This window comes from Oncorhynchus masou, chromosome 12 (genome assembly GCF_036934945.1).
Source record: "Oncorhynchus masou masou isolate Uvic2021 chromosome 12, UVic_Omas_1.1, whole genome shotgun sequence".
Lineage (NCBI taxonomy): Eukaryota > Metazoa > Chordata > Actinopteri > Salmoniformes > Salmonidae > Oncorhynchus > Oncorhynchus masou.
Genome location: NC_088223.1, coordinates 65,047,944 through 65,120,032, shown reverse-complemented (window position 1 = coordinate 65,120,032; position 72,089 = coordinate 65,047,944). Strand labels below are relative to the sequence as shown.

General features: G+C 41.8%; 3 protein-coding genes and 1 long non-coding RNA gene across 8 annotated transcripts in view; all 4 read right to left on the bottom strand.

The window, feature by feature from the left end:
* The window catches only part of LOC135550673 (protein Wnt-11-like), a 22,194-nt gene extending 11,807 nt beyond the window's left edge, over positions 1-10,387 (bottom strand). Inside the window, exons 1-4 of the mRNA XM_064981694.1 lie at positions 10,194-10,387; positions 7,693-7,888; positions 5,127-5,371; positions 2,762-3,039 (exon numbers count right to left, since the gene is read on the bottom strand). Of these exons, the coding sequence (XP_064837766.1) occupies positions 2,762-3,039; positions 5,127-5,371; positions 7,693-7,775 (606 nt within the window). The 5' untranslated portion in view covers positions 7,776-7,888; positions 10,194-10,387. The remainder of the gene's footprint in view (positions 1-2,761; positions 3,040-5,126; positions 5,372-7,692; positions 7,889-10,193) is intronic.
* Positions 10,388-35,405: 25,018 nt separating this feature from the next.
* On the bottom strand, positions 35,406-54,305 carry LOC135550672 (uncharacterized). Of its 4 annotated transcripts, none has more exons than XM_064981689.1 (11): positions 54,005-54,305; positions 47,599-47,719; positions 45,914-46,024; positions 45,202-45,250; positions 43,133-44,943; positions 42,887-42,920; positions 40,953-42,757; positions 40,286-40,334; positions 38,212-40,022; positions 37,954-37,990; positions 35,406-37,832 (listed from the first exon to the last, which is right to left on the bottom strand). In XM_064981689.1, exons 1-11 carry the CDS (start codon positions 54,103-54,105, stop codon positions 36,070-36,072), a joined length of 7,692 nt encoding a protein of 2,563 aa, XP_064837761.1. In that variant the 5' UTR covers positions 54,106-54,305; the 3' UTR covers positions 35,406-36,069. The 4 variants fall into 4 exon arrangements, with proteins under 4 accessions (XP_064837761.1, XP_064837762.1, XP_064837763.1 ...); XM_064981690.1 differs by having other exon boundaries at positions 43,133-44,940; XM_064981691.1 differs by having other exon boundaries at positions 45,214-45,250.
* Positions 54,306-60,329: 6,024 nt separating this feature from the next.
* On the bottom strand, positions 60,330-67,453 carry LOC135550670 (52 kDa repressor of the inhibitor of the protein kinase-like). 2 transcript variants are annotated; one of them, XM_064981687.1, is made up of 5 exons: positions 67,229-67,453; positions 66,570-66,690; positions 65,978-66,085; positions 65,824-65,860; positions 60,330-65,615 (listed from the first exon to the last, which is right to left on the bottom strand). In XM_064981687.1, the coding sequence occupies exons 1-5, from the start codon at positions 67,315-67,317 to the stop codon at positions 63,730-63,732; spliced, it is 2,241 nt and encodes a 746-aa protein (XP_064837759.1). In that variant the 5' UTR covers positions 67,318-67,453; the 3' UTR covers positions 60,330-63,729. The 2 variants fall into 2 exon arrangements, with proteins under 2 accessions (XP_064837759.1, XP_064837760.1); XM_064981688.1 differs by having other exon boundaries at positions 67,373-67,453.
* A 1,782-nt stretch (positions 67,454-69,235) lies between these two features.
* LOC135549201 (uncharacterized) lies at positions 69,236-71,296 on the bottom strand. Its single transcript, XR_010456958.1, has 4 exons — positions 71,132-71,296; positions 70,365-71,052; positions 69,972-70,083; positions 69,236-69,877 (listed from the first exon to the last, which is right to left on the bottom strand). It is a non-coding gene; the product is annotated as an uncharacterized LOC135549201 (long non-coding RNA).
* Positions 71,297-72,089: the final 793 nt, after the last annotated feature.

Genomic DNA, 72,089 nt, shown 5'->3' with positions numbered 1-72,089 from the left:
GAATGTCAAACACTGTTACTCCTGAGGCTGATGCTATGGCAGAAAATACATAAAATATTCTACAAAGGCATTATAAATTACAAGAGTTATAAATGTACATGCTCATATGTAGGGCTGATACGGTGACCGTATTCCCACCACATCGCTGGTCAGGAGTCATGAAGGCAGTCAAATTCCACGTGACTGTTTAGTCACGGTAACTAGGCTTCTCCAAGCTCTGATGCTGCTGCTGCTGCTGGTCATTAGTAGCCTACCAAACTTACTAACTGCCTGGTACTCCGCACTCTATTGTCCCTCTAATCACTCTGACATCAATGCAAATGTAATCGAAAATCTAATCAAACACTTCATTAGAGCCAATGAGCTCATGTTGAGCAACATTTCTATTAAAAAGAGGAGGATCCTATCAGCTTTCTATAGGTATGGCATACTATATTTATTTCTCTACTTTCCTAGTATTAAGCACATTGCTTATCTTTACAACAGGAGTATAGCCTACCTGGCTGGCATGAAAATTAACCAATCAAAACACATTTCACACATATATTATTTAGTATATGTAAAGACAAGATTAAATCAAGAATAGTGTGATGGATGACAATGTTAGCCTATCACTTATGAATTATATATTATCATGTGTGAATGAATCCAATCTTAAGGCAAGTAGCACATACATTCTTTTGCGACTTTTTCAAATCATAGTCGCACACTACATGTAGCCTAGCCCATATGCCTATATATTTTGATAAGGTTTGTATCACAACTAAAGTGGCCAAATAACTTCTTAAAATAAACCACATTAATCCGCTTTATAACGGGTGTAGAGCCTAAATGTAATAAGGACGCAGCGGGTGAGTTTCAAGTTTGGGGAAGATAACTTTCACCATAAAAAATGCACCTTTATAATAAAATAAATACATACATCACATTTGTGGTCACTTTTGAGAATGGTGTTTTCCTGCTAATGGAACATTCGCGCTTATAGCCTACTGCAGTGTGAGCATTGCTGAGCTTATAATGTTAAGAAATAGCCTAATAGTTTATCAATATTTTAAGCTAAACATTCTCATCTGTTGCATCAGGCTCATTGCTTACAACAGTTTTTTTGACAGTAGTGGTTGTATTAATTTGGGATCTATCGCATCCCACAACTGTCTCAGACTATATTTGGAATATTTATTTATCACACTGAATAGAATAGGTCAACTTTTGTACTATGGGGGATAGTAGATTGACATAGGCTAGTGCTTTTGCTGTTCATTAGGGCTACTCATCTTGTTGGCTGACAAAAAATACATGTGGACAGTTCTTCCAATATCTTTGATATGCGCCTGGGAATTGTATAAGGACGCATGCAGTTGTGTCCCGCATGTGTCTGTCTTCACTTGTAGCCTGTGAGAAATCCCGGCCAGAGGTGGAAGAAAGGAATTATAATTATTATATTCAGCCCAAGACCACAACGGCCATTGGCCGCAAAAGGCATGGATAAAGCCGGGAAATTCGAGGCATTATCAAGTGCTTGTCAAATTGTGAATAAGAGACTGATAAAGTGTGTACAGCCTGCGGAAAAAATAAAGCAGGTTCGAATCCCCGAGCCTTTCATGCAATATTTTTCAAATCATCATTAGAGTCGCATCATGCAGCCTTTGAATGTATTAAAAATCAAAACATATAGCCCAACATTTGTATCACAACTAAAGTTACATAAATAACTCTAAATGAAGCATATAGTAGTACCTGTTTCTTTGTTAACCACTCAACACAGATTGGCCACATGTGCATTCCCTCAAATCGTTTGGAGAAAATATACTTTCTATTTTATTCAGCTATGTTCAATTGTATTCTTCATACTATAAAATAAAATAAAGCCACGGAATTCTAAGCAAATCTTGTCTGCAATTTTTTTTATTTGATCTTTATTTAACTAGGCAAGTCAGTTAAGAACAAATTCTTATTTTCAATGACGGCCTATGAGCAGTGGGTTAACTGCCTTGTTCAGGGGCAGAACGACAGATTTGTACCTTGTCAGCTCGGGGATTCGAACCTGCGTGTAGCCCATAGCCATATAGCATATCCAGATCAGGGCCTAACATAAGGACAACTCAGAGTATGCTACTCTGTTCTTCTGAAATAGAGTACATTTTTTTCATATAATGTTTCTTTAGACCTGTCTAAAATAAATACTGGATTTATTACATGGATTTATTAGACTTTTTAAAATGTAGAAGTTCACAAGGTCTGCATCAGTGGCTTGTAGGCTATGCGTGGAAGCCAGGAGATGCTAAATGTGTTTATGATCATTAGCGGTAAATTAGTGTGAGACAGCAGTTATTTTCTTTATCATCACCTGTTGACAAAATGGCATGACCGCCAGAGCCCTACTCATATGTCCACCCGTATATTCATATATCCCTCTTTCAATCCAGACTGCTGTTACTACTACTACTACTACTATTACTACCACTACCACCGCTACCACTACCACCACTACAACTAAAACCACTATCACTACTCCAACTACCACCACCACTACCACTAACACTACTACCACTACCACTACCACTACTACCACTACTTCTACCACTACTACCATTACTACCACTAAGACTACTACTACCATTACTAATACCACTACTACTACCACTACCACTACCCCTACTTCTACTACTACTACTATTACTACCACTACCACTAATACTACTACTACTATATCTGATTAGCATAAACAGTGAGTATATCCGTGATCTGCGTGTGTAACTACCTGTCTCCCCACTTCACTGTTGTGCAGGTGCATCAGCTTGTTGGCGTGGGAGCCTGCCTTCTTCATCTTCATGGGGGCGTCAGAGAACTTGGAGCCCATGACCAGGCCGTAGTGCAGGTTGTCTGCACAGCCACCCCAGCGGTAGCCTGGCTCAGGGATCTCTCCGGGGATGGGGCCACATGAACACAACCGCAGGTCCCCCGATGTGCACGCCCGCGCGATGGTGTGGCTGATGGCTGCCGCGGACAGGGCATACACGAACGCTGACTCCCTCGTGCCTGTTGAGAACAACAAGACAAGTCCTTGTAAGTGAGGGAACTGAATTCTGTAGATTAACTGTTATTGTTTTTCATTCATGTAACCTTCATTTAACCCTAACCTGTACCCTTAGTGAGGGTAACATGACAAAGTCACTAGACATATATGGTTATACAGCCAGAGTGAATAATATGGATGTTATAAAGTGAGTGGACAAAACATTAGGAACATGCTCTTTCCATGACAGACTGACCAGGTGAATCCAGATGAAAGCTATGATCCCTTATTGATATCACTTGTAAAATCCACTTCAATCAATGTAGATGAAGGGGAGGAGACAGGTTAAAGAATGATTTTTAAGCCTTCAGACAATTGAGATATAGATTGTGTATGTGTGTCATTCAGAGTGCCTTTAAACAGAGTACCGGTTTGAGTGTGTCAGGAACTGAACCGCTGCTGGGTTTTTCAAATAAACAGTTTCCCGTGTGTATCAAGAATGGTCCACCACCCAAAGCACATCCAGCCAACTTGACACAACTGTGACAAGCATTGGAGTCAACATGGGCCAGCATTCCTGTGGAACACTTTCTACGCCTTGTAGAGTCCATCCCCCTGATGAACTGAGGCTGTTCTGAGGCCAAGGGGGGGGGGGGGTGCAACTTAATATTAGGAAGGTGTTCCTAATGTTTCATACACTCAGTGTATAGGTAATGAAGTGTGTACACACAGATGGCATATATGTCAATGCTGGATGATGGAGGTAGGAGCCAGGAAGAAAGAACCATTCAGGCCATCAAAGACATCCCTGTATGAAGAAGAGCATTCGTCTAGAGTCTGCCAGGGGCTTCTTAAGACTGGTCTAACAGTTGACAGATGGAGCCTGTCTTCTCCTGAGGCGCATCATCGTGGAGCTATCTCACTAAACCTTTGATTAGAAGCCAGCTCTTTGTTGTGGGGTTTTTACATCTTCACCCAAACTCAGTAAAACTGTAACTGGCATTGGTTCTGTCTGGCTCAGCAAAGATCCTTTTGGCAATGGAAATGAACCCATCAAGGTACAAGTCCAGAACACGGAAAGACTCTCAAAACACTGCAAGGAGTGTGCATTTAATGAAACGAGGATCGATAGAAAAAATGTAGGTACATTACTAATGCTTTGTACTGAAGGGAGCAACTAAGAGCCTGCCTATTCTTAAGAAGTATGTTCCGCAGAGATCGCTGGCAATATTTCACATCATGCTTTACTATAGAAAGACAGATGCATTTAGGTAATGTATGCCGTAAAAAGGATTTAAAACTGAGAAGGATGAGATGCCACACAAAAGATATCTAGATCCCTTCTAATAGTCACTGTCCAACTCAATACTATCTCTTACATAGTGGAATCTATTGTGCAACAGAAAAGGCACTACTATTTTTATTTTTTAAATGAACCTTTATTTAACCAGTTAAGATCCATTGAGGTTAAAACCTAATTTGTGAGGGGGCGACCTGGCAAGAAGGAAATACAGGGAAAGTGTGTACATAAAGTGTACATAAAATATTATAACAAAAAAATACAAGATACACACAAAAGACAAAGTGTCACAAGTTACAGATATGTTTGAAGATTATCTGTATCTAAGCTATGAAGACAACCACATCAAGTACTTGGAATTTAAAGAGAAGAACTTTGTAGCACAGATATTATGGAGGTGAGTGGGTAGGGTGATAGCGGATGATTTTCTTTCTTTCAAGGTGACACAAAGAAGAATGGTATCCTTTGCTTGTCACAGTGAGCTCTGCCCTCAGAGCACAAAAGACCACCAAGGACGATTATTAAAGCTTTAAACTCTCTCTTGTAAATAATCTCCAGCGACACTTAGGTTAGAGTTTTGAATCCCACCAAGGACACAGAGTTTCTGCTGTGCTAATCATTTGGTCAGAGAAGATCACTCCTAGTTCGTTCGAAAAAAAACTTCTAGTTTGCACACCGAGCACAATGGATCTCACACCATTTCAGTCAATAGATCTTCACATAGTTTACTCTAGTATTCTGGAGTTGATTTCCGTATTTTACGCCTAGTTCTAACCACCATAAATAATAGATTGTGACCAGTAGGACTACCTCTGTCAAGGTCCGGTCGATACCTCGAGGAGTCACTGGGGATATTAATAGAGGAACAGTTCCAGCGCATGTCAGCGAAGGTCTTCTGGCAGGTCTTCTTGACCTCGCGAGCTGCAGCGATGATGGTCTGCATGAGCTCCAGGTTGCTCCGACACAGCTGGGCTTGTGAGGACACCAGGCCCGGCAGCAGCTTGCAGTGGTGGGTCTGGTTGATGTGTAAGGACACAGGTGTGTGTGATAGGGCCCTGGAACAGAAACAGACATGCAAAAGCCAATACAAGGTCATTTTCTTACTTGTGCCATATACTGAGCCACATGTTTTCAACCATTCAAACACAATGAGAGCTGTTTGAAATGGGGAACATTTTTGGCATTTGAACCACTTGACTTAGGAGATACAATGGAAATGCCAATGGAAATCTCTCAAAAAGTCACGAACAGGTAAAACATAACAGACCACAGCTTGGCATCAGGTTATTCTCCTGATTCAGTTCACTAGAGGAGGTTCCAGAACATGCCAAACAATTTATTCATCATAGGCAAAAAGCCAAATCTGCCGGCGCTACATCTATTAATCTATCATCATTTAAATTCTTCATTGGTTTAAAGGATTTTATTCCACCCGAGACTTTACTCTGACATAAGTCATCTGAATATGGAAAACTAAAAGGGAGGCACACATACTTTGTTTTCACTTAGACTGAATAGAAGATTAGTTCATAGAAAATCCACCAGAGAACCTGGTCAGTCAGTCAGTTACTGATCTTTGTTTTCTATGTCTTGCAGGAGCATTGCGAGGGAGAGAGAGTTCTGTGAGAACCAGCCAATGCCTCATGTACCTCGGCCTGTTTGGGATTAGGAGGAAGGGGTGGCCACTCCATGCCTAATGGTAAACTGCGACACCCCTGTGCTCCTAGTAACCCAGCGCTCACAAGTGTTTATGGTCCCATCTGGTTCACATCCAGGCCCTGTAGCAATATCAAGGCTGGGAGAGACCCTTTCTACGATAGGATTTAGTACAATGTCATGCAATTCCCAATCTCACTCTCTCTCTCTCTCTCTCTGAGGCACATTTTCTGCTCAACGTTTATAGCCTAGAGAAATATTAACAACTTACTCATATAGGTTTCAGATGCTACAGATGCTAAATAACCCTTCCAAATCATGTGCAGGCTTAAAATGGCCATTCATCTATGAACAGAATACAAATATGTACCAAAATCACTTAAGAAGAGTGTGCAAAGCTGTCATCAAGGCAAAGGGTTTGAAGAATCTCAAATATAAAATATATTTTGAATTGTTTTAACACTTTCTTGGTTATTACACGATTCCATATGTGTTATTTCATAGTTTTGATAAAGAAAAACCCTGGAATGAGTAGGTGTGCCAAAAATTTGACTGGTACAGTATATATATACAAAAGTATGTTGACACCTCTTCAAATTAGTGGATTCGGTTATTTCAGCCACACCCGTTGCTGACAGGTGTATAAAATCGAGCACACAGCCATGTAATATTCACAGACAAACATTGGCATTAGAATGGCCTTACTGAAGAGCTCAGTGACTTTCAACGTGACAAAAGTCATAGGATGCCACCTTTCCCTGCTCAACTGTAAGTGCTGTTATTATGAAGTGGAAACGTCTAGGAGCAACAATGGCTCAGCTGTAAAGTGGTACGTCACACAAGCTCACAAAACGGGACCGGCGAGTGCATTGGGGCAACAGTTTGGGGAAGGCCCCTTCCTGTTTCAGCATAGCATTCTGACTAGACCGGGCGCGCACGTGCTTCAATGTGCATGTTAATTTTGTCCACCCACACCAGACGCAATCAGGACACACAGGTTGAAATATCTAAACGAACTCTGAGGGTAAACCGAGTTTGTTTCTAATATATCCTCGTTCAGGCTTCTTCTTTGGACTTTATATGGCGGTTGTAAACTTTAAGGTGCATTACCACCACTGACTGGACTGGAGTGTGGACCTCAGTTCATCTTTCAATCACCCACATGGATATATGCTCCTAAAAACCAATGAGGAGAAGGGAGAGGTGGGACTTGCAGCGCGTCAAGCGTCACAAATAGAACTTAGTTATATTTTAGTGCCTGGCTATGCAGACCAACTCCATATTAATTCAACGAGCAGGTGTCCACATACTTTTGGTCATGTAGTGTATATATATTATTATTGTTTTTTTTTTCATTTTTGGAAATTGATCCGCCAGTTGCCCATCCCTGCTGTAGAGCATTAACTTTCCGATCTCTAATTCCAGTTAAAATCTTCTTATTAACATTCACCAGGCAACAAATTGAGAACCTCATTTAATCTCAGTACTCAAACTAAAACACACAACCTGTCTTTCTTTTTACCCACATAGACAATATGGCAAAAAATGTCATCTTCATATGGACAATAAAGTTAAATTATATTCTGTTATTTTCTATAACAGTTTAAGAAGCAATAAAGTAAAAAACGAGAAGGATTAGGAGAGCCCCATCTTCTGTACAACATTGTGCACAATAAAGGAAAAATGCAGACACAAAAATAAGGAAAGAAAAGGTCCTTACAGCCATTTGATACCGGAGCAGATCTGGGACAACAGCAGAATGGTAAGCAGACAGAGCGGGAGGGTGTTAGACATTTTCTTCATGATGATAATGTTCCAACTTAGAGATGACGGTAATGCAGGTGAATGTTGGCTTCTAGGCTCTTCTAGATGCAATCACAAGTCAACTGTCATGGCACCGTCTCACCCTCTATCCCCTGTTTGGTGGAATAAAAAAATGCACCATTAAAATGCACCTCCAGTGAGAATCTCACATTTAAAAGTTAATATTCTGTTAACTCATATCTAAATAATGTTGTTGACTCATTCTATACTCATATATGTGGCCAAAGCATAAATTGGAGAAGAAGAAAAAACACCTCAAACTTGTATCTCGACCAGACATAATATTTTTCTATTTCCTCATTGAGGATTATGTCATCCTCCTGAGGAGGATGAGCTGGCCTATCAGCGGTCTATTTGCGTGAATATTTTGAATGACCAGAATATGCCCACACCATTCCCACACAGAAAAACTTCATTTTAACATAATTAATGACAAAAAATTTGGAGGGAAAACTATTTTACTCATATTGTCATTAATTATAGGTCATATTTATACAAATCTGGAAACACTGGACGGTTACATTAAAGCAACATTCCACAGCAAATATTCAAAACAAAATGTCAAAAGATAATCTATACTATATTGGTTTTATTTATTGTCACATTGTTTTTAAATATAGTGTAAAAGTAATAGAGAAATCTAAAACTCTATTTCAATAAATGTATTAATTATGGAAGCCTCTTTCCCACTGCAACAACACCAAGACACATATTCAGCATAGCAAAGTTTATAGCAGCACATAAACTTTGCTGAGTTTGCTCATAAATTTCAATGATCCTTTTGGGAAACGCTGATCATGTAAATTACATAAACTCTCCCGAAAGTTGACAGAATCTCAAAAATTATCTGGAAAATTCTCACAAATTTCTCACAATTGATAAAAGGTTACCTTCCCAAAAGTGTTACCCTCCCACAAATAATGCCCAATTACGACCAATTCTGCACTAAATATCATGTATATATATGTTTTGTTTTGTTTGTTTTTACAAATGAGCAATTAAAATGTAACTTAGGCTAGGTAGGATATAACCACAAACTGACTGTAATTTCTACTTAACTTTGGAGAAATCTCAGAAGGTTTTTCAGATATTAAGATGATCAGTGGAAGGCTACAACAAACCAGCATAGACCTATAGCCTCCAGCAGACAAGGTTTTTAGGCCTACATGGCATTACCTGCATCAGATAGGGCCTTTTATTGTCCATGTGAATCTCAGAGCTTTACATCTATGCATAAAACAAAACACTACTGATTGTAGTGATATTTACAGTGGGAAGAGTAGTTGCTTAATAATTCTTATAACCACAAACAATAAGACATATGTCAATATTATCACCAGGGCCAAATATTCACAAGCATCATTAACCATGTGTGTAATGATGATCTATCCAAGTTTATAGACCCGTTTCGAGTTGTCATCTAAATTGGGTTAGGACTATATGCTGTACAGGAGCGTAACAAGACACGTAGGAAATTTTAACTAAAACGCATATGGTAGCCTATATGCGCTAGCAATCAACCATAAATTTAGACTAGAGAAGAAAATACGATTCTACATTGTTAACATTTCTTTAACATTGACATTAACATTTCACTACCCGACCCCTACAGTTGTGGTAGCTAGTTAGTAGCCTAGTTATATTAATCCCGAGCTCCCATTAAGTGTTTACATAAAGTGCATTGGGTTTATGCGAGGGAAACTTCTCTATACATGCAGAGCTTAAATTGGGATTTGTGTGGGGTGAACTGTCAATTAAATGATTTGTTTTTCCATGATTATCTTCAACAAATATCAATTAAATTCCCTCTATTAGCCATGTCAGCCACTCAACCTAAAGCGGTGGAACTTTTTTCCACATCGTTCTCTTTCAATTTCCCACATGAATGCATGTTTGAAGCTGTCTTCTTGTTTCTAAGCCTTCTATTCAGTCCCTGTGGGGACGGGAGGAAAATTCAAAAAGACACTTGCACAGCTGAGTTATCTTTGTTGCAGGTGCATGTTAACAATTGAATAACATGGAAGGAAAGATAAACCCGCACACTGCTCTTGCTAGTATCACTGTTCTTTATTAAGCTCTACTTATCGGCCTCAAGGCCTTCGTCATAGCTTTTTCGTCTGAGCTTTTTTTGCGAGGCAAATAAAATGAAGTTAAAGTTAAAATGCAAATACTTTGAGTCACGTTCAACATCATGAAGTGGACTGTCGAGTCGTTATTCCAACAATATATTGGATACAATCTATCCAAACTACAAGAGTAGAAATTGATAAAATATAAGCTTTAAATAGCCTAACTTGTGTTAAAACAAGCTTTAAAACAACAACAAAAATAAGCATGTTATCGATAACTTTAGACTATGATAGTCATGTGATGAAAAAGTATGTCATTGCTCCTCACCTTTAATGATGATTAAGTATCAATTCCGTGTAGCCTAATATCCTTTTGAATTCAATATCTTCCACAAACACATATAAATCCACAATTTCGTAATTCGAATGAATCCCAAAAAGAGGAAAGCATCGTTTACTCCCCAGCAGCAGCGGCTCTCTTCTCTCGCAGGTTCTTCGGTGTGGTGTGTCTCGAGCTGCTGAATGTGTCTGACTCTTGGCAGTTGGGCAGCCTCAACTCATAAGTACTCCTGCACGGCTTTGATCTCACTGGTGATGTCAGGCACACTTAGCATAACAAAGCTCATTGGATTTGGAATTCCAAGGAAAGGGGTAAAACACTCATTGTCCAATCTTGTTCTACAAATGATAGACATTTTTGTTATTGTTGATGTTTGTTATATATATATATATTTTTACAGTATTATTTTCGAGGTTGCCCACAACAATAGCAATAGCCAACAATAGCCTAACGCTCACAATAATGATGCTAATATATAATAAAAATCAGGAATAATAACATGTAGGCTATTTTTTTATGGTTATTATAATTAAGATTATTATGCTTATTGTTATGTGTTTTATTATTATTATTGTTGCTGTTATTGTTATTATTATCATTATTTTTATTGATTAATTAGCCTATTATTATTATATTGTATTATACTATACTATCATTACCTTCATTGGGCCTATTGATGCTGTTTTCTTATCAGCGTCATCTATCTAATTAAAAACTGATTTTAATTTATTATTTAACTATGCTGAGTTTTCTTAAATATATTCGATAATAATAAATAAAATATTGAAAATATGTAACGCACATATGATTCCACCATGGTCACCTCGTAATTTTTTACAAGCAAGACAGGTAACTATTGCTTTATAGTTTCTCTTCACAGCTTCATGTTCCCATGCATCGCCATGTACATTTTATATACCTAGCTCTCTCTGCTCACTTCGCCACCTGCAGATAATTCCGTAACGCTCAGTGCTCTCCACGCAGTAAAACAACCACATACCCACGATCCTTAATAACCATGCATATAAGACACATTCATTAAGAATGTTTCCACTGTTAACACTGTTCCAGTGTGTTGTCTGACAGAGCGGGAACCCCCGCCGGTAATTAGTGCGGGTGTTTGCTTTTATGAGGAAAAAAACTTTATGAGAGAAAGGAGAGGATGACAAAGTATAGGCTACCTATAGGCTACAATTCAAGTTCAGAAAGCCTGGTCCTAATGACTCAGATTAAAAAGAGGGATGGTATTTTATTAAACTGGCATAACCAGCCCATAATTAAATGAATTCATTTATAATTGAACATTTATATTAAACGTTATTATTCTTTCAATTACTGGACAGCAGTTATGTTATGGGACACTTTGCCAAATAGTGTTTCGGCCTTAAACAATGTTGAACACCTGATACAGTCTTTGTAAAAAACAAAAGACAAGCTGGAAAAGTATTTTTATGATAAATATTAATTAAAGCAAGACCACAGTTATTCAGATTTTACAATGCAGGGCTTTCTGTTTCACTGGGGTATAAAAATGAGGTAACAAGCATGAAAAATCCCTGTGTCACTCATCACCATTGGAAAAGGCAAAGTGTTCAAAAATGAAACAGACAAATGTTTGTTGACCTTCATAAATTAGGCAATGGATACAACAAATAGCTCAAAAATGTAATATGCCACTTACCACTATTAGGGCAAACTTTAAAAAGTGTAAAACCATTGGAACAGTGTTACACTTGCCTGGTAGGTCTATCTTGTCCCCCACACACTATGAGGAAGATGGTTCAGGAGGAAAATAAAAATCCAAGGGCCAAGATTTGAGAATTACAGAACTTGGTCACATATTCGGGTCACCAAGTCTCAAAATCTACAGTTAGATGCTATCTTCTTGCCAATATGCTCTCTGGAAGAGTTGCCTGAAAGAATCCTTTATGCAACTGACAAATGTAAATGCACAGAGCTTGCCTAACGGCATTGTCACTTGGATTGAAACCGGTGCTAGGGTCAGATGAGACAAAAATAGAGCTCTTTGGCTATGCTCACCAGTGGTGAGTTTTTTTACTAAAGAAGGGTGCATATGCAGAAAAGTACCTCATACCCACTGTAAAATATGGATGTTATGGGGCTGTTTTGCTTCCTGGGGCCCTTGTGAAGGTCAATAGCATCGTGAATTCTACCAAGTATCAGAACATTTTACAGTCCCTCCAGCATTTCACAGCAGTTTATGCTGTGGTAATTCTGAAATATTTAATGGCAATATTCAATGATTTTGTCAAATTGTACATGAAAATGCGCTGACGAGGGGAAAAAGTTTGACCTGTGGCTTGATTGAACCCTATGATGCTGTAAATGTGTGATGATTGGTTGAAACTGAAAGCCCTTTTTTAGTACTGTGGTGAGTTAGTTTGGTTAGTTTCATTCAATAATAGTGCGATGATTGCTCAAATTTGAAAGCCCTCACACAACATTATCACAGCCACTTTTTCTCACTCCATGTTTTTTTTACTCCACATGAGTGTCTTTTATGGTCGGATATCATGAAACTTGTTTAAAAGGCAACTATATGAAAGCAAATAAATGGATTGCTTCACAGAGACCCCCACCCGCACACACACACACACACACACACACACACACACACACACACACACACACACACACACACACACACACACACACACACACACACACACACACACACACACAAAGCGGATGTTACACAAAACTGTCTGTTCTACAACCAGTAAGATCCTGTGTAGATTGGGCTGGGCTCCAGATGGGCATGCATGTTTTAAACCACTGACTTTGCTACCCGCCCGCGCCAAACATGCTAGCAGATCCTCTACTGGCTGCTCCAGAGGGAAGGGAGGATTAACCCCCGGTTTCTTACCACCGGTTTCATCAAGTGGGGTAGACACATTTACGAACCAGAACATACTCACTTCCCCTCTGTACAGGACGATTCTTTGGCCCAAATCTGTTTGGCAAACGGTACAATCCAAGGTTGTTCTTTGACAGTCACATATCTAGCCAACAGTTGGAGTTTGAATTGAAGGCTCAATGCAGCTGTTCATATCTCAATAATAAATAATTTCTGGGTAATAATTAAGTATCTTTGTACAATTTTTTAAAAGTTAAAATTATCCAAAAATAAACAAAAATAGCAAAGAGCAATTCTTCAAGCAAGAATTTTGCTAGGATTGTCTGGGAGTGGTCTGAGTGAGGATGATAATTGGATAAGCCTAATGGGAGGGATATGTAACCTGAATAATAGCTGTTATTGAAAGAGAGGTTTGAACCCCTAATTTATATTGGTCTATTAACTTACTGTCTATATATATACTGAACAGAAATATAAACTCAACATGTAAAGTGTTGGTCCCATGTTTCATGAGCTGAAATAAAATATCCCAGAAATGTTCAATATGCACAAAAAGCTTATTTCTCTCAAATGTTGTCCACAAATTTGTTTACATCCCTGTTAGTGAGAAATTCTCCACCTGACAGGTGTGACATATCAAGAAGCTGATTAAACAGCATGATCATCAGCCTGCTGGGGACAATAAAATGTGACTCTAAAATGTGCAGTTTTGTCACACAACACAATGCCACAGATGTCTTAAGTTTTGTGGGAGCATGCAATTGGCATGCTGACTGCAGGAATGTCCACCAGAGCTGTTGCCAGAGAACTGAATGTTAATTTCTCTACCATAAGCCTCCTCCAACGTCGTTTTAGAGAATTTGGCAGTACAACCAATTGGCCTCACAACTACAGACCACATGTAACCACGTCAGCACAGGACCTACACATCCAGCTTCTTCACCTGCGGGATCATCTGAAACCAGCTACCCGGGTAGCTGATGAAGTTGAGGAGTATTTATGTCAGTAATAAAGCCCTTTTGTGGGGAAAAACTCATTCTGATTGGCTCGGTCTCACTCCCCAGTGGGTGGGCCAGGCTCCCAAGTGGGTGGGCCTATGCCCTCCCAAGCCCACCCATGGCTACACCTTTGTCCAGTCATGTGAAATCCATAGTCTAGACTGATTTCCTTATATGAACTGTATCTAATATTCTAAATTTACAGCATAATATGGTTCAATAATAGTGACGACATCAAAACTTTGAAATAACACATATGGAATCATGTAGTAACCAAAAAAGTGTTAAACAAATCAAAATGCTTCTTCAACGTAACCACCCTTTGCCTTGATGACTGCTTTGCACACTGTCTACTGTATATATACTTATACTACCTGTTGATGTCACCAGACAGGCCAAAACTCCATCCCACCAATACAGGCAGAAATTTCAGGCGGTCTTTTCAAACAGCTTTTACACTAAAATGGCATTATCATAATTTTCACAGTTTCATAATATTATTCCAACCTCATCATGTGGAAATATATATAAAACACAGGAAATCATGTTGTTGACCCCAATGGGTCTTTAAGCATGTAGTGTGACTGCACTATGCCATGTTTCTGGTTCTGGCAGAGTGGGCGAAATGTGTTTTATTGTAGTCAACTGTGAATGGGCATGGGTTGTACTGTGTGTGGGGAAGGAGGGGGCTTCAGCAGAGCATATTGTCCCTGGAGCAGCGTCTCAGGGTTGACTGTTTTACAAAGAGGCTCTCCATTCCTGTGTAAGCCAGGATCAACACACAGGCCTTTTATCTCCCATCTCACCTTTTAACCAACACAAAGTGGAAATTAAACCTTTTGGTTGTTCTGATTGGACACAAATTAAATAACTCTTTGTTTTTTACCAGATAATAGTCAGCAAAGCTTAGATTTAGTACCTGCAAACCAGAATGGGGAGAGAGCATTACTTTTGTTTTACCAATTAGCTACTCGTAGTTAGTTAACATCATGCTATTGAATGTTGAAGCAACTTGCCAACTGCGCACACATTGGTAGAATCAATGTTGTTTCCACACAATTTCAATTAAATTACCTTAAACCAATGCGGAATAGACATTGAATTGACGTCTGTGACCAGTGGATTGCCTTTGTACAATTATTCTCTGTATATGTATAACAAACTCACAATGCCTTGTTCTAACCAAGAACAAGAGCCTAAAGTGATCTGAATACAGTGCTTAATCATTTGGGAGGGAAAATGCTTAAATGTTTGATAGGAATGGCTCTTCCAGCTCACAATGTTGTCCCATTGTCTCCCCTATCTCAAGAGTATCAGATATATCAAGAGGCTGGAGGCTGGCCAGGAGAAGATAAGACCACTTACCTTTCACCTCCTGGGATCCAGGCCTGAATGGGTCCTGAGTCACAGCTACCCAACTACCCCATGAAAAGATTTACCTGTCTGGCATCCAGTCAACACTTGCCTTTTATCCCTCTATCCCTCGAGTCCCGTGTTTCTAAGCACAACCACCAGACGGAAGATTTTATCATGGTGTTGCATAAACACGTTTCAACGCTCACATACTCCCATCTACTGGCTTACAAGATTGTTGTTAGTTCAATCAACTCACTAATGTGAGTGCCGTTGCATTATTATGAGAAGCATCTGAAAGTTGATATACAATGCATTGAATGAAGTGTCCTCTTGTTGATGTTACAGGTTGGAAGAATATGTCCTAGCTTTTTCACAGAACATTTCTCACACATACGGACATACTGTAGCTCGGCTTGTTACAATTAAGGCAACAACTTCAATTCATAAATTATTACTCTATTGTGCTATCTTTCACCAGTAGATATTATTTAAAACACAACTATGATTCACAGCAAAGAGATCAATAACCAACATTTAAAAAACCTGCCAGAGAAGAACAAAAACTTTAAAAACAATAGATTTCATACCCACATTTTTTTTTTATTGTTCATCAAATGTCAACCAACAAACACTAAACACTACATGATGCTATTGTCAGTTTGTACTGATATAAAGCATTTGTGTCTATGACATCCTACATGACGCAGCACCATAACCAATGAAAGAGTTATAACGGTGTAGGCAACTAGATTCAGCCACGGGCTGATTTTTATTGGAGCTGATGGTCGGTGGTGGAACATAATTATAATAATTTGCACACTGCAAATTGACCACAACTAACTAAGTCTAGAAAGAGATTGTATTTGAAAATAACTATAATTTCATACCTTGAATTACACTGAAACACAATAAAATATGTTTCTTGGAAACAGATTTCCTAATTAAACTTTTTTTTTGCTGAATTCCTGGTCATTTTACAAAAAAACGAAAACATTTTTTTTTTATAAAACGTTTGGGGACCCAAAAAAATCCCTCAGACGGTTTTGGCCTGTTACTGACCTCTGCCCTATAAACACCAACAAAGGGAAAACGCATCATCAAAGAGGATTTATTGAGTGCAGTTTAACAATGTGAAAATTGTATCTTGAAGTATGCATTTTCAGGTGCTCTTCTTGTGAAAACAGTCCAGAGTGTACCTCACAGCAAGGTCCACCACAGAAACAACGATAATCATCCAATGCTCTACACCCAGGAGAAGATTGGAGCACATCTTTTGTGTACGATTTGTTCTTAATCATTCTATGCCTCTGCTTTGAGAAGCCTCAGTCCTTTCAACGGACAGATGGGTGTCACTTTTTAAAACATTTCATGTGGTCTTCAAGGAGGAGTGCTCAGGCCTGCATCTACACAGTGTATAGGACTGTTAATCCATTCATGGAAAATGTAGGCCTCCTTCTCTGGATCCAGAATTCAACACCATTGGTTACTCATTTCAAAGGTGAAATGGTGTATTTACAGATTCATTTAAAATTAAAGAGTGGAGGGTGCTCAACCAACGTGAGTCAAGGTACAACCAAAACATTTGATAATCATGAAAAACAAAGCCGTAATGCTCGCTGACCATTGAAAACTTGTTTTATTCAAGTTAAAAGATGAATGTTTAGTCCATCAATGGCCTTCATCAAAACAATAACACAAAAGCCCCCTTTATATCACCTGTCTTGTACACATTCTGATTGTGGCCACATTTGGCGACAGGTGTAAACAATCAAAAGATGGATTGCGATCTGATTGTGGTTAGATATTTCTGACCACCTCCGCAGGCATCTTGTACGGATAGCCTTGAAGTGTACATGCACCCTGACAACGAATGCTATAAAGTTGTTCCCGCCCTCTCAAATAAATCACACTGGCCAGTTGAATCACACTGGCCAGTTGTATTAATTCTGGACAAGGATACCTCTGCAATTCCTACAGAATTAGAAACCAAGTGCCTACTGGCACTGCGGTAGGATTCCACAGTCAAATTAAGCAATAAGGCCCGAGGAGATGTGGTATATTGGCCATATATCACAAACCCCCAGAGGAGCGTTATTGCTATTATAAACTGGCTTCCAAAGTAGTTAGAGCAGTAAAACAAAATGTTTTGTCATACTCGTGTTATACGGTCTGATATACAATGGCTTTCAGCCAATCATAATTCAGGGCCCAAACCACCCAGTTTATAATCGAAATTAGATCACGCATATAGAAAATAAGACATTCATGAAAAGGTACTGTATCATCCAGAATGAGAGAAAAGGGGTCCCTGTTTCCATTCCCACCAACGCCAGCGCAAAATCAAACATTTTGAAAACATCATAAGGCCAAGGACTGTTATAGCAGTAGTGGGACTGGGAGAACCCAATGCACATTTTATTCATAGCTCGACATGGTATTGGGTGACCATCCCATCACCCGCCCACCGTTCATTCTGGACAGTACTGTGGCAATATTGAGGAAAGCTGCTGGGCGCTTTATCAACTTTTTGTGTAATGTGAATACTCTAATTCAGTTGCTCTATCAGATCTGAAAATAATACAGTGGTATAATACATTGGCTTTCTTATGGACATTTTATAAAAATCCCCTCTGGCTAGATTTAAAGGTACAGGTGGAAGATTTGGCCTACACATTATACAGTCCCTTGCAATACACTTGTCATGCACTCTTCTCTTATGCTGCAACTCCATCAGTCCGTCCCATGCTTTCCCAATACATTTGTAGTTTAGTTTAAATTATGTAATGGTATTATACAGTACCAGTCTATCAAACCTCCATGAGTGAAAGAGACTGTTGCTGAATTATCACTAATCAATGATTTGAAGGAAACCAAACATGGTTTTCTCCCAGTATGTTGCATTCTTTTTCTTTGTTAAAACTGTTTAGACCTATACTAAATAACAATCTGACTTTATTCTATTATATAATATTTTGTGAATCTTTGAGAATTTTCTTGTCACGACTTCTGCCGAAGTTGTTGCCTCTCCTTGTTCGGGCGGTGCTCGGCGTTCGACGTCACCGGTCTTCTAGCCATTGATCCATTTTTCATTTTCCATTGGTTTTGTCTTGTCTTCCCACACACCTGTTTTCAATCCCATTCATTACCTGTTGTGTATTTAACCCTCTGTTTCCCCTCATGTCTTTGTCAGAGATTGTTTATAGTCAGTGTAGTGTGTTTGTATAGGTGCGTGACGGGTCTTCGTACCCATATTTGTTTATATTCATTTTTCTATGTAGTGTTATGGAGCATGTTACTTGGACATTATTAAAAGACTCCATTTTACACTCCGTTTGACTCTCCTGCGCCTGACTTCCCTGCCACCTATACACGTATTTCTGACATTTCTGGACTTATTGATAGCAATAAAGTGCAAAATATGTCCAAACTGATGCGTAAAGGCACATAGCTTTCTGTAAGCATGAGCGAGGCCACTGTCCAATTTGATGTAAAATATGAAGGACTCTTTATGCTACTTTTAGATGTAGACTTTATTCCTTTATAAAGGCATAGTATTTGCATTATTTGCATGCTCCTTTACACTTTTTATCCATTGCTGCTTTTATCCATTTTCATCATTTCACCAGGCGTCTGGCTATAGATTATCATATTAGAGGTTCTTCAAAATACAAACGGTTGCTATGCCAATTCTTTTAAGACCTGCCTAAACACAATGCACTTAGGCCTACAAAGTTGTTTTACTGTTTTTAAAACAGGAGGAATATATACAATATATTTATTTCTATGGCTGTGGACAGGAGGAGGATATTGGGACAGTAGCCTATTATGCCCAGTCTTAAATCGTTGGATAACAAATATAGGATGCAATGATGAGAGTGTAAAACTACTGCTGATAAAAGTGTGCTGTTTTCTGCCAATTTATAAAACTTGTCTCATAAGGAAGGTCCAATGCAGGTTAGATTAATGTACATACAGGGAGGGAAACAGGGAATCTGGTCACAGTATGGACACTGTGGCAGAAAATAGACACGTTATTACCATGTGTAGATCCAGCAAATCTCAATCAGATAGTGATCAGATCATCTTGATCAGATGACGACAATCACATGTTAATGCAGGTTTAACCAGGGCTAAAGGGAATGGACAAGTACATATGATGATACATATGATATAGTTCCATACTACAATCTGGCCACACAATAGTTATAGATTTCTCGATTTGCTTTGCTGGGACTGTCAGGTTTTAAAAAACGCTTATAAAGCACATATAGTGCATTCGGAAAGTATTCAGACCCCTTGACTTTTTCCCCCAAAAATGACATCACAGCTTTATTCTAAAATGTATGAACGTTTTTTCCCCTCATCAATCTACACACAATACCCCATAACTTTTTTTCTTCATCATATCACATTTACATAAGTATTCACACCCTTTATTCAGTACTTTGTTGAAGCACCTTTGGCAGTGATTATAGCCTCTTGGGTATGATGCTACAAGCTTGGCACACCTGTATTTGGGGAGATTCTCTCAATCTCTGTCAGGTTGGATGGGGAGTATCACTGCAGAGCTATTTTCAGGTCTCCCCAGAGATGTTGATCGAATTCAAGTCCGGGCTCTGACTGGGCCACTCAAGGACATTCGGAGACTTGTCCCGAAGCCACTCCTGCGTTGTCTTGGCTGTGTGCTTAAGGTCATTGTCCTGATGGAAGATGAACCTTCGCCCCAGTCTGAGGTCCTGAGCACTCTGGAGCAGGTTTTCATCAAGGATCTCTCTGTACTTTACTCCATTCATCATTCACTTGATCCTGACTCGTCTCTTAGTCCCTGCAGCTGAAAAACATCCCCACAGCATGATGCTGCCACCAACATGCTTCACCATAGGGATGTCGCCAGGTTTCCTCCAGACTTGACGCTTGGCATACAGGCCAAAGAGTTTCATCATGGTTTCCTCAGATCAGAGAATCTTGTTTCTCGTGGTCTGTTAGTCCTTTTGGTGCCTTTTGATAAACTCTAAGCGGGCTGATTGGTGGAGTGCTGCAGAGATGGTTGTACTTCTGGAAGATTCTCCCATCTCCACAGAGGAACTCTGGAGCTCTGTCAGAGTGCCCATGGGGTTCAAGTCTGTCTTGGAGCTCTATAATTCCTTCAACTTCATGGCTTGGTTTTTGGTCTGACATGTACTGTCAACTGTGCGACCTTATATAGACATGTGTGTGTCTTTCCAAATCATGTCCAATTAATTGAAATTACCTCAGGTGGACTATAAAACAAATAAATCAATAAAACAAAAGAGTAATGAGAATTCAAATACTGAACAAAACAAATCAATATGTTCTTTATGGCACAAGGTTAGGAAAATCAAAAGCCTTTTTTTTCGCCACATGCACACTCAAAGAAAGGGCAGTGTTGGCTTCTGCAGGCCCACCATCATATGAGAGCATAATATTATTATGTCTGACAGAGTGTTACTGAAAGAGGAGGAAAAGGGAGAGCAGGTGATAAGGGCAGTAGCAGGATGGAGATAAATCCCCTGGGTGAGGTGATGACCTATGCAGGGTTTTGCGTGGTGCTTCCCTTCACAGATCAGATTCACTCTGCTAACAACTCTCAGGAACACTGACCCAGAGAAAGATGGAGGAGCCAACAAGGGCAAGTGCTACCACCACAGGACCATAGGCCTCTGGGCAGCACAATAGATAAATTGCACATCAGAAAGATGCATATGTTTCTTATTCTCCTTCTTAGAATGGGTGGAGTGGTATCAGTGTACTGGAGCACTCTTTATAAATGAGTAATGCTTCATTCTGAAAGTGGAGCAGCAGTAGAAAAAGGGGTTACCAAAGCAGTAACCTAATCACTTCAAATCACAAGGTAATACTCCTTGCCCTCTGCTGGTAAAGGGGCAGATTTTTACTGGGCCAACCTCCGTACAAGAGCAATCAGTGACCCATTGCTGATGCCTGCCCTGGCTTTAGGAAAGATTTGGGTTTAGGAAATATTAGCACTGCACACAGATTTGGAAGCAACAGGTTAATCAATGGTATTACTATGCATGTCACAGAGATATAATTTCAACAGTATGTCTGTCGAGTGCATAAAAATGTGTTTCTGGGTCTGATCGGCAGACTTTGCGTTGCAATAACTCAAACCAAATGGTCTATTTGTCGGTGGTTCTGAATTCTGGTCAGGCTGCCATTTCTTCCCTGCAAAAGAAACCTTGAAATAAAATCTAGTTAAGCCCGTCTGCATTCCTCTCCAGAGTGAGGTTAAATACTAGCAGTGTATGGACATGATTAGTGCCACAGGTCTTACATCAGTGCAGAACCTTGACTTCCAACAGGAAACCAGCGTAGAAGTTCAATTATGGCAATTCCTTGTTTTGATTGGAGAAGGCATTTCTCGCTTGGTATAGCAAGGGGCCTCAAAAACAACCAACCATAAAGATTCAACATTAGAGATCAAGAGAGGAGTACAACAGACCTGAAATGAGGTCCACCTTTATTTCTGCATGACAGGGGTTGAGAGGTATACCAAGAGGTTATGGGACTGAGTAGAGCTAAGTTCCATTATGGTCTCATCGACTAGATGTAACATAGTAAATGGAAATCCGATTCATATTTGGTATGGTTACATGAGACAGATAGTTACTTAAGGCAAACACAAAAGTAACATGGTTGATTAGGGTGATTGCATAACGTGCATGTCTAGCAACCCAAAGGTTGCAAGTTTGAATCTCATCATTGACAACTTCAGCATTTTAGATAATTAGCAACTTTTCAACTACTTACTACTTTTTAGCTACTTAGCATGTTAGCTAACCCTTCCCCAAACCCTTTTAGCTAACCCTTCCCCTAAACTTAACCCTTTTACCTAACTCCTAAACTTAACCACAACCTTAATCCTAACCCCTAGCCTAGCTAACAATAGGTAGGCTAACGCATACAAAGCAGAAAGAGGACCATTTCCAAATAATCTGTGGGACAAGAACAATATTTTTATCCCAAAGTCGTCTGTCTGACAGCCGCAGATGTAAAATGCCGACCATGCAGCAGTGATCTCTGTCGGAACCTCCGCAGTCATGCCGAGGGAATGCAGCCCTCTAGTGCAGTCAGTACACAGCACTATGCTCATCATGTCTCAGCTAAAACAGATGGTGACAGGGGTCCCAGCAGGGTCAAACAGCCAGGGAAGACCAGTCTATGGAGTTCAGGTGAGTTTTGCAGTAGACCTACATTAACAATTTCAGTGAATGATACAAAGTTCCATCTTGAATTGATGGGTAGACCTATAGTAGCTATGGGAAAGCAGCTTAAGCTTCAAGCTACAGTCTGGGATCTGGGAATATTGGTAATTTCAATTATTGAACCACCGATTATATTCTTGGATAATATCATGTATAAATGTAAACCAAGGTAATTTTTTTTCATGCCTCATTTTAGAAGGTTCAGTTGGTGACATGGATCTCAGCAGGGTCAGGCAGCCAGGGAAGACCAGTCTGTGTGGAGGTGAGGTGAATTTTTGCAAATACAACACTTTATTCTCTCTGTGCAGCAAACACTGGACAAGCCAGATGCAACTTTAAGGCAGTCTGACTAACCTCCAAATTTGATTTCCAAATTGTATCAAGCGTTGATAGATTATTTTCCCGATGACACAAAATATGTCAAACAAAAATGTGATGAAGAACTGGTAGAAGCTATTGATGATGATGAATGGATACAGATATGTTTGAATGCCCGGTCATGTTCATATCATCTCAGACATAAATTACTGCAATACTATATGCCAGTGAAACTGAATAACATGCACTCAGAAATGTCATTCCTCTGCTGGAAGTGTAAAACACAAAAGGGGACATATTTGCATATGTTATGGTCTTGTGAAGGCTGGCTTAATTTTGGCAAAGAGTATGTTCTTTTATCTCAGCATGTCTACAGATTCTCCCTTATCCCTGTTTTTGTTTTCTTGGAAATGTTGATACTGGAGACTGTGTAACCAAGCATTTATAGCGGCTAAGAAATGCATTGCCATGAATTGAAGGTTGGTTATCCTCCCACAATGTCAAGTTATGTATCACTAGATTTGATTCATTACGAGATTAAGGGTATACTGGACAACTTTCATATGGTCTGGATGCCTTAAATGGAATACAGTACGACTAAAATGAGTCGGTATTGAAAACATGCCCACGTCAGAGGAGGTACCTTTTAACATTCTCTGTTTCACGGCTCTCTCGGATATGTTGTTGGAATCGGTTCAGACCCCGGGCTTCTCCATGCATCGCGCCAACAAAGATAAACACATCTCTGGGAAAAGGAAGGGCGGGGGTGTATGCTTTATGATTAACGACTCATGGTGTAATCATAACAACATACAGGAACTCAAGTCCTTCTGCTCACCCAATCTAGAATTCCTTACAATCAAGTGCCGGCCATTTTACCTACCAAGAGAATTCTCGTCAGTTATAGTCACAGCTGTGTACCCCCCTCAAGCAGACACCAAGATGGCCATCAAGGAACCTCGTTGGACTATATGCTAACTGGAAACCATACATCCTGAGGCTGCATTTATTGTAGCTGGGGATTTTAAGAAAGCACATTTGAGAACAAGACTACCTAAATTCTACCAGTATATTGATTGCGCTATGCGCATGAGCAATACCCTCGACCACTAATAACTTCCGCGATGCATACAAAGCCCTCCCCCACCCTCCCTTCGGGCAAATCCGACCACGACGCCATCTTGCACCACCCATCTTATAGGCAGAAACTCAAACAAGATGTACCAGTGACGAGAACCATTCAACGCTGGTCTGACCAATCGGAAGCCACACGGACTCGGTGAGTGTGTTTATAAAGAAGTGCATTGGAGATGTTGTACCCACTGTGACAATTAAAACCTACCCTAACCAGAAACCGTGGATGGATTGCGGCATTCCGTGGATGGATTGCGGTGCCACCGTCGCGGCTCGCTAACAAGGACTGCCCCCCCCCCCCCTTCTCCTTGGCTGACGTGAGTAAAAAACATTTAAACATGTTAACCCTCACAAGGCTGCTGGCCCAGACGGCATCCCTAGCCGCGTCCTCAAAGCATGCACAGACCAGCTGGCTGGTGTGTTTACGGACATATTCAATAAATCCCTATCCCAGTCTGTTGTCCCCACATGCTTCAAGATGACTGCTATTGTTGCTGTACCCAAGAAGGCAAAGATAACTGAACTAAATGACTACCGCCCCGTAGCACTCCCTTCTGTCACCATGAAGTGCTTTGAAAGACTAGTCAAGGATCCTATCCCCTCCACCTTACCGGCCACACTAGACCCACTTCAGTTTGCATACTGCCCCAACAGGTCCATAGATGACGCAATCGCAATCACACTGCACACTGCCCTATCCCATCTGGACAAAAGGAATATCTATGTAAGAATGCTGTTCATTGACTACAGCTCAGCAGTCAACACCATAGTACCCTCCAAGTTCATCATCAAGCTCGAGGCCCTGGGTCTCAACCCCACCCTGTGCAATTGGGTCCTGGACATCCTGACGGGCTGTCCCCAGGTGGTGAGCGTAGGAAACAACAACTCCATTTCGCTGACCCTCAACACTGGGGCCCCACAAGGGTGCGTGCTCAGCCCTCTCCTGTACTACTTGTTCATTCACGACTGCGTGGCCATGCACGCCTTCAACTCAATCATCAAGTTTGCAGATGACACAACAGTAGTGGACTTGATTACCAACAATGACGAGACAGCTTACAGGACGGAGGTGAGGACACTCGGAGTGTGGTGTCAGGAAAACAACCTCTCACTTAACGTCAACAAAACAAAGGAGATGATCGTGGACTTCAGGAAACAGCAGAGAGAGCACCCCCCTATCCACATCGGAAGGACAGCAGTGGAGAAGGTGGAACGTTTTAAGTTCTTCGGTGTACACATCACAGACAAACTGAAACGGTCCACTCACACAGACAATTTGGTGAAGAAGGAGCAACATAGCCTCTTCAACCTCTGGAGGCTGAAGAAATTTGTCTTGACACCCAAAACCCTGACAAACTTTTACAGATGCACAATCGAGAGCATCCTGTCGGGCTGTATCACAGCCTGGTACGGCAACTGCATCACCCTCAACCGCAAGACTCTCCAAAGGGTGGTGCGGTCTGCACAATGCATCACCGCATCACCTGCCTTCCATGACACCTACAGTACCCGATGTCACAGGCAGGCCAAAAAGATCATCAAGGACATCAACCACCTGAGCCACTGCCTGTTCACACCGCTACAATCCAGAAGGCAAGGTAAGTACAGGTGCATCAAAGCTGGGACCCGAGATACTGGAAAACAGCTTCTATCTCAAGGCCATTCAACTGCTAAACAGCAATCACTAACTCAGAGAGGCTACTGCCTACATTGAGACCCAATCACTGGCCATTTTAATAAATGGATCACCAGTGACTTTATACAATGCACTCTAAATAATGCCACTTGAATAATGTTTACATATTTTACATGAATCATATTACATGTATATACTGTACTTTATACCAGCTATTACACTTTGCCTATGCCGCTCGGCCATCGCTCATCCATATACTTACATGTACATATTCTCATTCCCCCCTTTAGATTTGTGTGTATTAGGTAGTTGTTGGGGAATTGTTAGATTACTTGTTCGATATTACTGCACTGTCGGAACTAGAAGCACAAGCAATTCGCTACAGTCGCATTAACATCTGCTACACATACATGTGTATGTGACAAATGAGATTTGATTTGAGTTTGACCTATTTAGGCAATCCCTAGTGGCTGGGCTGATCAGTCCTGACTGACCCTGGGGGTCTGCCGTCCTGTGGGTTGTCACTCTGGCCTTGGACTAACACACCCGAAACGAGTAATGAATGTTTCACTAAGATCCTAAAGCTGAGTGGGGTGTGATGGGTTGGGGCGCTACAGGGTGGTGGACCCCTAGGGACAGGAAGAGGTGACCCAGATGTATTGTGTGAAAGTAAAACAGAGCTCTACAGTACCATTAGTCCTATGATATTAACTGTATATGGAGGATGTGCTGTTTCTGTGTTAATGATATTTGAGGTGTATGTGGGTTTCTTTGGTTTAGTTTTTTGTTTCCAAACCTTTCCATTGGGAATTAAAAATATGAAAGGTGTGGATGTGCAGATGGCTTGGGCTGGCTGGTCGGTCTGGCTGAAATTTGATATAGAGGACTTAGGTCTTAATAAAGACAATCAAAAGTCTTTGTATTTTTTCAAGAGTTGTTCATTTGTTAGGCTATTGATTAAAGGTGCAACACAATTTTTTAATTTAATTACTGAATTACCTTTGATCTAGTTCAGTCTTACTAAACACTTAAACATATTTAATAACAATATCTTACCTAGCTTGATGACTGGGCATTTCTACTTGCTTTTTGTTCTAAATGGAGACAGCATATTGGCTTGTGTAAAAATGCAGGAAATTAGCTTTAGATGCCCCAAAAAATTCTGGGGAGAACCCCCAGATCCCCCGACAGGTTATATCCCACTCCACTTCTAAAAACCAAAGTGGTGCTCCTGACTACAAGGGAAATGTATTCTTCCTGTGAGCTGTAACAGCAGAACCCTTCCTGACAAAGAGTTGGTTATTGGTGCTCAGCTCAGTGTGAAAGGAACATCTCCATGTCCTCAGTCAGCTGCTGATTAAACAGATCAGTCTCTGTCTCTGCTGTGCTGTGGGTCGTCACCGACAAGCCAGGAGCCTTGTTTGACTCCGGGATTACAGTCTACAGCCGGGACCATTATCCTATCCTTGATGTGGCCACCAGGGTTGGGGTCAAATCTTTTTCAATTCAGGAAGTACACTTAAATTCTAATTTTCTCATGTTCTAATTCTAATGTTCGGTTTACATCTTGAATTGACTGAATTGAAATGGAAATTACCCCAACCCTGGTGGCCCAACCTGGTCTCAGAGCATTTTGTATTATTCTGTATGTAAATCCGGGACACTCCATTTAGCATGATATGTTACGTTTCGTATGGTATGTATTAATTTGTGGATGTCCATTACCCATTTTGTAATGTATGTTACGAATTACAATTTATATTATATGTTACTAATAACAAAACATACAATATGTTACGAATTTGCAAAATATATGATGTGTTACGAATTCTAGCTAGGTGGGTAATGTTAACTAGCTGGCTAATGTATTAAAAGCACATATTTTTCACATGATTTACAATTTTCTGCTTCAACTTCAGTAGCCTTCCTCTCCTTGTTGGGCGTGAGAGTTCAAGTGCCTAGTATGTGTGGTCTCATTGAAATAGAGTAGGCTGCCTACATGGGGGGAGAATCACGTGGCAATTAACTTCGATATGACATTAATCATTAATATGATTAGATTGTAGTTTACGACAGTCTGCAAATAATTATTGATACTGGAGGGAAAAAGGCCTCCCGGGTGGCGCAGTGGTTAAGGGCGTTGTACTGCAGCGCCAGCTGTGCCATCAGAGGCCCTGGGTTCGTGCCCAGGCTCTGTCGTAACCATCCGTGACCGGCAGGCCCATGGGGCAACGCACAATTGGCCCAGCACTGTCCGGGTTAGGGAGGGTTTAGCCAGTAGGAATATCCTTGTTTCATCGCCAGCCTCCTGTGGTTGGCTGGGCACAGTGCACGCTGACCAAGAACTGTTTCCTCTGACACATTGGTGCAGCTGGCTTCTGGGTTGAATGTGCATTGTGTCAAGAAGCAGTGCGGTTGTGTTTTGGAGGATGCATGGCTCTTCGCCTCTCCCGAGTCCGTTGCAGCGATGAGACAAGTCTACCAATTGGGGAGAAATAAAAGGGGTACATTTTTTAAATGTATTTTTATTTGGGTTGAGGTCGGGTGATTGTGGAGGCCAGGTCATCTGATGCAACACTTCAACACTCTCCTTCTTGGTCAAATAGCCCTTACACAGCCTGGAGGTGTGTTGGGTCATTGTCCTTTTGAAATACAAATGATAGTCGCATTAAGCGCCAACCAGATGGGATTGCGTATCGCTGCAGAATTCTATGGTAGCCATGCTGGTTAAGAGTGCCTTGAATTCTAAATAAATCATTGACAGTGTCACCAGCAATGCACCCCCACACCATCACACCTCCTCCTACATGCTTCAAGGTGGGAACCAGATGTGGAGATCATCCATTCAACTACTCTGCGTCTCACAAAGACACAGGGGTTGGAACAAAAAATCTCAAATTTGGACTTATCAGACCAAAGGACAGATTTCCACCGGTCTAACATCTATTGCTTGTGTTTCTTGGCCCAAGCAAGTCTCTTATTATTATTGGTGTTATTAGTGGTGGTTTCTTTGCACCAATTCGACCATGAAGGCCTGATTCACGCAGTCTCCTCTGAACAGTTGACGTTGAGATGTGTCTGTTACTTGAACTCTGTGAAGCATTTATTTGGGTTGCAATCTGAGGTGCAGTTAACGCTAATGAACTTATCCTCTGCAGCAGAGGTAACTCTGGGTCTTCCTTTCCTGTGGCGGTCCTCATGAGAGCCAGTTTCATCATTAGCACTCAGTGTTTTTTGCGACTGCACCTGAAGAAACTTTCAAAGTTCTTGAAATCGTACAGACTGACGGACCTTCATGTCTTAAAGTAATGATGGACTGTCATTTATCTTTGCTTATTTGAGCTGTTCTTGCCATAATATGGACTTGGTCTTTTACCAAATAGGGCTATCTTCTGTACACCAAACTTGTAACAACACACATGATTGGCTCAAACTCATTAAGGAAAGAAATAAATTCCATAAATTCACATTTAACAAGGCACACCTGTTATTTGAAATGCATTCCAGGTGACTACCTCATGAAACTGGTTGAGAGAATGCCAAGAGTGTGCAAAGCAGTCATCAAGGCAACGGGTAATTTGTTTAACACCGTTTTAAGTTACTATATGATTCCATGTGTGTTATTTCATAGTTTTGACGTCTTCACTATTATTCTACAATGTAGAAAATAGTAAAAATAAAGAAAACCTCTGGAATGAGTAGGTGTGCCCAAACTTTTGACTGGTACAGTAAATAGAGCATATTGGCTGATATAGCCCAGTAATACAATATAGGGACCATGTGAGAATCTGTGGTTATTGAACAGATTTGTTCTTTTTGTGCATTTTATATTGCCTATTGGACGCACAATTGCTGGGACCATGGCTGGCAAGTGACCTACGCCACATAGCCTAAAAGCGGTTGGGTTTAGGACCAGTTCTTGCAGTAGCGGTAGCGGGTTGGAGCAGCATGAAGAAATAGGTCCTACGCAGACCTCTGGTGTGCACCATGACAGTGGCGCTAGTAATGTTAGAGCTGTTTATTACTGTGCCAGTGCGAAAAGTAAGGAATTAGCTAGGGAAACTGACAGATCAATAACGTTACATTGCCACACTGACTAAAACTCACATTGCACTGATAAAATGTCAGAATATCAATATTCAATCCAATGGCCCGTGGTTTCATCGTTTGATTCAGGTCTAGTCTGGTTGAAGCAAGAAAGGAATAGCTAACGTTAGCTAACTTTTGGCCAGCTCTCTCGCTAATGGTACATCAACTGACAAAAGCTGGCCAAGTTAATTTACTTCTGAAACTGACAAAACAAAGGCTACAAAACATTTCCGTACAAACAACAGCTATTAGATAGTAATAATAGACACCTCATATCTTTATCTGACAGATAACTAGAGGCTAGAGCTGACCTGGCTGTGGTATCTAGCGTAGCTTATTCATTCACCTCAGTCGACAGGGGATGAAACATTAGCTAACGTTACATGTCAGTTACAATACTAGCTCAACATCGCGAATAAACACTAGTTTATTTTTGTTCTGTTAAATAACAGTTACATCAGTCAACTAAAAAGTAGCCAGTTTCTGCTCTGCTCTGCTTGCGTTTACAACTAGGTCAAAGAACGCAACACATACAGACTGAACTATGCTCAACTCTCCGGTGCTGGTCCAGCCAGTGATTGTAAATGCAGCAGGCTGAAAACTCCAAACAGCCTGCCTGACCGCATGGAGGCATCCGCATGGCCCTTAAGCACACCGTTGCCACTTTTTGTATCACATTGCAACGATAAAACTGGGGTCGCCAGTGAAAGTTGCGCCCCTGCTTGTAGTACACTACTACTAGAGCAATTTGTAGGTACATTTTACATCTAAACTGCAGCATGCGTGGGAGCACAGCTCCACTGGACTGTGTTCAGGCTACACAGTATGAGCAGTCAAAGTAGATGTGGTTCTGAGATCAAAGTGAGAGCTGCATGTAGACGTGTGCACCTTTGTTACGAGTCATTGCTAGTTAGTGAGTTATTAGGCCAGTTATAGCTCATTTCTAGTCAACAATGGTGGAGCTTCCAAAAAGTGTACAAAATGTGTGCATTTCTAGCCATATTTGAAAAGCGAGTCAAGTAAAGTGCTTTATTATGTCTTAAAGGGGCAGTGTTGTATTTTGAGACTGTCTTGAATAGCCAATAGGCAGAGAGTAGCATAATTTGTCTGATTCTTTGTAATAATGGTATGGGAATAATAATGAATTTTATTTTGTAAAGTAGTTTCTTGCATCAGACAACATTTTCAATCACCTTGTCTGAAGGACAAGTGGATAAACAGGTTGATGTAAAGCCCCTTTCTCAAAAGTCTGATGGAATGTCGGCTTTGAACACCACACATTGGCTGATACTGTAGTCTGAATAATAGAACAGCTATTTCCATGTTAAAATGTTATGGGATGCATTTTTCTCCATTGTTGGTAGGGCACTCTGGTAGGCCTACATTATGATCAAATAGCCACAGCAGCTTACTTGGCCACTGTTAAAACTGCAATTTAAAACAGGTGCAGCCTGTGTTCACAGTAAACGCGTGCCGGAAGTTGGACAGAATTTTCACAACCAAGTTTGTGCTCAGCAGACTGAAATTTGCTCATTGCCTAAACATTTTGGGGAAATTGATTTTATGTAAGAGGTTCGGCGAACTAAAACGACAAAGGTTAGGAAAATGTACGTAAAAGGAGAATTAGGTTAAGGTTAGAACAAGGGTTAGGGGAAGGGTTAACTAAACACTAGTTACCTTCTACGTGAACACACAACCTTTGGATTGTGAGACTGTTGCGGTATACTCCCACCCATCCCCCCCGACCAAGCTCCTTACTTAAAGTAACTAAACCATAAGTGCATATCATAAACTCAGCAAAAAAAGAAATGTCCTCTCACTGTCAACTGTGTTTATTTTCAGCAAACTTAACATGTGTAAAAATTTGTATGAACATAACAAGATTCAACAACTGAGACATACAGTTGAAGTCGTAAGTTTACATACGCCTTATCCAAGTATTTTAAACTAAATTTTTCACAATTCCTGAGATTTAATCCTAGTAAAAATTCCATCTTAGGTCAGTTAGGATCACTACTTTATTTTAAGAAATGTCAGAATAATAGTAGAGAGATTGATTTATTTCAGCTTTTATTTCTTTCATCACATTCCCAGTGGGTCAGAAATTTACATACACTCAATTAATATTTGGTAGCATTGGCTTTAAATTGTTTAACCTGGGTCAACTGTTTTGGGTAGCCGACCACAAGCTTCCCACAATAAGTTGGGTGAATTTTGGCCCATTCCTCCTGACAGGGCTGGTGTAACTGAGTCAGGTTTGTAGGCCTCCTTGCTCGCACACGCTTTTTCAGTTCTGCCCACACATTTTCTATAGGATTGAGGTCAGGGCTTTGTGGCCACTCCAATACCTTGACTTTGTTGACCTTAAGCCATTTTGCCACAACTTTGGAAATATGCTTGGGGTCATAGTCCATTTGGAAGACCCATTTGCGACCAAGCTTGAACTTCCTGACTGATGTCTTGAAATGTTGCTTCAATATATCCACATAATTTTCATTCATCATGAAGCCATCTATTTTGTGAAGTGCACCAGTCCTTCCTGCAGCAAAGCACCCCCACAACATGATTCTGCCACCCCTGTCCTTCACGGTTGGGATGGTGTACTCCGGCTTGCAAGCATCCCACTTTTTCCTCCAAACATAACGATGGTCATTATGGACAAACAGTTCTATTTTTGTTTCATCAAACCAGAGGACATTTCTCCAAAAAGTACAGTCTTTGTCCCCATGTGCAGTTGCAAACCGTAGTCTGGCTTTTTAAGGCTGTTTTGGAGCAGGGGCTTCTTCCTTGCTGAGCGGCCTTTCAGGTTATGTGGATATAGGACTCGCTTTACTGTGGATATAGATACATTTGTGCTGTTTCCTCCAGCATCTTCACAAGGTGCTTTGCTGTTGTTCTGGGATTGATTTACACTTATCGCACCAAAGTACGTTCATCTCTAGGAGACAGAACGCGTCTTCTTCCTGAGTGGTATGACGGCTGCACGGTCCCATGGTGTTTATATTTGCGTACTATTGTTTGTACAAATGAACGTGGTACCTTCAGGCGATTGGAAATTGCTCCCAAGGATGAACCAGACTTGTGGAGGTCTACAATTTATTTTTCCTGAGGTCTTGGTAGATTTCTTTTGATTTTCACATGATGTCAAGCAAAGAGGCACTGAGTTTGAAGGTAGGCTTTGAAATACATCCACAGGTACACCTCCAAATAACTCAAATGATGTCAATTAGCCTATCAGAAGCTTCTAAATGACATTATTTTCTGGAATCTTACAAGCTGTTTAAAGGCCCAGTCAACTTAGTGTAAGTAACTTCTGACCCACTGGAAATGTGATAGTGAATTATAAGTGAAATAATCTTTGAAATTACTAGTGTCATACACAAAGTAGATGTCCTAACCAACTTGCTAAAACTAGTTTGTTAACAAGAAATTAGTGGAGTGGTTGAAAAACTAGTTTTAATGACTCCAACCTAAGTGTATGTAAACCTTCGACTTCAACTGTAAACTGAACAAGTTCCACAGACATGTGACTAAAAGACATTGCATAATATGTCCCTGAACAATAGGGGGGGTCAAAATCAAAAGTAACAGTCAGTATCTGGTGTGGCCACCAGCTGCATTAAGTACTGCAGTGCATCTCCTCCTCATGGACACCAGATTTGCCAGTTCTTGCTGGGAGATGTTACCCCACTCTTCCACCAAGGCACCTGCAAGTTTCCGGACATTTCTGGGGGGAATGGCCCTAGCCCTCACCCTCCAATCCAACAGGTCCCAGACGTGCTCAATGGGATTGAGATCCGGGCTCTTCGCTGGCCATGGCAGAACACTTACATTCCTTTCTAGCAAGAAATCATGCACAGAACGAGCAGTATGGCTGGTGGCATTGTCATGTTGGAGGGCATGTCAGGATGAGCCTGCAGGAAGGGTACCACATGAGGGAGGAGGATGTCTTCCCTGTAACACACAGCGTTGAGATTGCCTGCAATGACAACAAGCTCAGTCCGATGATGCTGTGACAAAATGCCCAAGACGATGATGGACCCTCAACCTCCAAATTGATCCCGCGCCAGAGTACAGGCCTCGGTGTACTGCTCATTCCTTCGACGATAGCGTAAATCCGACCATCACCCCTGGTGAGACAAAACCACAGTGAAGAGCACTTTTTGCCAGTCCTGTCTAGTCCAGCGACGGTGGGTTTGTGCCCATAGGCCACGTTGTTGCCGGTGATGTCTGGTGAGGACCTGCCTTACAACAGGCCTACAAGCCCTCAATCCAGCCAATCTCTCAGCCTATTGCGGACAGTCTGAGCACTGATGGAGGGATTGTGCATTCCTGGTTTAACTTGGGCATTTGTTGTTGCCATCTTGACCTGTCCCGCATGTGTGATGTTCGGATGTACCGATCCTGTGCAGGTGTTATTACACATGGTCTGCCACTGTGAGGACAATCAGCTGTCCATCCTGTCTCCCTGTCGTGCTGTCTTAGGCGTCTCACAGTATGGACATTGCAATTTATTGCACTGACCACATCTGCAGTTCTCATGCCTCCTTGCAGCATGCCTAAGGCAAGTTCACGCAGATGAGAAGGGATAATGGGCATCTTTCATTTGGTGTTTTTCAGAGTCAGTAGAAAGGCCTCTTTAGTGTCCTAAGTTCATAACTGTGACCTTAATTGCCTATCGTCTGTAAGCTGTTAGTGTCTTAACACCGTTCCACAGGTGCATGCTCATTAATTGTTTATGGTTCATTGAACAAGCATGGGAAACGGTGTTTAAAACCATTTACAAATTATCTTTGAAAGACATGGTCCTGAAAAGGGACTTTTCTTTTTTTTGCTGATTTTGTCTTGGAGGTGCATAAACATATGTATAGTATGGTTACGAGGCCAGGCAGCACTACATATTCAAGACATAACATAATAACCATGTTATTGAAACAGGAGGAATAACGCCATGTAAGAAGTGAAGAAATAAGTGACCACTGGGATAAAACAGTTGGAAGATGGAAGTGCATAGGCCTACAGTACAATAAGCAATTGTGAGAATGGAGACATTTCCCTTTGCTGTATAGTTGTCAAGACCGGTTCATTATGTTTGATTGATTTGTCTTTAATAATATCCATTAAGCAGTAGACACCATCACTCAATGAGTAGCTATATAACACCTTCATGACACTAAGATTGTGATATTCCCATTAAAGATGGTAAACCGGTAAGATATACAGCAAGCTTTATGGTTTATATGGCCTTGGATCCCATATCAAAGGTGTGGCAATTCTTACATTCTCCAATCCTCAACAGAGCGGACAGCTGTATTCAGCTGAAGTCTGACAAAACAAATTACTTAATTAAAACATGCTTTATAATCAAACATTTTCTATATGAATAAAGACAAAGGGTAATCTTAGTATAGCCTAAATTAAATGCCAATAAAATTTCCACAAAATAATTAAGGCATATAGCGCCCTCTTGTGACTTATGAAAATCAATTTACTCGTGGTAGGCCTAACACTGCAATGTGATAAGTTATATACAATAAGAACATTGGGTCTTTTTATAACTTTTTATTATTTTTTTGGACAAATATATATGAATGTTTAACTCTTAAGGAGACAGTATTTGGAGAATTCTTTACAGAAAATGAACTCTCCTAAATAGACAGAAACCTAGGAAATCATCATAAAACATCTACATGATAGAACTAACCATTTTGATTTGTGCCAAGGAAGAGAATGATACAACTTATTCATTGACAGTGAATTGATGCAAGTGATTCTTAAATTCAGTCCAATGTTATTTGGTGCTGACAAAAATAAACGTTCTTTCAAAAAGCCTGATGGGACTGTGTCATTTTCAGACATCTGAATTCTTATGGTTCATTGGGTTGACTGTTAGTTATGCATAAAGGCACACACGCATTGGTAACCCGCAGGTGAGCATTGCTATTTTTGGCAAGACATTGGTCCCATTAGGCAGTACAATTATCCAAACAACTTAAACAAAAAATATATACGCTTGCAGGAAAACAAATAAAATGATCAAAATATTTAGATCATTCATGTATGCAGGGAAATGTCTTCTAGTAAGTTAAAAACTGTATTGAGACCTAAATTAGGTTGGATATTTACTCAAAGATACAGTGGGTCAGCAGTATAGGACACCAACTCAGAAACCAGCTTTATGCTAATGAGAGCTTGAGGGAACACCAACTTTTTACAGAGGATGAAGTTCAGAAAGAGACCTGGTCTCCTGCTGTATGAAACCCTGGAGGCTTCTCTTTCCCTGCCTGAAGGTACTCTCCCTCCGGGAAAATGGTAATATGACAAGGAGCCTTAGGAGGGTTTCAATGTTACTAAAGCTCCTAATGTCTGATGCCTTCAGAGTGTCGAGCACAGTGGCTGGAAGATACCCAGACATGGGATCCAACCACTTCTCTCTCCAAGACTTCATCTCTGTGGGGAGTGAGGCCATGTCAGGCATGTCATCTTTATACATGCGGAAAACGTGGGCATTTACACTGCTGTTTTCCACCTTTGACATGGCATAAGGCACAATCTCCAGGCACCTCAGGGTACTGAGGACCTTCTCTGTGAAGAGCTCACTGACCTCAACAATGGAGTGCTCTACCACTTTCTGACTCACCGCCATTTTGTAAAACTGACTCAGGGGTTCTAGTAGCCCAGAGTGCAACAGCGTTATCTGCAGCTTGGAAGCCAAAGCGACAGCTTCCTCATACCAGGCCTTATGATGTGTGTCGATATCGCTCTTCAATTCATTGAGGGAAGTTAGGAGGTCAGGTAAGCTATTCATAGCTAGCAACACATCTAGAGGTTTGCCCTGAAGAGATTGGCTCAGCTTTTTGGTCAAACTCAGGACATTCTTCAGCACGACAGCCGAGAAGATGAACTCAAAATTTCTGACTTTATTGAAGTACAGCAGTGCTTGGCCACTTCCTGAGCTACTCTCCTCACTTTTCTGCTCATTCAAGCACAGCATCACTACCTCAAGAAGCTCTACCATTAACTCATGCATTTCATGACTTTTCTCCCAGTTCTTAATAAGCTTGTCCCTATGCTCATTACCCTTCCCCTCATCATGTTGGAACATGGCAATGATCATGTCCTCCAGTTTGGTCTGTCGTTCTGTGTCCTCTGTGAGCCATTGTAACATGTTTTCTACAGACGCTGCACAGTCTGCTGCTGCCAATGCAGGAGATGACCTGGCGAGCCACACATTCAGAGAGAGAGCAGAGCTGACTGTTCGCATGGCCAGGGGGTATTTCTTGGATATTACAGCAGAAACAGCCCTCATCTGAGACCCTACCTCACCTACACTTAGCAAAGCTTGCCCTCTACAGTACTCCATGTTGAGCCCCAATTTCTCTGATAAGGCTGTTTCAATAGCATCAGCCAAGACAGCAGTGTCCTGGCTGAATGGGATGAAAGCTACAGTCTCCTCGCACTGAGTGTCCTGTTTTTCCAAGTACCTGATGCACAGGGGGACGTAGAGCTGTCCCTCGATCTCAACTGCCCGTTCCGTTATTATTGTAAAGAACTGTGAGTCCCAGAGTTCCTTGAGGATTTCCTCACGCACAGGTGGGTCGTAGAAAGACATGGCCTGCTTCTGACCTATGACCCCATCCTCTACTATCACAATACTGTCCTCTGCCTTCACGCCGTCCTCGGCTAACACAATGTCCACTGCTTTTACATCGTCCTCTGCAAACATGACTTCCTCTGTTATCACGCAGACTTCTACTTTCCCGCCGCCCCCCACAATGTCCTCAGCGATCACAACGTCCTCAGCGATCACAACGTCCTCAGCGATCACAACGTCTGCCTTTATCACAGCATCTTCCACTTTCACATAGTATTCTGCCTCCTCCTCTGCCTTCAGCTTTCCTGCAGGGAGTTGATCTGACGTACCAGCTGCCTGCTCATGTCTTCCATCAGGGTTTACATCCAAAGCTCTAAAATCTAAAACGCACACAGTTAAACCACCTCACCCTTCCCCTCATTTGCTTTATGATATCATATTCTACACGAACCTTGTAATAGTATGTCATGAATGTTCATATGATTTTACATTTTCACTTACCACTTTCCAGCTTCAGACCTTCAATTTGTTTCTTCACCTAAATCATAAAACAGAAATCAGTACATTTACAACAAAGTTTCATATGTATTTCTTGTCAAGGGGTGAGTGGTGTTGATGTATTATTTCCTGTTATTATCTATCTGTAACTGAAAATGTATTTATAAAAAATTGGAAATATTATGCATACCTATACCAATAAAAATCTGTCATAAATACATCAGCATTGGAATGATAAAAGGAGAATTGCTGTTAATGTACCTGCTCAAGACATGGGCTGCTTTCTGGGTCAACTTCGATGCACTTTTCAATGACCTCCCCTAGTCTTTGAATAGTTGGGTAATGCATAAGAAGCATCACAGTGTCTGTTTTACTGCCCTTGCAGACCGTGTTCTTCAGGAGAGCCCTCATGGAGTTCAGGGTGGTCTTCATCAGGTCCCACTCCATACTGACGCTCGGTAGAACAGCCACCAGTCTAAGCAGTCTGGTCACTGTGGGATGGCATTGAGACTCAGCGTGAATCAGTATCTCAGAGATAGAAGCTGGTGGTGAGAGGTCTTGATATTTCTCTTTCCAGACAGAGGCCCAGTTACTGATATCCCGCTCTGCTGTGTCAGGGTCAGGGAGGTCAGACAGGTAGAGACTGTATAGCTTATCTGTTGACTCTGCGCGGATTGGCTCTGAAATGGGCTGTGGATTGCAGGTGGGGAGCAGAGACAAGATCTTCAGGGCTTTTAAGTGACTGTCGGAGAAGTTGTACTTCATTTCATCAACAAGGCTGCTCAGTAGAGGAACACTCAAGTTGTCCCTGTAGTACATCTCTGGAGACCCATAAGAGTTAGCTTTCTCTGGGAAACATACTTGCTGATGGGCCACCTTGGACGCTAGTTGGAATGCTTCCTCAAACCAAGGTGAATGTACAGTGCTTATGTTATCCAGCATCTTGTTCAGCGTTTCAATGATTGGTACTATCTTTTCCACTTCACAGATGATGTCAGCAGGGTTACCACAGCGGAAGACAGTGCTGCAGTTCCGAAGAGGAGAACAGGCATTCTTCAGGATCACAAGTGTGATGACAAAATCTGCATCTCGCAAAGCAGTGGCGAGAACCTGTGCATGTAGCGACATAGTTCCGGCCACATGGGCACTAACTGAATCCAAGCAACTCAAGACTCCCTCCAATGTGTCGACTAGGAGATCAAAAAAGTCCTCCCTCTTCTTCCACCTGGAGCAACAAGTTTCTGGAATCTCTTCCAAGGCCTCCCGAGGTGTATTCAGTAACCCATCCACGGCCTGTGCTAGCTCTGCCTCTAGCCCAGGTGACTGGTCAAAAAACAGTAGGAGGTCTTCCACAATTCGCAGCATCTTTGTGACAGGTGGGCAGTGTACACTTCCTGCTAGCCAACAGGCAAGACCACAAGACTCACTGGGTGTGATGACAGACAGAGGATAGCGCTCAAGGAACTCCAAAGACATCTTCTTCAGGCTGTGACAACCTGAGCCCATGCGCATAATTGCTTGTCCACGACACTGACTCATCGGCAATCCCCAGTCTTCAGTTAGAGTCGTAGAGAGATTCTTGGCTTGAACATCAACATCACAGGATTCAAAAAATCGCAAAAAACCAATGAGCTCTACCTTGGGGGCACATTGCCCAACATATCTGACAAAGACAGGCAGATAGCTCTTATTAGCAATTACAACAGGTTTGTCTGTGATAAGAGAAAAGAAGGGGGACTCCTGTATTTCTGAGAGTATGACTTCCCTGATGGATTTTGTAAGAAGCTGTACCATTTCCTCCTCTCCTATTTTACACGTGAACTTCCCATCTCTTCCAAACCAGTGGCACATGCCGAGATCCTGGATGAGAAGGTCTTGATCTTCTTTGGAGAGTTCGGAAAGCTGGCACTTATTTTTCCCCAAAAGTGCAGCCTGTCTAAACACTGCTTCTAAACTCTGTCGATTATCTCCAGTATGCCCATTCTCATCCACTGCTTTCATTTCTTGGTCTTTTTTCTTGTCAGAAGATTGTTGATTCTCAAGCTCCTCTGTTCTATCTTTTTCATGATCCACTGAAAATATGACAAAGGTGAATTAGTCAATTCAATTGACTCTTCTACCATAGAGTTCAGGTCATTAAAGTGGAAAAATAATTGAGAATAAAATTAAGGTGATCGTAAGGTGAATGAGAAAAAGTGTTTCACTTGATAAAACCTGGGCCCATCCCTATTACCAACATATACTAAATGGTAACAGTGTCATTACATAGTTATTAGCTAATAAATACTTAATATCACATGGGGATTAACTGAAACAAAGCTTCGCCATCACATACCTTCCATGTTGGCGTCAGAGTTCTTCATCAGACTTTTGGATTCCTTATCCTGTGAAATTGATTTTCAATAAACATTATTAAAAGGAAATTATTTATTTTAAAAGGACATCGCTGTATAGGATGCTCTGAAAGTGCATAAAATATTAAAAACAATCATATTCATGGGGGGGCCTCCCGGGTGGCGCAGTGGTTAAGGGCGCTGTACTGCAGTGCCAGCTGTGCCATCAGAGACTCTGGGTTCGCGCACAGGCTCTGTCGTAACTGGCCGCGACCGGGAGGTCCGTGGGGCGACACACAATGGCCCAGCGTCGTCCGGGTTAGGGAGGGCTTGGCCGGTAGTGATGTCGTTGTCTCATCGTGCACCAGCGACTCCTGTGGCGGGCCGGGTGCAGTGCGCGCTAACCAAGGTTGCCAGGTGCACAGTGTTTCCTCCGACACATTGGTGCGGCTGGCTTCCGGGTTGGATGCGCGCTGTGTTAAGAAGCAGTGCGTCTTGGTTGGGTTGTGTATCGGAGGACGCATGACTTTAAACCTTCGTCTCTCCCGAGCCCGTACGGGAGTTGTAGCGATGAGACAAAACAATTGGATACCACGAAATTGGGGAGAAAAGGGGGTAAAATTCAAAAAAATAAATTAATATTCATGGAAATGTATTTTGAAAACTTACCAAGCAGAAACCCTCTAAAGCCTGGGGAGTGACTTTCAAGCACTTAGTCACCATCCGGTCCAGATCTCTGCTGAAGTTGGTTCCCACCTGCAGCATGGCCAGACACGGGGACCTGTCCTTGGAGCTGGTGTTCCTCAGGTATTCCTGGAACATCTTGTGGCGCATCGCTTCCCCACAGTTCTCCAGTACTGTGCTGGGTAACACAGACATGATCCTCAGCAATGTATTGATGTTCCCAAAGTATTGCATGAGTGGCAGACGGAGAGTCTGAAAGATGGTGTCCGGGATGGTCACTGACGCAACTTTGGTCTTCCACTTCACCCTCCAGCAGCACAACTCTGTGAAGAAGTTGTCAGAGTCAGGCAGATCACTGGCGTAGAGAGGAGGCTTTGACCTCAGGATCTCAAACATGTAACTCACAGTCACAGAGCAGGGAACCAGGGATAAGAAGTTTAGGGCCTCTTTGTGGTCCTCAGAGAAATGATCCTTCACAGCATTGGTGAGGTTGTCCAATAGGGGCACACTCAGTGAATCTTTGTAATACAGAGCTGGCTTGATCATGCTATCCCTGGCCGCAGATGAATTATCAGGCACTTTTATCTGCACAACCAGACTCTGGGCAAGGGCACAGGCTTCGTCGAACCAATTCTGGTGAAAGACCTTGATGTTTGTTTTGACCCTGTTGAGAGTAGCCACTATACCACTGATCTGGCAAAGCTGTGATGCTGCGCTAAAATGATCCTTCTGGAGTCCTGCACTCAGCTCCCTGGTAAAGGACGAGGCATTCTTCAGGGCTACCATGGGAACAATGAAATCAAAGTCCCTTATCAAACGCAGCAGTGCTCCAGCTTTTAGAGAGAGTGAGGATTTCCATCTCTGTGGGTTGGTCTTGATTTTCTCCAAACATTCAACAAGGGGCTCCAGCATCTGCACAAAGACTTCATAGGAATCATGCTTCTCCTGCCAGACGGTACAGAACTTACCCTGCAATTCTTGAACCTTTTCATAGCTTTCCCTAAGACCAAATGCAATGACATGATCCAGCTGTTTCTCAAGCATAGGCGTGCTCCCAAAAAACATCAACACCTCCTCAAAAACATCCAGGGCCCGTTTGACTGACGGCACAGGGGTGGATTTTGACCACCATGTGTTAAACGAGTAACAAGAGCTGTGTGTGCATATTGCAAGGGGGTACTTTTCCTGGATTTTACAGGCAAAGGCTTTCAGCTTGTAGGACACATCACCAGATCCTAGGTAGGCTTGACCTCTGCAGTAACACAAATCGAGACACCACTCTTTGGTGACAATTTCCAATATGCGCTCTGACATGGCATCGCAGTCAAGATCCACATCCAGAAAACCCATGAGCTCCAATCGCATGACATCAAAACTGTCCACAAACCTGAGGAAGAGGGGAAGATATTTTTTCTCCCCTAACTTCACAACACGGTCGATGAACAGAGAGAAAAAGGAAGTGCCAACTTCCAAAAGTATTCCCTCCCTGACTGCATCCTCGCATACTCTGAGAACTTCTTTCATCTCAGACTTCGATACATATTTCAATGTGTCTTCCACCTCGCCATCCTGTTCAGCAGAGGCCTCACCAGGCTGTCTGCTCTGGCTGTTATATGCCGCTGTCACAGCAGCCTGCAGAGCAGATTTGAGCGCCTCCTTATTAGTCTCGGAGGCTACGCATTTCGGTTGCTCCACTCTCTCCATCTCTAAGACCATTTCCTGTGATTCTTTTTGTGTTTCATCAACATTCTCCTTTAGAGTGTGTTTTCCATCATTCTCAGAGACTGGTTCTGAAATAAAGCAGTCAAGAGCATGAGCCATGATGAATGAATAAACATGGGTATTAAGGCAAATATTTTTATATACACCATGGCGCAATAAATACTACATAATATATATTAATACTATTATTTCCTTACCAGCTGCAGAGTGCATCTCCATCACCTCATCATCCTATGAACATAAACAATAAAAGCATTAGCAAAATACAGCTTTTGTTCAGTTACCGGGACCTACAAATGCAAATATTAGTAAAATAACAACACAAAAGTTAAGAAATATTCAACATCCACTTAGGGTAACTTCATTTTATGTTTTTCAAATGATTCGAAATATTCCGTTTGTGTGATTGCTAGGAAAATACTTTTATATTAAAATAAATTTACCATATGCAACAACTGCAATATGTCAGGATGCTTCTCCACATAGGACTCCACCATGTCTTCAACATTGAAGTGCACATCTTGATTGACATAGACAAATGCCATGTTGCACAGTCTCTGATCCTCCGGTGTGGCTATCAGGTAAGACTGGTACCGCTCCAGCACCATGTTGTACTGCCCATAGACGTCTGCCTCTGCGTTCACACAGGGGATGGTGCCCAGAACTCTCAGCAGGCTCTGCACATTTGGGTAAAATGCAATGTCTGGGATTTTCAATGTTGCAAACACTGTTGTGGGTAGGATCCTCCGCTTGCTAGCATGTCTCCACTTCACCTCCCAGCAACCAAGCTCATCGTAAAACGTGTCAGGTCGAGCGAGGTTGTTCAAGTTCGCATCCGCCACTTTATCCCTGCGGATACTGAAATTGTGGTCAGCCATATAAGACGGCACCAACGAGAGCCATCTCAGAATCCGAACCATCTCAGTGCTAAACACCCTCTTTACCTCCGCAACAAGGTACTGTAAGATCTGCCTGCTCAGAGTCTCTCTGTAGAAATCCTCCAGAGAGGTTTCAGTTGCACCTGCCTCACCAGTATCAGGTGAGCTCTCCTCCGGCCTAGCGACCTCCACCCCCAGCTTTTTAGCCCTGCCCACTGCGTCAGAAAACCACTTCCTGTGGAATATTGCTATCTCCTGCAGATGTTTGTTGACCAGCTTTAAGGCGTTGGAGATTGTGTACTGCAAGGTGCTGCTGATGCTGATGGCTCCCCTGAGACTCGGGTTGAGGATGCTCACACAACAGAGGGTATTCTTCAGGACAACCAGGGTGATGAGGAAATTGAAGTTCTTTAGGATCGGCTTGAGCTTGGCCATCTGCTCACAAGTAGCAGTGTCTGCGTTTGCAGCCGAGCACACCTCATTGATGCAGGCGAGGAATGGCTCAAGAATGTCCAACATGGTGTGGAAGGCATCAACACCATACTCCCAGGTGTTCTGGCAACCCTCTGTGATCCTGTCCACTTCACCTTTAAGGTGGCCGTAAGATGACTTGATCTTCCCTTCCAGTCTTTCCCAAAGATCTGGGGACCCTCTAAGCATTGTGGCGACCTCCTCCACTGTGTTCACAACCTTCTGGATGGAAGGCATGGGCATGGAGCGGATGAGCCACATGTTAAAGGCGTATGGGTCACTAGGTGCTAGCACTACCTGAGGAAACTCCTGCAGAATCCTGCTGGTGAGATCCTTCATTTTCTGACATAGAATGCCTGTGGTCAGGTAGGTGAGTCCTCGACAATGCTCCATCCGCAGCCCCCACTTATTCCGTATTTCTGAGAGCAGCATGTAAAACAGACCCTCAGAATCTGCATCACAGGGCAGGAACCCCATGAGGTGTTTCTGAGGGAAACCTGCCACAGTGACGGACCTGATGAAAACTGGGATCTGATCTTTTCCCTCTATGTTTGTGACATCTTGCAGCAGAATGGAGAAAAAGCGTGCCAACCTTAAACTGTTCCGGATCTCCTCCCGCATGAGGTTCTCACTGAACTGGAGGACATCTTTCTGGTCAATTCTTTCAACACAGATGGGGTTGAGAGACTGTTGTCCCCTGTGGCCTCCCATCGGCTCATCAGTGCTGGGGTTTGCATCGTTCCCTATGCTGAATCCAGTGAAGGCAAGAGTTTCCTTGAAGTAGACTTTAAGGATTTCCTTTGCTTTGGAGTTGGAGACATCCTCTCTCCTTTGGTCCTCTTGCAATAGATCACATGTTGCACTATTCTCTCCTGGCTTATCTTTCACCTCAGTTGGAGCATCTTCTGAAGTAAAGGAGAAAACATGGACATGCGATTGAAACAAATTTATTGAATAAATATGTTGAGACATTTCTACAAATATCCTATTAAAAGGGTGTACTTTTCTTAGAGGGCTATCCCAATACAGACCACATGACTATGCACTGCCATGAAGTTGTGAACCAATTACTTAAATGTCATTTTTGGTAGGAAAATAGATTGCTAAATATGAGAATATTAAATTGTTATGGTAAAACAAATAAGAAAAAGATATTGATTTACCAAACCAATCACCTTTAGCTTTCTTCAAGGTTGCAAACTCCGCTTCACTCTAAAGGAATAAAATATATAATTAGCTGTAGACTGGAGTTAATGCAATAGGATCAGATTATACACTGATCAGGTTAGGATGACTAGATACACACACTTACTGAGATCAGGTTAGGATGACTAGATACACACACTTACTGAGATCAGGTTAGGATGACTAGATACACACACTTACTGAGATCAGGTTAGGATGACTAGATCAGGTTAGGATGACTAGATACACACACTTACTGAGATCAGGTTAGGATGACTAGATACACACACTTACTGAGATCAGGTTAGGATGACTAGATACACACACTTACTGAGATCAGGTTAGGATGACTAGATACACACACTTACTGAGATCAGGTTAGGATGACTAGATACACACACTTACTGAGATCAGGTTAGGATGACTAGATACACACACTTACTGAGATCAGGTTAGGATGACTAGATACACACACTTACTGAGATCAGGTTAGGATGACTAGATACACACACTTACTGAGATCAGGTTAGGATGACTAGATACACACACTTACTGAGATCAGGTTAGGATGACTAGATACACACACGGACTGAGATCAGGTTAGGATGACTAGATACACACACGGAGATCAGGTTAGGGTGACTATATGGGGTACAACATTGTGTGGTTTAAACATGACAGAATACTTACAGGTTCTCTTATTCTCTTATTCCCGTTGCGGCCTGATGGATTGTTCAAATGTGTTGTAAAATCAAATATGGTTGGCATAGCACCCTCTTTCAAGTATGTTCTTAAAGTGCTCTGAAAAAGAAACAAGCAAATCCTTATTATGACTACTTTATTGCCACTGTTGCATGCCTGCCAGTAAGAACCTCCAGGGAGAAGCATGACCTTTTAATACGGATAAAATCTTGTTTTCAATGTTGACCTACCAGTGGCCTTCAGAAAAACTGAGTGCATTATGATTAAGCTAGTCCCAACAAAGGTATACCGTAATTTCTGGACTATAAGCCACTACTTTATTCCCATGCTTTGAACCTCGCGGTTTATACAATGACGCTGCAAATGTATGGATTTTTCCCGGTTTCACAAGATTCATGCCGCCAAAAAACTGAGCACCGTCACATGTGACGTAAATCGAGCGCGCTCAAACTTCCCATCATTCTGATTAATGGGGTAATTTTGTCACCCTCATCATGGCAAAGACACAGAGAAATGAAATGCATATGATGCAGCTTTCAAGTTGAAGGCGATCGATCTGGCTGTTGGAAAAGGAAATAGAGCTGCTGCACGGGAGCTTGGCCTTAATGAGTCGATGATAAGACGTTGGAAACAGCAGCGTGAGGAACTGACTCATTGCAAAAAGACAACAAAAGCTTTCAGAGGGAAGAAAAGCAGATGGCCCAAAGTATTTGCAGCCACTCGACATCAGTGTAAATCGTGCATTTAAGGTGGCGCTCCTTGTTCAGTGGGAGGTTTGGATGACAAGTGGGGAGAAATCCTTCACTAAAACGGGCCGCATGCGAAGAGCAACTTATGGTCAAGTCTGCCAGTGGGTCCTGACAGCGTGGAGCATTGTCAAAAAATCCACTATCAACAGGTTCCAAAAGGCTGGACTGCTGCGTGTTGAAGGGGCAGCATGAGCTCAGCGGGGTATTTGCCTCTGGATGAAAGTGACGAGGGCGACAATGAAAACAATCCAACATCGGATTAAGCAATTCTGAGGCTATTCAACTCCGACAGCGAAGGAGATGATTTCAGTGGTTTCAATGCACAAGAGGAAGATAGTGACCAAGTTAATTTGTTTCAATGTACCGGTAGGCACCTGCGGCTTATAGACATGTGCGGCTTATTTATGTACAAAATACATATTTTTTAATAATTCAGTGGGTGCGGTTTATATTCAGGTGCGCTTAATAGTCCAGCAATTACGGTACATGACTTAAACCTCACATCACACAGCATGTGGGAGACATATTCCACTACAGTTTTTTATTATCCTAAGCATGTGAGAAGACCTTATTTTCGGTGTGCAAGAGTTTGTGTTCTGATAACATTAACATAAAACAATATGATATATTGCACAAGCTAGGTTAACTAGCAAGCTCGGGAGGCGTTTCAATGGCGCAACTTAGCTAGCTTGCTAATGAGCAATAGCATAACTTTAAATGTACAGTTAATAAGGTATTGCACACTATTTAAGCCTACATCCCAAATCTGCTCATTGGGTCTATTGGCTAATGCATAGATGAGTCACCTCCTGAATAGATAGTCTAACTCAAGTCCCCTCTATTACTGAACAATATAACAACTGAATGAAAGTATAAAAGGAATGCTTTTTGGAAATATAAATGGTTTCTTCAGTAGATACTTACATCACAACAGATCAAGGAAGGCTCAAAATGATTTGCACATATTTTGAAGGAATTGTGCAACTCCTCAGGGGGTTTTGGCTCCAAGTCAGTTCGATGACAATTATTCAACCATTGTTTACATCTGAAAGGAAGAATTAACAGGTTAAAATGTCATAACTGCAATATGGATAGGCCTGCCCCGAGCCCATGTTATTCACCTTGATGAACGAGGTCTATCTGCATATCACTATCAAACCATGTACCTGTTTGGCGAAAATGGAAGGTATATCCGTAATCAGTAGAACATTGTGCTTAAAAAGGCATCACCAGACTGATTTGTTCTTGCAATGTAGTCTGACATTTCAGATTTACATTTTAGTAATTTAGCAGACACTCATCCAGAAGATGTTCTCATTGCAAGTTAAAGCGTACTGTTCGCTAGCTTGATATGTGTAGTAATGTTATTCTAATCAGAAATGTATTTGCATTGTGTTCTGGATAAAGTGGAGAGGTTTGATGGCACAAGCGGAGAGCCCAGCCAACAGAGAATTGCTGTAGTCCAAACGGGATATGACGAATGCCTGGATTTGGACCTGCGCAGCTGCTTGTGTATATTTGTAAACAACGGCTGGTTCACGAAATCTAATATTAAGCAAGTCTCGAGGTTTTGCTCGCCTGAGTATCTCATGATAAGCTGTAGACCACACTATTTACCAAGAGAGTTTATCTATATTTTTTCGTAGCTGTCTATTCACCACCACAAACCGATGCTGGCACTAAGACCACACTCAATGAGCTGTAGGTCATAGGCAAACAGAAAAACGCTCATCCAGAGGCAGCGCGCCTAGTGGCCGGGGACTTTAATACAAGGAAACAAATCCGTTTTACCTAATTTCTACCAGCATGTTAAAATGTGCAACCAGAGGGAAAACAACTAGACCACCTTTACTCCACACACAGAGACGTGTACAAAGCTCTCCCTCACCCTCCATTTGGCAAATCTGACCATAACTCTATCGTCCTGATTCGCGCTCACAAGCAAAAACTAAAGTAGGAAGCACCAGTGACTTGGTTAATAAAGTGGTCAGAAGACACAGATGCTAAGCTACAGGACTGTTTTGCTAGCACAGACTGGAATATGTTCCGGGATTCTTCCAAAGGCATTGAGGAGTACACTACAGTTACTGGCTTCATCAATAAGTGCATAATTGACGTTGTCCCCAGTGACCGTACGTACATACCCCAACCAAAAGCCATGGATTACAGGCAACATTCGCACTAAGCTAAAGGGTAGAGCTGCCGCTTTCAAGGAGCGAGACTAACCCGGACAGGTATAAGAGATCCCTCTATGACCGCCGATGAACAAACAGGCAAAGCATCAATACAGGACTAAGATAAGCAACACTGAAGCATGCATAAGAGCATCAGCTGTTCCAGATTACTGTGATCACGCTCTCCGTAGCTGATGTGATTAAGACCTTGAAACAGGTCAGCATTCACAAGGCAGCAGGGTCAGACGGATTACCAGAACTTGCACTCTGAGAATGCACTAACCAACGGGCAAGTGTCCTCACTGACATTTTTCAACATGTTCCTGGCTGAGTCTGTAATACCATGTTTCAAGCAGACCACCATAGTGTTCCTGGGCACAGGGACTAAGGTAACCTGCCTAAAAGAATACCGACGTCTGTAGCCATGAAGTGCTTTGAAAGGGTGGTCATGGCTCACAACAACACTACTACCCCAGAAACCCTAGACCCACTCCAATTTGCATACCGCAAAACAGATGATGCAATCTCTATTGCACACCACACTGCCCTATCCCACCTGGAAAAAAGGAACACCTACGTGAGAATGCTATTCATTGACTACACCTCAGCGCTCAACAGCATAGTGTCCTCAAAGCCCATCACTAAGCTAAGGACCCTGGGACTAAACACCTCCCTCTGCAACTGGATCCTGAACTTGTGCCACATCTGCCACGCAGATCATCAACACAGGGCCCCTCAGGGGTGCGTGCCTAGTCCCCTCCTGTACCCCCTCTTCACCTTTGACTGCATGGCCAGGCATGACTCCAACACCATCATTAAGTTTGGCAATGACACCACCGTGGTAGGCCTGATCAGCGACAACGATGAGACAGCCTATTTGGAGGTCAGAGACCTGGCCGTGTGGTGTCAGGATAACAACAACTCTCTCAACGTGATCAAGACAAAAGGAGATGATTGTGGACTACAGGAAGAGGAGGACCCGAGCACACCCGCATTCTCACCGACGGGCTGCAGTGGAGCAGGTTGAGGGCTTCAAGTTCCTTGTTGTCCACATAACCAACAACCTATCATGGTCTAAACACACCAAGAAAGTTGTAAAGAGGATACGACAAAGCCTATTCCCCCTCAGGAGACTGAAAAGATTTGGCATGGGTCCTCAGATCCTCAAAAACAAACTGCCTTGTATCACTGCCTTGTATGTCAACTGCTCGGCCACCAGGCCCCAGTACATCACTGGGGTCAAGGTTCCTGCCATCCAGGACCTCGATACTAGGCGGTGTCCGAGGAAGGCCCAAGAAATGGTTAACGGCCCCAGCCACGGGCCTCCCGGGTGGTGCAGTGGTCTAGGGCACTGCATCACCAGAGACTCTGGGTTCGAGCCCAGGCTCTGTCACAGCCGGCTGCGACTGGGAGGTCCATGGGGCGACGCACAATTGGCCTAGCGTCGTCCGGGTTAGGGAGGGTTTGGCCGGTAGGGATATCCTTGTCTCATCGCACACTAGCAACTCCTGTGGAGGGCCGGGCGCAGTGCACGCTGACCAGGTCGCCAGGTGCCCAGTGTTTTCTCCGACACATTGGTGCGGCTGGCTTCCGGGTTGGATGCGCACTGTTGGATGTGCACTTGGTTGTGTTTCGGAGGAAGCGTGGCCTTCGACCTTAGTCTCTCCCGAGCCCGAACGGGAGTTGTAGCGATGAGACAAGATAGTAGATACTAACAATTGGATACTACGAAATTGGGGAGAAAGGGGGGTAAATTCAAAAAATAAAGACCACAGCCACAGACTGTTCTCTCTGCTACCTCACAGCAAGCAGTAACGGAGCGCTCACAAGGTCCAAAAGGCTTCTTAACAGCTTCCAACCCCAAGTCATAAGGCTCCTGAACAGCTAATCAAATGGCTACTCAGACAATTTGCATGGAATTGGGACTTTGAAAAAATCTGTTCCCAACAATCTGGAATTGCATGCTGCAAAGTTGTCAAACATCTCAACTTTAGGTGAAACTGATACTTCTTACAATTTATACTAGTCATTTTAGGCCATGCAGGGTTTTCATTGGAGCTAGACAAAACAATGAATTCCTTTCTCTTGAGCAATTGTCTTGTCAATTTTTGTGGCAGAGCTGCAGTGAGTTGGTTATACTTTCGTATTGAGCACATACCTCCTTACACCTTGCTTGTGTGACAAATTTTACCATCGTTATTTACAATGCCATTCATAAACCTACCTTCCTTATAGTTTTCCCCCTCTATCAGTACATTGGAGTTTAGCCATATAATTTTATGTAATATTTGTTCTGTCTGGAGGATGAAATTGTAATTGTAACCAACTCTGTGTGGCTTCAATTAAAACAGGGATCCATTATCAATCCACCAGAAATTGTTGGCTTTAATCTGTATAACAGAAAAGGGCTACATTTTGATCATGGGATGTGCTGCTGGAAAACCAGTTTGGATTTAGATGTACAGTGCCTTCATAAAGTATTAACACCCCTTTACTGTTGAAAATTTGTATTGTGTTAGACAGAATTTAAAATGTATTAAAATGTAGATTGTCACTGCCCTAGACAATAGCCCATAATGTCAAACATGGATTTTCAAAATGCATTATATAGATTTTTTTTTTTAACTATTAAAAAATGAAAAGCTGAAATGTCTTGAGTCAATAAGTATTCAACCCCTTTGTTAGCAAGCCAAAATAAGTTCAGGAGTAAACATTTACTTATGTCACATAATACGATGCATGGACTCATTCAGTGTTCAGTAATAGTGGTTAACATGATTTCTGAACGACTACGAGGTTCAACCACAAAGACCAGGGAGGTTTTCCAATGCCCCCATTGGTTGATGGGTAAAACAAAAATGATAAAGACATTGAATATCCCTTTGAGCATGGTGAAGTTATTAATTACACTTTGGATGGTGTATCAATATACCCAGTCACTACAAAGATAAAGGTGTCGTTCCTGACTCAGTTGACAGAGAGGAAGGAAACCGCTCAGGGATTTCACCATGGTGAGGCCAATGGTGACTTTAATACAGTTACAGAGTTTGTCTGTGATAGAAAACAGAGGATGAATCAACAACATTGTAGTTACTCCACAATACTAACCATATTGACAAAGTGAGAAGATGAATGCCTTAACAGAATACAAAGATTCCAAAAACATGCATCCTGTTTGCAACAAGGCACTAAAGTAATAATGAAAAATGTGGCAAAGAAATGAACTGTCCTGAATACAAAGTGTTATAGTTGGGGTAAATCCAATTAAAGCTCTTAGAGACTTACCCAGAAAGACTGTAAAAAAAACTGTAATCTCTGCCAAAGGTGATTGTAACATGTATTGACTCAGGGCTGTGAATACTTAGGTCTATTTCATTTTCAATACAGTTGCATAAATGTATAAAAACATTTTTCCACTTTGTCATTATGGGGTATTTTGAAATCCGGCTGTAACAAAATGTGTAATAAGTCAAGGGGTATGAATACTTTCTGAAGGCACTGTAATTTTGGAATAATGGAGGCTTTAGCAGTTTAATGCCTTAACATGTTCAACATATTAAAAACTGGTTTTCCCCAACTCCTAAAAAAAATATATACTATAGTAAGCGCCTATGAAGTAACAGGTTTCATCTTAAAATCCCCCATAAATCCCCCTTTGAGATGGGGAATGGAAGTGTTTTGTGTGCAACAGTGAGTTGCAATTGAAAGCATGCTTCCCAAAAAAAGATTGTTAAAACATTTCTAGTCTATCTCTGGGTAAAACTAACAGGGTTAGTTATCCACCAGAAAACCTCAAAAATAGTAGAACTCACCTTCTTTTATGCTATGATTTGACAATTAGATGTTCAATGTTTCTTTTGAAAAATGTATTTTAAAAGGAATAGTTTCACCATATTAAATTGAGTTCAGTTGACATAACAGGGTTGACCTTAAATTGAGGGACAGATGGGAACGCCAATCACAATAGATAAATAATAATCTTGAGAAATGACTGTCAAATCAACAAAATAACTATGGCTTTACAATGATGGATACATGCTGGGGTTAAGTGGATTAAAATCGTCAGAAGTCACAGAGGGTGCACGGAGGGACATAAAAAAAAAAGTTTTATAGCTAATTTCCTGCAATCCTACACATTTTTCCATAGGGTGGAGAGAAACGTCTGCAGTTTTCAATATTAAATCTGAGTGAGACTGACTAACAAAATCAAATGGGGGCACCCCGGCCGGTATTTCAACCATAATTACAAAGTTCCGGTAGCTGGCTGCTAGACTAATTTACCAATCTCAAAAATGTTAGCTGACATGGTCTAATTGAGTGACCATCAGTGAACGTAACAAGAATAAAAAACAGATGACGCACAACCAAAGTTCTAAATGGCACCTTGTGTATACTAATATTCTAACTTGCTACTATTCTAAGTTGAGAACCCGACTGAATTGTTTTGTTGTTGTTTTTTACCCAAGGGCCTGGTCTATACTTTGGCGAACCTTGGGGCTGTCCCACGCAAGATTTCTGTCCCCAACACTAAAACTAAATAATAAAAACAATACGTATTTTTATACAATTGAAAATAAATAAAAAACAGCAAATCAGCTCTGAAAACAAACTGAAACTAAACTTAATATAAAATAAAAAATAGAAAAACGAATAGAAAAAATGACAACCTTGGCCCCATGAACTTACTTCTGTAATATTCCATTTCTAATCACTATTTTCGGGGGACTTATATTCATGAACCTCACAGCATATTTGGACCATAATCAACATGGGGAGGTTGTTATTACCTGCTAGCTACATTTAGCCAGATGGTCTGCTAGCCAATTGTGTTATTTACACAATTGCAAGAGGAAGTTGTCAGATTAAAGTTTTCATAACTTTATGGGCTCAACAGAGACTACCCTCCCACTAAAACATACTTTTCATGGATCCTTTGATAAATAATACTGCATCCGATTCCTCTACCAGAATGTAGCCTTTTAGCAAGCTAATTGGCTAGTTCCATCTTTGACATTAACTATTACCATCAACGCTAGCACAAGCTAGGTTAGCTAGCTAGCTGACTCCGTACTGTTCAATGCCAATGAGGAATACGAAGATAACTTTAAAAGTAGCCAGAGTTAATAAGGGATTGTAAACTATTTAACATAACTTACCCCTCCGGGTCCAAAGGGAATCTGAAAAGGGGGACGTCTGTTTTATCTGTGTAGATATTACAATTTGGTGCGGCACAGCGCTTGGGCATTTTGGGATCCATGCACTCACTGGTCGTTCAGAAGTCGTGCATCGTGAAATTAATCAGAAATCCACCCGTTTTTAATCTTTAGCTCAATATTAGCACAACGTCTTGAAATTAACTTTGTAGCTAAGTTCATTATTTAATTCCGGAAAAAGTTGATTTGTTGCGTGGTGTAGTTAGTTGCCTGTGTGTTTATAAATCAGGAAGAACATCAGTCTTGTCAGCCACACGAGAAAAGTACTTCCGGGTCACGTAATATCTAAAACGTTCCAAATCAAAGTTCTCTACGTAGTAGCAGAAAAATATCATTAACATGTATTTATTAAATTGAATAAAAACTAAGAAATCTTAACATTAATAATGATTATTATTTGTTAATATTTAATATATGTTCCAAGGTCAAATATATGCTCCCAAAGCAAATTGTGCATACATTACATATTGGCTTTTAGAGAATAAAAAAAAAAAGTGTGTGCCTATGTAAAAGTGGGTTGGGGAGTACTCAGTGGGGACTGTAAAATCTATATATGGGGCTCTGAATAATATGGAGTGTTGCTGGATATGTACAACAAAAAATAAGGTAACCTGTCTAAATGACTGCTGCACCGTAGCACTCTCATCGGTAGCCATGAAGTGCTTTGAAAGGCTGGTCATGGCTCACAACACACCACCATCCCGGAAATCCTAGACCCACTCCAATTCGCATACCGCCCAAACAGATCCACAGATGACACAATATCAATCGCACTCCACACTGCCCTTTCCCACATGGACAAAAGGAACACCTATGTGAGAATACTGTTCATTGACTACAGCTCAGAATTCAACACCATAGTGCCCACAAAGCTCATCACTAAGCTAGTGACCCTGGGACTAAACACCTCCCTCTGCAACTGGATCCTGGACTTCCTGAAGGGCCACCCTCAGGTGGTAAGGGTAGACAACTCGCTGATCCTCAACACCCTTAGTGGTGCGTGCTTAGTCCCCTGCTGTAGTCCCTGTTCACCCACAACTGCGTAGCCAATCACAACTCCAACACCATCATTAAGTTCGCTGACGAAAACAGTGGTAGGCCTGATCAGCGACAACGATGAGACACCCTATAGGGAGAGGGTCTGAGAACTGACAGTGTGGTGCCAGGACAACATCCTCTCTCTCAATGTGAGCAAGACAAAGGAGATGATTGTGGTCTACAGTCAAAGGAGGGCCGAACAGGCCCCCATTAACATCGACAGGGCTGTAGTGGAGCAGGTTGAGAGTTTCAAGTTCCTTGGTGTCCACATCACCAACAAACTATCATGGTCCAAAAACACCAAGACAATCTTGAAGAGAGCATGACAACACCTTTTCCCCCCTCAGGAGACTGAAAAGATTTGGCATGGGTCACCAGATCCTCAAAACGTTCTACAGCTGCACCATCGAGAGCACTGGTTGCATCACCGACTGGTATGGCAACTGCTCGGCATCCGATCGTAAGGCGCTACAGTATAATCCGACATGGCGCAGCAGTAAAACGTGTTTGTTTTTGTCCCATGTAAATAGTATTTTTCGTTTTTTTGTAAACATTTCAATCTCTTTTTCCATTTTCAAAATAAATATACATTGCTGCAACCCGCCTCACCCAATGTGATAGATCAGCAAAACAATTTTTTAGACCTTATAACTGGAACCTCCATCAGGAAGCTGGCTGGCTAGCTAATTAGCTACTAGATATTTAGTTATTGTTAGCCTCTGCTAGCGGTCTTTACCTTTAGCTCAGACTCCTGCCGCTTTAGCCTGGATAGCCTGGAAAATACCTGCCAGTCTGTACAGCGCGATACTAGCCATGAGTATATCGGACTGCTCTTTTCCACTACATCACCAGATTCCTGTCGCAAGCGCTGAACCATTACACCGGATCTTCATAGCTAGCTAGTTGCTACTGAGGAGCTATTGTGGCTCACGCCCTTGTCCAGAAGCATGCACCAGTTAGCCCCGAACTAGGCCCATATCCCGACTAGCAAACGAAATACACCAACTACAACACTTCTCTTGCCTATTGGCCTGGACCCTTTGTCGACACGGAGCCCCGCAGATCCATCACGACTGGTCTGCTGGTCTGCTAACATAACTCTGCCAATGTGCTCTCAACCGGCCTCTGCGTCGTGGATGTTTGGTGATGATCCATCTGCTAGCCCCGGCCTGCTAGCTCCCTGAACGCCCGTCTCCCGCTCGTTCAACGTAGTAAACGACTACCGAACTGATCCACGTTTCATCTAGTGCTGCTCATTGGACCCTAATGATCACTCGGCTGCACAGCCGATGCCTGCTGGACTGTCAATTAACACGAACCAGAACCCCCAACAGAAGCTAGCCAACTAGCTGGAAGTCAGTTAGCCACTGCTAGCGGTCATCAGCTAACCTTAGCCCGGTCAACTCCTGCCAGTCTGCACAGCACGATTCAACCCAGACCATACAGGACTGCTATTTCTCCAGTAAATATCCATATCTCCGGATTCCTACCTCAAGCTCTGAACCTTTTCACCTGGATAATCGCAGCTAGCCAGCTGCTATCCGAGTGGCTACTCCTGGCTAATGTCTCTGTCCCGAAACAATAACGAGTTAGCCTGGAACTAGCCTCATGCTAGGCCCATCTCCCAGCTCGCTGAAGAGGTCCATAAGCCACCCCTTGGGCTACAATACCTATTTTGCTAATTGGCCTGGACCCCTTTTACTGCCGACACGGAGCCCCACCGATCCAACACGACTGGTCCACCGACGTAATCCACCAAGGAGGTTTCAACAGGCTCCTCCGTCACAGCATCCCCTGAAGGCCCATCCCATAGCCGCCTAGCTGCGGTCCGCTAGCTGTCGAGAGCATATCAGACTTTTAGCTTAAAAGGTCCATCAGCCAATTTCTTGGGCTACAATACCTGTTTTGCCAATTGGCCTGGACCCATTTACTGCCTACAGAGCCCTGCCGATCCATCACGACTGGTCTGCCGATGTAACTGTCCGAGGGGGCTACAACAGACTAATGTCGCGACGTCCCCCTAAGGCCTTTCTGCTATTCCCGGCCTGCTAGTTGTCTGAATCGCTGTGTATCCAGCTCGACTAGCTACTCATTGGTCTCTATGATCACTTGGCTATGGATGCCTCTACCTAATGTCAATATGCCTTGTCCATTGCTGTTTTGGTTCTTGATTAGGGTCTTATTTCACTGTAGAGCCTCCAGCCCTGCTCAATATGCCTTACCTACCTAAAAGTCTTGGTTTCATGCATGTTAACATTAGAAGCCTCCTCCCTAAGTTGGTTTTATTCACTGCTTTAGCACACTCTGCCAACCCGGATGTCCTAGCCATGTCTGAATCCTGGCTTAGGAAGGCCACCAAAAATCCTGAAATTTCCACCCCCAACTATAACATTTTCCGACAAGACAGAACTGCCAAAGGATGCGGAGTTGCAATCTACTGCAGAGATAGCCTGCAGAGTTCTGTGACACTATCCAGGTCTGTGGCCAAACAATTCGAGCTTCTACTTCTAAAAATCATGCGCCCAACCAATTGTGCTATTATGTGGGTGGGGGGATTGTACATAATGTTTCTGCAACCGTATCTTATGGCAAAAAAAGAGCTTCTGGATATCAGGATCACTCACTTCGGATTAGACAAATAGTTTTTTCTACAGCAAGGACGCACAGGACATTCTCCAATCACCCAACAGGGCCAACATCGACGTTATTTGCAAAGTGAAGCGACGCATGTACAGAGGACAAAGAGCCGGATGCCTCATCAGGACCCGGAGAAGGCAAGTGAGAAAGCTGCCATTACTGTCAATACTATTCAGTTGTAATTGAGAACTTATTCTTAACTGGCCTACCTGGTTAAACAAAGGTGAAATAAATAAAAAAAAATACAGAGGGTAGTGTGTATGGCCTGTGACAATGAACAAGCATGAATGTTCATTCAAGAAAGCCCCTTCTTTTTAATGGGGGTGAGGGTTGCTGTGTGATTATTAAATATACTCTAAAGGAGGTAGGGTTTTGGATGTTTTCGGAAGATGGGCAGGGACTCTGCTGTCCTAACTTCAGGGGAAGCTGGTTCCACCAATGGGGTGCCAAAACAGAGAAGAGCTGCCCTCTCATAGGGGAGGGAGGGCCAAATAAAATAAAATTGTATTGGTCCATACACATATTTAGCAGATGTTATTTCAGGTGTCACGATATGCTTGCTCCAACAGTGCAGTAGTATCTAACAATACACACTAATCTAAAAGTAAAATAATGGAATTAAGAATCTAAATATGACAATGTCAGTCAGGAGTATATAAATATATATGTGTTGGCATGCCTAAGACCAGGGCTGGCAGATTTACTAATTTCTTATATATATAAAAAAGTACTTTTTAGTTTTGATTTGTTCCCCCTAATTAGTTTACATAATTTTAACGTCATGTACTATGCAAAAAAAAATATCATACGCAGAGCCTTTTAAGGCAAATTCCGTAAACCCATCGTCAAGCTACTCTAATTAGGATGAAGACATTTGCAAAACGAAAATCAACACACCGCTAGGCTTGAATGGGGCATTGAGGGTTCTGACCGTTATTACTTTACCTCAATGGTACTGACTAATAGGAGTACACTTACTTACGACCGGAAGTGACTTTTTCGTAGCGATTAGGATAATTAACGTGGCAGGTTAGAAGACTTCTTATTTAGGCTACGGTAAACTGAAACGCTCTCCTAACCTGCTACGAAAAATCTTCATTGATCTCTGAATCTTGTAAAAAGTGTATATCTGCATATTTTCCCTCTATGTATGCAGTAGAGTACTGTAATATCAAATGTATTTTGATAACTGTATTTTGAAAATTCAGGATATGACAACCGAGTAGGTGATATCGGAATACCACGAGGCTCATGAAATGTAATGCATACTTCTCACGTTACATGACTAGAGGATTTAATGGTTGTACCAAAGAGCCTATGGAAAAGGTTTGAAAACTCCGTGGTTGACAAAAATACATCTGGTTATAATTAGACAGGGGTTATATTGGCTTCGTGTGATCAAAGTCAATGAGGAAAAACCTTCCATTTATTTCAGAGATAATGCTATCACCCAAACAAACGGGTAACCCAAATAAAATGGTGTAATTATCGAATGAATGACAATTGCAATTCTCATTAGACTGAATCATAAACAATATTTTCATTTCTAACGATCATTTTTACAAAATGAATACAATTTACATCACCTGTATTTCTTTCAAATTGGTCTTACAAGAGGGAGGACTTCTTCTTCAATCTAAACATAAGCCTAAAATGTAGTATGGAGTTTGCCAATTGGCAAGACATCTTGCAGATGTATTTATAAATGTCTACATTTTAAATTGTTTATGTCTGACAAGCATCAACATGCTATTCTGAGGTCTTGCAATGTGTAAACACTCCAAACTACATATTCCCTACGCATTTTGATAAATCGGCCAAAGGTGTTCGTGTCGACTGGGAACGAGACAAGTTTACATATTACATTTCCAGTCGCATAAACAAATTACCTATACATAAATTCAGTGGCATGTATTCATGGATGCCAAGAGAAACAAGGCTTCCCAAAAAAATGATTTTAAAATACCATTACATTTTGTCTGTGTTTAATAATTTTCCTTCAATTTGCAAGAGACAAATGTATCTCACAAGAGAAAGCATCCGAGCGAGCGAAACAGCGACCCTCGGTCTCTACGTGAAGGCCATCTACTGTCTGGTTCAAACGAGTATGACATTGTTTCTTGGATTGACATATTAATTCAAAATGAAAAGCTTAACTGTCTTGACTCAGTAAGCATTCAACCCCTTTGTAATGGCAGGCCTAAATCAATTCAGGAGTAAACATGTGCTTAACATGTCACATAAGTTGCATGGACTGTGTGTAACAATAGTGTTCAACATGATTTTTGAATGACTACCTAATCTGTTCCCCACACATAGATAACTGTAAAGGTCCCTCAGTCAATGAGTGAATTTCAAACAGATTCAACCAAAGACCAGGGAGGTTTCCCAATGGATCGATAAGAAGGGTATATATTGGTAGATGGGTAAAAATAAAGCAGAGATTGAATATCCCTTTGAGCATGGTGAAGTTATTAATTACACGGGATGGTGTATCAATACACCCAGTCACAACAAAGATACCTGCATCCTTCCTAAATCAGTTGCTGTAGAGGAAGGAAAGCCCTCAGCGATTTCACCATGAAGCCAATGGTGACTGTAATAAGGTTAAGAGTTTATTGGTTGTGATAGGAGAAAATTGAAGATGGATCAACATTGTAGTTCTTCCACAATACTAACCCAATTGACGAGTGAAAAGTTAGACTGTACAGAATAGAAATATTCCAAAACATGCATCCCTGCTTGCAACAAGTAATTCTGGAAAAAAAATGCAGCAAAGCAATTAACACTTTTCAGGACAAAAAGTTGTTTGGGACAAATCCAATACAAAAAAAAAATACTGAGTACCACTTTCCATATTTTCAAGCATAGTGATGGCTGCATCATGTTATGGGTATGCTTGTAATCGTTAAGGACTGGGGAGTTTTTCAGGATAAAGAACCAGAATGGAGCTTAGCTCAGGCAAAATCTGAGAGCAAAAACAGAATTTACATCTTTATTTAACTAGGCAAGTCAGTCAAGAACAAATTCTTATTTTCAATGACGGCCTAGGAACAGTGGGTTAGATGCCTTGTTCAGCGGCAGAGCGTACCTAGACTATCACATCCGGCCGTGATTGGGAGTCCGATAGGGCCGCGCACAATTCGCCCAGCGTCATCCGGGTTTGGCCATCATTGTAATAAGAATTTGTTCTTTACGGACTTGCCTAGTTAAATAAATCTACACTGGAGTTGCTTACCAAGAAGAGTTACAATTGGTCGTCTAGCAATGATCAACAACCAATTTGAAGGTGCTTGAAGATGTTGCCAAAGAATCAAAATGGGGAAATGTTGCACAGTCCAGGTGTGGAAAGCTCAAGTCATGTTCACATTGGCAGTTTGAAGTGACTGAAATCCTATTTATTTGCATATCCGATTCTGTTATTTGTCCTGCAGTCTGAACAGCCAAAAAGCACATGGAATCTGATATTTCAAGCTACATTTCAAAACCACCTATGAAGGTCAGATACAAATCTGATTCCTGGCCATGTGACTTTTGTCTGAACGCTCAAATCTGATTTGCACACATCTGAACACACAAATAAATCAGATTTGGTCACTTGTAAGTGCTGTCTGTAGTCCAAAACGGATTTGAGCATTACGGCCTGCAGTGTGAACACAGCTTTAGAGACTTACACATAGAGGCACAGCTGTAATAGCTGCCAAAAGGTGCTTCTAAAAAGTATTGACTCAGGGGTGTGAGGCAATTACCAGTAAAACATAATCAAAACCTATTTACTTCACTTACTTGCTGTGCTGTTTCGTTGTTCAGTCGTTCCATTCTCAACCAGGATTTCTATGGGATGCCATTTCGGTCTTTGCATGTCAAAAAAGATGTCAAATAACACAACAGCTATAGTTAGCTAGCTAACTGTATAGTAGTAGGTGTCATCTAAAATATCCCTAATTATAAGACAGTTTTTGATTCATGGTGGTCAGACCCATCTATGTGAAGCTAGTCACAATAGTGGACTTTGCGGTTCGCCTTCAAAATAAAAATGTCATAATTACATTTGTATTACTGTCAATGACATACTTTTATTTTGAAGGCAAACCGAAAATTCCACTTGTGCCCAATCCTTATTGTGGATAGCTTCACAACACATAACCTAGCCTCACTACCCAGATGAAGCTAGCTGGCTGCTTATTACGTTAGCTTTGGGCAACAGGGTTATGTTGCCAACTAGCTATTTATTTTCATGAACAGAAGTTCAATTTCAATAGCCAAACAAAAAGTGGCAACATAGCCAATACTTACTCACAAGGATTCCTAAATCATTGCTAAGAATAATATAAAATGACTGCAGGTTCTACTGGTCATTGTTTTCAGGCTGGTTGTATTGCGGTCGAATAAATTATGCTTTATTACCAACGCGGTATTGTAAACACACCGTTCGTGGCCTGTGTATGCAGATTTTTTTGTACAGCTTTGACAGTGCTACTGTATCTTTTTTGACACGCAGACCCAAACGGCGTTCCATAGTATGCATGTCATGAAGCTAATAGCAGTGACGCCATTACTGTGCAACTCCGGTAGGAAAACATCTGAAAAATAGTGCACTTGGTAGTGCTCAACCAGTCGCAAAAGCCAATATCACCCACGACAAAGAACAATTGATTGTCAAGGGCAATGAATTCCATTATCTTGGCTTTAATGGATTTCGCCTTTGAGTTGTCTCGCTGACATTTTTTTTACTCTTTCAAATGATTGCTCAATCCACAGCAGACATTGTGAGCTAGTTTAGGAATGCTGTGTTGCACGCATAGCGCAACGTTTTTACGTGGCATCATGTACCTACGTTATATAGGTATGCACATCAGCTTTGACATCGGGGCGTTAAACTAGACATTTTTAGATATCAGCCGATTCCAATATGTTCACCGATACATCGTGCACCACTAGTGTGAATACTTATGCAAATGAGATATTAATGCATTTCATTTTTAAATGTGCTAACACTTCTAAAAATATGTTTACACTGTCATTATGGGGTATTGTAGAAGGAATAAATGTATATTTTTCACCAATTTTTTTAATTCAAAATGTGGAACAAGTCTAAGGGTATGAATACTTTCTGAAGGTGCTGTACACACAGAAGTATGTGGACACCCCTTGAAATTAGTGGATTTGGCTATTTATGCAACACCCGTTGCTGACAGGTGTATAAAATCTGAGCACACTGCCACAACCTCAATAGACAAACATTGGCAGTAGAATTGCCTTAATGAAGAGCTCAGTGACTTTCAATGTAGCAAAGTCATAGGACGCCACCTTCTCAACAAGTCAGCTCAACAAATTTCTGCTGCCCTGCTAGAGCTGCCTCGGTCAACTGTAAGTGCTGTTATTGTGAAGTGGAAACGTCTGGGAGCAACAACAGCTCAGCCGCAAAGTGGTAGGCCACACAAGCTCACGGAACCTGAGTGCTGAAGTGTGTAAAAATCGTCTGTTCTCAGTTGCAACACTCACTACCGAGTTCCAAACTGCCTCAGGAAGCAATGTTCAGCACAATAACTTCGTAATGAGCTTAATGAAATGGGTTTCCATGGCCGAGCAGCCGCACACAAGCCTAAGATCATGCGCAATACTAAGCGTCGGCTGGAGAGGTAAAACTCAGCACCATTGGACTCTGGAGCAATGGAAGCGCGTTCTCTGGAGTGATGAATTACGCTTCACCATCCATATTAATGCCCATGATTTTGGAATGCGATGTTCGACAAGCAGGTGTCCACATACTTTTTGCAGTTTAAAACTAATGATTGATTTTCCCCAACATCAAAAAATGTATATATTTGCATTGGTAAACATATACAGCCATAATAAGTGGTTTAAACATATCAAACATCCAATAGGTGATAGGTAAGCTCAGGTCACAAATGCTAAGGACAGACTACTAACATAAAATAAAAAGTAATGAAGTGAAAAAGTAAAGTAAAGTAATGAAAAAGTAAAGTAATTTAGTCATCAGGCTGGCATACTTGCTCATGACTTTCATATTCAGGATACATCTTAATGTAACTATCAACCATGATATCCAGATCATGTCTGGCATTATAATGTATGTTCAGAAACGCCAGACTCTTGGACCTGTGTTTGTCAGGTGTGTTCTCCAGGTACATCTGAAAGCGTTTACGAGAAGCATCGCCATCAACATCAAGGCTCAGGACGGGCAGGTTGCAGAGCACCCTCAAGAAGGCAAGTACGTTGGGGAAGAACTTCACTTCAGCCAGCTGCAGCGTCTCATGGACGGTGGAGGGCAGGGTCACCTTGCCCCTGTGCTTCCACTTCACCCTCCAGCAATGCAGCTCAGTGGGGAGAGTGTCTGCATTTGGAAGGTCGTTCCTGTACATCTCCACGTTGTTCTCCTCAGAAGTGTTGAACTTCAACTGCCCCATGACAGCAGGGACGAGCGTCAGACATCTCAGGGCGTTGAGGTGGTTTTCAGAGAAGAGGTCGTTCAGTTCATTGATGACGTGGCTCACCACCGGGGCGGTCAGGTGTTCTTTAAAGTAGCCCTCAGGCTGGATCTCTGTTCCAGATTCTGCGTGGTGCTTTCTCAAGTAGAGCCTGGGAACCTTGACCGGGATTTCCAGTGCAGCGGCTAGGTTAACAGCCTCTTCAAACCAGAACTCATGGTATACATCAATGTTGTCAGAGACCTCGTTCAGCGAGTGCAACACAGCGGTCAAGCTGTTGGCAGCAAAGTAGACATCCATCGTTGGCCCTTGCAAGTTCTTGCCAAAGGCTCTTGTGAATGACAGGGTGTTTTTCAGCACAACCAATGTTGCAACAAACTCAAAATCAGCCAGAGCCTCTGATATCTCCAAGGCATCATTTGTGACTTGGTCACTCCACCTCAGATCTTCATTGTCGTGAACACTATCCATGCAGAGCAGAAGAGATTCCAGGACATCGACTGCTACCTCAAATGCATCATGTCTCACTGTCCAGTTGGTACGGCAGGCCTCTTTCAGATCATTGGCCTTCTCTTCATTACCCTGGTAGAAAATGGAGATGGCATTCTCCAACTCCAATTGCAGTGAAGAGGCTTCATTGAAAAAAGACTCAATCTTCTTGAAAGTAGACATGACAATCTGAACGCCTGTCAAAGCCACTCCACTTGCCAGTGAGGCATTTAAGGCACAGGTGGATCTTGGTGTGTACACTGCTGTGGGGTACATCTCTGTGAGTTTGGTTGCAATGGCTTTTATTTTGCTAGAATGCACACCAGAGCTGAAGTGGGCCTGCCCTCTACAGTAGTCCATATTTAAACCCCACTTCTTTGTCACCTCAGTCAGCAGCCTCTCCATCAGGGTCTCATCTTCTCCCTCAAATGGAAGGAATCCCACAAAATCCTCCCGCAAGCAGTTGGCCTGGTCCAAAAAACGCAAGAACATGGGGAGGTGGCTCTCGCCAGAGATTTCAACCAGATCGTCCGTGACTAATGAGAAGAAGCGAACCTCTCGGACTTCCCGTAAGAGCTCCTCACGGATGCAACTCTCACAGACCTCCATCATCTGCATCTGCTGGGTGAAGGTGCAGCACTCTGCGTTCATAGCACTCATCTCAAACCTTTTCCTAAGAGCTTCGTCACCACCAGCATTCATTCGGTACTCCAACAATGCCTTGAAGTTGCTCGGAGTAAGGCATTTGCTCTCCTGCACCTCCTTGGTATGTCTATTCAGAGGTATGTTTTGTTTGCCCAATACTACAATAACTTCAAATAGTGATTTGAGGTATTCTCTATGCTCCTTCTCCTTAGAGGTCAGCTGGGTGGTGTCGTTTGTCTCAGGGTCACCTTCCGCATAATTTGTGTTAGTTTTTGACTGGTCCGCCGAGTCCTCTATAGACAAACAAATCAATATTGGGAAAAGAGGATTAACGTAACTTTTTGCTTGTGGGTCCTGTGATCGTGCATTGTCTTATGATGAAGAGTGAAAGACAGCCTTCATTGCTGGTCATTAAATTTAAACCTTGATTATTATCATATTACATTTTAAAACAGCCTCAACAAAAACTGTTGTTCAACGTAAATTGGATGCACAACTTACTTTTCCTCGCTTTAATTTGTCCAGCTTCAGCTTTACTCTACAATAGAAAGAAAGAAACAGTCAATACCAAGCTGTTAGAAGAAGCATTTAAAAATTGTAGGAAATACACTGAATATTTCACTTGTGATTTGGTAAATGGAGAAGAAACCCATACCAGCTCTTTAATCCTCTTGCGTTGCCTACATTGTGGATTATCGGGGTGGCTTGTTAAGTCAAATATGGTTGGTGTGGCATTATCCTTCAGCTTTGTCCTGTAAGGACTCTGAAAATATGAAAGATAAGAGATTAACATAACCTATTTGATGGATATGTAGCACTGGGGTGCACATCTCTGTTCAACTACATCCATTTCAAATGTTAAAGCTACATATTTAACTTTTTGGGTGATGACAAAATTCACATAGAAATGTTAATCAATCTCATTGAACGCAAGTCGAAGAAGTAGGTCAGTTCTATGTGATATATTTATATGCTTCCTTTTCTTAAGTTTTGCATCTTTTACTTTCGGTTTTGTACACCAGCTTCAAACTTAAAATACAATATTTTGGTTATTGAAAATATATTTCACAGCGGTTTAGATGGTACAATGATCCTCTACACTTTTATTGCTTGTTTTTTCACAAACTGAAACTATACTATTCGAATTTTAGCCACCAGAAAATGGCAGAGCAATTTCTCCATGTTGCACCTTTATATGCTTCAGTTAGGCCAAAGAAACATTAAGCTCGAGCATCAACATCACTTACTGCTTTACAAATCATGGATGGTTCAAAGTGGTTAGCACAAAGTCTGTAGTGTCTGTTTAGCTGGTCAGCTGTTTTATCTTCAAGATCCTTGCAATGGCAGTTGTCCACCCACTGCTTGCATCTGTGCAAGACAAACAAAACAAAATTCAAATGTATACAATTAACTATCACTGAACATAGTGGAGACTCGTGAGGGGAGGACGGCTCATAAATGGCTGGAACGAAGCAAATGGAATGGCATCAAATCTATGTATGATACCATTACACCCATTCCGCTCCAGTCATTACCACGAGCCCGTGCTCCCCAATTAAGGTAACACCAACCTCCTGTGACGACTACCATAGACGACAATGGTATAATCACGTGTACCCCGTTGACAAGAACATGCAAACTAAAACATTGTGTTATTCCGAAAGACATCTCTAGTAAGCTAGCTTTCTGCTGTTAAAAATAAGACCTACTGATTTACAAAACTCAAAAGGCTAGCTATGCAATTATCTCTGCAAGCATGCAGCAAAACTAACTAATAGGCGAGATACTACTCGAAGCACATCTCTGGCTGACAGCTAACGTTAGGCTACCTTTCCGTGCAATTAAAAGACAGTACATTACGTAATGTCAAGCAATGAACCACGACTTAGTCAGATTGGTACTATACCTTTCAGTGTCGCTTGGAAACCTGAATAATGGCGATGCTGACTCATTGCTTATTGTGGTGCAATTCGGTGCTGCGCAAAAGTTCGACATTGTTAGTTTTGCTAATATGCTGCTTTTCAAAAGTAATTTTGAATATTCACTTTACCCTGAAATTACTAAAGAATAGACGAGCGCACAGCGTAGCCTTGAGTCCTGGAGGAAACAACGGGACCCGCGAAAAACCATCTTCCCACAATGCTTTGCTAACGTCACATCCCAGTGCGCATGTCTGTCACAATATTGAACGCTATTTGGGATCGTTGGGATGCCTTAGCCGTTTTAAACGTCAACTTCAATTGGGTAGGGAGTCCACTCAACAACAGAGAAACACGAACCTTGTTTCAACTATACCTTATGTCATGCCTTATTGGAATGGTTTTATTGATAATGTCTTTTGGAAAAAAGTTTGGATGTTGCCACACACATACGTACTTATTAACAAAATGAAGGAACTTTATTTTAAAATTATTAATAAATATTATCCTGCCAACCACTATATGAAGAAGTACAAAAAATAGTTTTTTCAATTGTACCTTTTGTAATGACCACCCAGAAACAGTGTTGCATCTTTTTTGGCATTGTATCCATGTAAGGAATCTGTGGCAAGACATCAGGAGATTTACAATTGAATACATTTATGAAGATTTTACACTATTACAGAAAAATGTGCTGCTTGGATTCTTTACTTATGGTAGAAATAAGTTGAAACAATTTTATGTAATTAATTTCATTATTATTTTGGCCAAATTTTATATTCACAAATGTAAATTGACAAGCAAAACACCACATTTTATTACCTTGCAAAAATAAATGGAACTATATTTTAAGACAATTTAAAGACTGGCAACAAAAAAGTTCTTAGAATTATAAATGTGTTCCCCCATGTACTTTTTGTATTGATTAGTTATGAATAAAATAAAAAAGACAGCCAATGTCAGCCAAAAAACGAAAATGTCAAACCTTTCCGAATTAAACGTGTTAGCGCCATCTACTGCATGGAGGAAGCATGTTAGACTACATAACATTTCTAGATGACGTGCTGGCAATTTTTATTTATTATTTATTTCACCTTTATTTAACCAGGTAGGCCAGTTGAGAAAAAGTTCTCATTTACAACTGCGACCAGGGGCCTGTTGCACAAAACTAGGATAAGGGATTAAGCCAGGATATCTTGGTGATCCTGGCTCAATTGATCCGTAATCCGGTTGCACTAAAGATGGATAGGGGGCAGGAGGATATGTTATGGTATAAATTACCATGGAGATTTATTCTGTGGAGCTAGCCTGCTCCAGACCAGGCTAAATTCCAGGATCTATTTAATCTCATCCCTAATGTCAGTCAGCAGTCACCACAAATGGAAACCAATAGTTATTTCACTGCTCACTATACATTGTTATCACATATAACTTGACCCACTGTTATTATTTAAACGTTTGTGATCATTAATTTCAATGATTTTGGATAAAAAATGTTTAGATGATGTTGCTATCATTAGATAATTTACAGTTTCCCATAGACTATAAGGCTATATATAAAATGATAGAATATTAGGGCCACAGAGGGGAAAAAAACACAAGTCATAATATTGTAACCAGTTGTTTTAAAGGAGGACAGTTGTTAAAATGACAGATGTGGGGCATTTCGTGAAATTGTACTTCAGTATGGTTTCATAAACAAAGACATGCTGATGTGCCAGAATATTAAGTATCACATTGTCATAAGTATCAAAACAATATGTAGCTTTTCTGCAGAAAGAACCAGCCTCATAAATGTATGACTTTATCCTTTTTCTTCAGTGTGGCCCTAGTACTCTGTCATATAAACAAATACACATTCCATATGAATATAAAAACACAATGTGTAACATTATGTTCCTTTATTGAATAAGGACAAAACAAAGCAGGTAAACCATCAGCGCCTTTCGAAACTGAAGTCACAGTGACTCTACAAGATGGAAAGCACAGAATCCAAGCATATTATACAAAATGATACATACACATTCAAAGGTCTGTATATAACACACCCTGCATGTCTGCACACTCAAATAAATGCAGGACAAATCCATACACATCAACTGAACAGACAAATGAATGGATGCAGTAGCCTCCCTGCAGCCTTGTATTACACACAGTATACCGCACAAACATCATAAGAGGCCAAATTCGTCAAAAAACGAACCCAAAAAACCCAAATTCCTCTGCCACCGCAGGACATATTTAACCAAAATTGAAAGCACACATACTAACTAAAATAATTCAACACATATTGGTCCCTCAGCAGCCGACCACTGTCGTCATCAGGGAAGATTGCCGGATTGTCCCAGTCCATGGCTGGTGGCACTCTGGGGGCCCTCTCCTTCCTCAGGCAGGCCACATTGTGGAGGACAGCGCAAGCCACAGTAATATCACATGCCCTAACAGGGCTGACCCTTAATTTGTGAAGGCAGTGAAAGCGTGCCTTCAGGAGGCCAAAGGTCATTTCAACTCTGGCCCTGGTCCTGGCATGGGCATGGTTGTAGGCCTGCTGTGCTTCCTGGGGTCTGTGAAAGGTGTCAGGAGAAAAGGCTGGCAGCCATACCCCCTGTCTCCCAGCAACACACCAGAGAATTCACCTGTCAACACAAAATCTCATCATTACTACCTCATAAACACAGTGATATTCTTGACACAGCCATGATGGTTATAAATAGGGGTTGTGTGGCTTACCTTGTGATAGGCACTGATAGATTTCAGAGGCCCGAAAGATTCTGGAGTCATGGACTGAGCCAGGCCATTTTGCCACAACATTGCTGATCACACAGTCAGCATTGCAGACCATCTGAAATCATAAGATGAGGAATATTACACCAATCAATGCACATCACTGGCAATGCAGAGTGTTCGTCAATGGACAATATCAAAAAGTTATGTTCACCTGAACATTAATGCTGTGAAAGGATTTCCTATTCACAAAATCGGCCTCATGGGCACCTGAGGGGGCTTTTATCCTTATGTGTGTGCAGTCCACTGCACCAATGACATTGGGGAAACCTGTCACACAAAGTAATGAGTATCCTACTATGTGTTAACAGTTGTCCTGTAATTTGTAGATCCTCTTACCTGCAATCCTATAGAACTCCTCTTTGATGTCACAGAGTCTTCTGTGGCCAGGGAAGGAGATGAAGACATCTGCTAATGCTTTGATAGCCAGACACACACTCCTTATTGTGCGGCAAATTGTGGCCTTGTTCAGCTGTTCTGCATCCCCCACTGAGTACAGGAAGGCTCCACTAGCAAAAAAGCGCAAGGCCACACAAACCATTTGCTCCACACTCAGTGCATGGCTCTGTGCAGTGCGGCGCTTAATCCTGGGACCCAGTAGTCTGCATAGATACCTGATGCCATCTGCAGAAAACCTGTATCTTTCATATAGATGGTCATCAGGGAAGGCCAGTGGGTCCAACCGGTCCCTGAAGACCCTTTCTCGCCTGAAGGCTCTCCTCAGCACAAGTGCTTCTTCATCCACCACATCTCGCACGAATGGGCATGCCATTGTCAGAGCAGAAAGGAACACACAATTTTGGGCCTTCATATAGGCTAGTGGCCACACCTGCTGCTGGGGGGGTGGGCAAAAGAGGGCGATGCCTTATAACGATGACTTGGTTGTACTGATTGCTGGGAAAATAAAAAAACCTTAGAAAGATGCCACCGTCCTGTGTGCTCACAATAAGAGCTCATATGTCATGGCTCACTTGACTTTACGAGAATATACCTAATTTTTATTTTGAGCTGTGTCATCTTCTTGGAGCTGGGGGAGGAAAGAAAAATAATGATTAATACATTTGTGTTACAGTTAGCATACAGTGTACATTGAAGGCATATCTCACCTCCCTCTCAAGTTTTTTTATTTCAAGGTCCAGTTTCTTAATTGTCCTCTTTTTTATTTCGGACTCCAGTGCAAGATTTTCCATCTTTTTCTTCTTGTACTGAATGTCTATGTCTGCCAGTTCTATTTGGCGCCGGAGGTGGTTGCCATACAACTTTCTGATAGCTTGTGAGCTCTGTGAACACAATACAATTAGCGCAGCTGGAATTTGGCAGGATGTGGTGTCCTTTTATTAATACGCACTATGTTGCCAGGCTGGTTTTCCCACTGTATAGCATCTGGGTCCTGTAAAATAAATTAGATTTTTTGATTTTGATGAGGACTCCTCACCATTGTAGAGTAAATAGTACTTTCACAGTCTTAACATGATACCTCATGCCTTCTGGAATCCAGAGAGATGGTCTCCTCCTCATCATCGTCTCCATCATGTGCTGTTGCTGCTGCACTGGGGCCTTCACCCTATCACATTTAATCGGATTCATATTGAAGCTAGTAGACAAGACATGCCAGGCCTACAGTATGCCTTTGATGGAGTACTCACTGGATCAGCATCGTCTGGTGCTTGTGCTGGTGGCTCTAACAGGAACACAGTGCTGCCAGACACTGCAAGGCAATAGGTAAACCAAAGTCAGACAGTCCAAATTGATTCAATATGAATGTGGTTGTATCCCATGTAGAGATGGAAGGACATACCTTGAATGAAGCGGGTGGCATCTTGGGAGGAACCTATGCTCGTCTCTTTCCCCCAGGGATCCCCTCTAAGACGGGCCTGCCTTTATTTAGCTCCAAGGCCATGTCCTCTGCTGGGGTAAGGTCAGCCTTTGGTGACCCACCACCCGTGCCTTGTCTGTGGGTATTCTTTTTCACTGCTAAAACAGTACAGACAATGTGTGAGCAGGCACCTTCTGGGTACAATATATGCTTGTGCTTTGTTAAATATTAGTCAGGGACCATACCAT

Excerpts from the sequence above, each read along its gene's own strand:
- LOC135550672 (XM_064981689.1), bottom strand. The coding sequence starts at position 54,105 with ATGGATCCCAAAATGCCCAAGCGCTGTGCCGCACCAAATTGTAATATC. Across the intron at positions 46,025-47,598 it reads CTTCCTTGATCTGTTGTGAT|AGCACTTTAAGAACATACTT; the intron begins GTAAGTATCTAC and ends TTTCTTTTTCAG. Across the intron at positions 37,991-38,211 it reads GCAGCCCATGTCTTGAGCAG|GTGAAGAAACAAATTGAAGG; the intron begins GTACATTAACAG and ends TTTATGATTTAG.
- LOC135550670 (XM_064981687.1), bottom strand. The coding sequence starts at position 67,317 with ATGTCGAACTTTTGCGCAGCACCGAATTGCACCACAATAAGCAATGAG. Across the intron at positions 66,691-67,228 it reads TTTCCAAGCGACACTGAAAG|ATGCAAGCAGTGGGTGGACA; the intron begins GTATAGTACCAA and ends TGTCTTGCACAG. Across the intron at positions 65,861-65,977 it reads GCAAGAGGATTAAAGAGCTG|AGTAAAGCTGAAGCTGGACA; the intron begins GTATGGGTTTCT and ends TTTCTATTGTAG.